Source organism: Lissotriton helveticus, chromosome 9, assembly GCF_964261635.1.
Source record: "Lissotriton helveticus chromosome 9, aLisHel1.1, whole genome shotgun sequence".
NCBI lineage: Eukaryota > Metazoa > Chordata > Amphibia > Caudata > Salamandridae > Lissotriton > Lissotriton helveticus.
Window position 1 is genome coordinate 220,442,394 of NC_136070.1, and position 72,089 is coordinate 220,514,482.

General features: G+C 43.0%; 1 long non-coding RNA gene across 1 annotated transcript; it reads right to left on the reverse strand.

The window, feature by feature from the left end:
* Window positions 1–14,944: 14,944 nt before the first annotated feature.
* On the reverse strand, window positions 14,945–55,992 carry LOC144782696 (uncharacterized). The gene is made up of 5 exons (XR_013601211.1): window positions 55,862–55,992; window positions 54,100–54,167; window positions 32,990–33,057; window positions 20,252–20,330; window positions 14,945–15,524 (listed from the first exon to the last, which is right to left on the reverse strand). It is a non-coding gene; the product is annotated as an uncharacterized LOC144782696 (long non-coding RNA).
* Window positions 55,993–72,089: the final 16,097 nt, after the last annotated feature.

Here is a 72,089-nt window from a genome sequence, read left to right on the forward strand (position 1 = left end):
AATAAATGGGTCGCAGGGCCATTTCTCTGCCAAAAAACGAACGAACCACATCTAACAGTGGGGGCGGCTACATTTATTTTTCAGTAGACCGCGCTAATCTTCCTCCTCCTGCCAGCTCATGGGGCACTGAGTGAACTACCGAAAAGTATGTATATAACGAGTGTATTTAATCACCATCTTCACTAGTACTACTTCTAGAATATTTATCTTGAGAAAATACGATATATTACTTCTAGAATATCTATCTTGAGAAAATACGAAATATATGTGTCCTTTCTGATGCTTTTGGGATCGGATGTATGAATGTGTTGAGCCACTAATGTATGAGTGATGGGTTATGAATGAACCACGTCCATTTGGATGGTTCTGGACCAAATGTCGGACACACTGTCCAACAACAAGAGGTGTATTTTGATTAATATATTCAAACTTGTGGTGAAGGTAATTGCACCTAGCATGACGAATCCTACTAAATTGGATATGGTTATGAATATCAAGGCGAATTAACGATGTACATTTCATGACCAGCAGTAACGACATGAATATGTCTGTGCTTTCTCCCTCGTTTTCCTCCTTTTCTTTTACAGAGACCATGGGTCACTTTTTTTGGCACTGATTTTTGATGCCTTGCTTCACCCGGGCCAGCTCATGCCCTGAAGCACAAATATCCGGCTTATTTTTGCCGGTATATTTGTAGGACAGTAGGCCTACTTCTTTAGAACTGAGCTATTCACAGTAGGGATCACGATTTGGTCCTGATGAGTAGGCAGCAGGGGACTGCCTATGAAACATGTCGACTTGGTAGTCAATAATTGCTCTACCTACATCCCCCTTTTAACATTCCCAGCCAGAGACTCCAATAAAGTGTATTTGTTCTACTAGCCAGGGAATTTTTAATTTTTTGTATTTTTTTGCATTCACTAGTTAGATCCCTACACTTCACGTATCATCACTGCACCTACACATAGCTCTGTCACATTTATAGTGCTCCCGCGTAGTCCGTCTGGTCGTAGCACGCCCCGCCCCGTTATAGGGACGGGAAGACCCCTATGATGAAGCATGACACTAACGGATTTTTTTAGTGTGTGAGGGGTATTTTAAACAAGCACACGTGCTCTCATCTTTCCATCTCTAAGAGAGAGTCTATCACTTCACTATAATTAAATTTTGAAAAAATCCTTAAAAATATCTTGCACCTCCACACATTGATAGAATCCTTATGTTTATATGAACCGTTCAGGAGGGTGATTCTATCTCAACCTCTACGCTTCCCCTTTGGTTTTTGTGATCAAACCCACACAGCCTTCTCTTCACATCAGGAGCATTTCGTTGGCATCTTTATAGGAAAATCGCCTATACTTAGCTAACCAGAAGATGCATTTTTAAACTCAAAATGGGATTCCCTACACCCCCTGTGAACTCTGGAACTCCTCTTAATACGATTACATAGGGTGTTGAGGCCAGGGGAAAATTAATGCATGGCAGGGCTGGCCCAGTTTCAGGAGTTTCTACATGGGTGGGGGCCCTTGCGTTGCCCCTGTGGTTGGGTCCGATTTTGGGGATATCATGTACTTGCGGTCTAGCTACAGGTGGCCTAGGAATGATTCCTATCTCTGTCCCTTGGGAAGACCCCTGGCAGTGGGTGCTGCCATCTGTTCATGGTGTCAATGAGTTACACAAGCGTTTGCCAGCACCCTCCAGGTTAGTATGGTTAAACCTGGTGGAGATGGTCATAGGATTTGTTGCTAGGGGTTCCAGCCTGCTAGTGAGAGGGACTAGTTGTGGGATAAGAGGCTTTACTGACTCATCCCCTAGAAGAATTGCCTCTGACTTGCCCACCCATAAGTCAACCAATGTCGATAACTTATCAAACCGCTCCAATAAATTATTATGTTAGTCCTTCACAATGGTCCATAAGTGGACCTGTAGGTATACCACCAGGTTAGTCACTTAAGCTGTTTGCCTCATGCCTGCTTGTGATAGAGTCCCTGGTCTGGCTCCCCCTGGGTCACTGATCATTGCATTATCATCCAATTGTTTTTTGCGTTTGAGTCCCATGGTTATGGTAGGTTTATGTCTCCCTTTATTTCGATGAGCACCATCCGGGTTCGACTCAACAGTGTGTATCGCATAACCCTTTGTGCATGTCCTTGGGTGGTCTGTTGGTGTGACCAGGGCCAAAACAGGAGGGTAGCTTACAGAATCATAGACGGTGCACAGTGGGGCTAGCTCTGAAGTTAATGACAGGTGCCTTTCGGTCAGTTAGATTTCTGTGGCAACTACACCAATTGCCCTCTGTAGCATTCTGTCAATTGAGCTTGGTTGTAAGGAGGATACAAGTTGTGAGGGTGCTGTTTGGATGAAGAGTGTGGGTCTGAAACTTGATCCTTGGCGTACTCCACAGTTGATCTCTGTAGGTTTGGAGAGGAAGGGAGGGAGTCTGATCCTTTGAGCTCTGCCAGATAGAAAGGAGCAGATCCAGTTGAGGGTGGTTCCACATTACTGGCGTTGTGGAGCCTGGCTGCAAGAGTGCGGAGTGGTCTAGTAGGATGAGGGCCGCAGTGTGGCCCTGGTTGAGTAGCATGCGGATGTCATCGGTGGTGGAGAGGAGGGCGGTCGCTGTGCTGTGGTTGCTGTGAAATCCAGACTTGGACGAGTTGAGGATTGCGTTCTCTTCAATGAAGGTGGTCAGCTGGGCGTTGATGAATCTCTCAGTGACTTTGGCTGCAAAGGGAAGGAAAGAGATGGGCCAGTAGTTTTTCAGGTCCGTCGTGTCGGCCGAGGGTTTCTTGAGGAGGGGCTTGACCTCTGCCTGCTTCCAGTCATCTGGGAAGATGCCGGATTCGAGGGAGGCGTTGATGGTCCGGCCTAGTTCAGGTGCTATGGCGGCAGCATCGGCTCTGTGGTAGATGTGCGGTGGGCAGGGGTCCATGGGAGCACTTGGGTGGCTGTTCTTCATGGCTGTGGTAGTGTCTTCAGTGGTGGCAGGTTTCCAAGTGGTGATGGTCGGTTGGTTGTTGGAGAGTGGGGTTGTGTCTGGAGTCTGTTCGCTGAAGTTGTCGAAGAGAGCCTTGATTTTCAGGTGGAAGTAGGAGCCAAGCTTGTTGCAGAGGTCCTGAGATGGTGTGACGTCCGTGGCTTCACTGGGGTATTTGGGGAACTGCTGTATGACGTTAAATAGTTCTTTTCTGTTACTTGCGTTGGTGTGGATTTTGTTCTTGATAAAGGTACGTTTGGTGGCTCTTATACACTGGTGGTATTCATTTAAAGCGTTCCTGTGGATGTTCTGATCTTTGTAGGTTTTCCTGTTCCGCCAGAGGTTCTCAAGGCGTCTGCAGGAGCATCTGGCTTCTTGTATGTCGGTGTTGAACCAGGCGGCCTTCAGGGGGCATTGTTTGACGGTGTGGCGGAGAGGTGCGAACTTGTCAGCACAGCCGGCGATCCAGCGGTGTAGTTCTTTGGCTGTGGAGTTGGTGTTGGTCGTCACAGTGGGGTCGAGGAGGAGGGTGGTATTGAGGTGTTCCTCTATGATCTTGCTCCAGTTCCTTTGTGGCTGGCGTAGGGCGGGTTTGGGTGCGGTGATGGTGTAGAAGGCGAAGTGTACGCAGTGGTGGTCTGTCCAGAGGGGCTGTGTGGTGAGGCTGAAGTGGATGTTTGTTCCTCCTGCAAAGATGGGGACGAGCTGCTTCAGTCCGAGGTTGGCGAAGTTGTCCAGGAGAGTGGTGGAGTCTAGGGTCGCTGCGGTTGTCGAGATGGAAGTTCAGGTCTCCGATGAGAATGTAGCCCATGGAGGCAATGGCTTGGGGTGCGACGAGGTCGGCAATGGTGGTTGCGGAAGAAGCGCAAGGTTCAGGGGGTCTGTAGACTAGGGTCCCACGCAGCGTGGTTTTGAGGCAGGTTTGGATCTGGAAGTAGAGGTGCTCTGTGTTGGAGAGGGGGTCACCCGTGCTGGAGTTGGAAAGTTGGAGTTTTAAGTATATATTGAACAACAATAATGGTATCCGCAGGAAGAATAAGGCTGCATAAAGATACTGGGGCAGGAGAGCGTACAGCAGGATGTTGAAGTCACTGACCTGGTTTCTACTGCTGAATTAGATCCACAAGCTGAAGTATATCTGATGTCAGGACTCAGCCCAGGCTCTTTCGGGCTCTGATGGGCACAGACGGGCCCGCCCTTGGCCTGGGCTTCGCCTGGGCATGGTCCAAGCATGCCAAGGCGTGGCCCGCACAGCGGGAGTCCCGTAAAGTTATATGCGCTTCCGGGCACAGGAACGAAATGTTGGCACCTCCTGGTGCGTGGTACTCTGGGGGCTGGAGTCCTCTGGGAAGGCTGGCAGTATGGTAGAAGGGCCTTCTACGCAGTGGGAGCCCCACAAAGCTATATGCACCTTCGGGCGTGGGAAAGGAATGTCGGCGCTTCCTGGTGCATTGGACTCTGGGGGCTGGAGTCCTCGGGCAGGCTTGTGGTATGGCAGGAGAGGCTTCCACGCAGCTGGAGCCCCGCAAAGCTATATGTGCCTCCGTCACAGGAAAGGAAAGTCAGCACCTCCTGGTGTGCTGGACCCCAGGGCCTGGAGTCCCCCGGGCAGGCTGACAGTATGGCAGAAGGGGCTTCCGCCCAGCGGGAGCCCAGTGAAGCTATATGCACCTCCGGGCACAGGAAAGGAACATTGGCTCCTCCTGGATTGCAGCATGGCAGAAGGGGCTTCACTTTGGCACTGGATTCAAGCTAGCCTGGCTGATGAGGGGTGTTACCCCAAAACCGGTCTCAGAATGCTTGTTTCCGGTTCAGGGAAGACCTGGCTTGGCAGTTCAGACTGGACTGTTCCCATGAGGCACAGGGTCAAGACTGATTTGCATATAACTGGGTCAGAACTGAGGTGGCGAAGTGAGCTAAAGAACGATGATGGATTCAACTTAGATCTGTGACTGGTCAGTGTCTGAAAAATGTCAGTGCTCAACCCATCGCCTCCTAGTGTTTGCTTTGCTCACCCTAAGTTGGCAGAGTATGCCCAGATGTGGGTCCCTTGCTCACTTTGCCAATGGATTAATGCTAGCCTGGTTGATATGGAGTGTTGCCCTGAAACCTGTCCCAGGATGTTTGTTTCCGGTCCAGCGGGGAAAACATGGCTTGGCAGTTCGGGCTGGACTGTTCCCTTGAGCCACAGGGCCAAGACTGATTTGCATCTAGCTGTGCCTGAGCTGGGGTGACGAAGTGAGCTAAAGAATGATGATGGATCCAGCCCGGGTCTGAGACTGGGAGTGAGTGTCTGAAAGGTTTCAGCGCTCTGTCCATCATGTCACCTGGCTAGAATGAGAGGTAGCTCCCTCTCTGTTAGAGCAGCCATGGCTTGTAATGCCCTGCCCATGCAGCTGCGGAACAGCGGCGACCTCAAGCTGTTCACAAAACACTTGAAAACTCTGTTATTTAAGTGATCCTCCAGTCTGGTCTGTACATCTTTGCCTCCACTATTTGGTTACCGCGCCGGGACAATTCCGAGTAGCTGTGCGCGCTCTAAATAGAGGATAACATAACAGAACATCTCCTTGTGTTTGCTTTTTTGCCCTAAGTTGGCAGGGTATTGCCAGACATGGTTCCCTTGCTCACTTTGCCCCTGGATTCAAGCTAGCCTGGCTGATGAGAGGTGTTACCCCAAAACCGGTCCCAGGATGCTTGTTTTTGGTCCAGGGGAGACATGGTTTGGTAGTTCGGATTAGAATGTTCCCATGAGGCACAGGGCCAAGACTGACGTGCATATAGCTGTGTCTGAACTTGGGTGGCAAAGTGAGCTAAAGAATGATGATGGATTCAACCCAGATCTGTGCACTTGTTGTCTTCTTCTATTGAGCCCATAGTGATCTCGGATCATGCTCCTATTGCAACAGACCTTGATTTACTTTCGTCGCAACCCAAGTCCTCTCGCTGGCGTTTTAATAGTTCCCTTCTCACTGATCCCAACTTCTCCTCCTCTTTTTGTTCCTTTACTGACGACTTCTTTTTGCTCAATTGCAATCCTCATACTCCTCCTCATATCCTTTGGGACTCTTTTAAAGCCACTGCGAGAGGTTTCATTATAGATTTTGCATCTAAGAAGAGCAATATCTCCAGAAGCGAAAAGTCTCATTGGCTCATATAAAGTCTTTGGAATATGAATTTTATACTTCTTCAGACAAACATATCCACAGAACCTTTACGGGCAAAACTACAGTTCAATAAATCTACTACAGATAATGCATCTTCCATACTTCTTCGCAGTAGGGCTCGTTATTATGGTGGTTGGAATAAGTAAGGGAAGCTCCTAGCTAATTATCTCAAGTCACGTAAAGAGCGTACCCTCATAGAATCTATTTACTCTTTTGATAATACCCTCCTTCATAAAGATAAGGACATACTTAATCAATTCCAAACATTTTACCAGCAGCTTTATATACTAGAATCTCCTCCTACTCCTTCTCTCATTCAAACCTACTTTGATAGGCTTCCTAAACCCTCTACTTCCCATCTTAACTTCCCGGATCTTGACCTAGATATTTCACTACATGAACTTTCAGTAGCTTTGACATCCCTCACTAAAGGTAAAACGCCTGGTCCTGATGGATTCCCAGTTGAATTTTATGTACACTTTTCTGATCTCTTACTTCCTAAGCGTTTAACACTTTTTCAATCATTTTGCTCATCTGATAAGGCGGAAGGCACCTTTCCAGATGTTACCATCTGTCTTATTCCTAAAGATGGTTGTGACCCCCAATTTTGTAAAAATTATCGTCTGATTTCTTAAGTTAATGTGGACTATAAACTATTTGCTAAATTACTTCCATTACGTTTGGACCCCTTCACGACCCATCTCATTGGTAAAGAGCAATGTGGCTTTGTTAAAGGCAGTCTCACTTCCGATAACTCTCGCCTCTTTCTTAACGTGTTGAATAAAGCCTCATCTCTTCCAATTCCTTCCTGCTATCTCTGTTGATGCAGAAAAGGCTTTTGACAGGGTTGATTGGTCTTTCTTGTTTGCTTCATTGAGGTGGCATGGCTTTGGTCCCAAATGCATATCTCTTATCTCCCTCTTATATTCAGCACCCAAAGCTTCGGTACTTGTGAATGGTCAGATCTCTTCGTCCTTTACTCTACAACAAGGTGTCCGTCAAGGTTATCCTTTATCCCCGCTCCTTCTGGTCCTAGCACTGGAACCCTTTTTGTCCTCCATCCGTAACAACCCCTCCATTTTTGGCTCTCCATATGATGATAATCAACAGAAACTCTCTGCATATGCAGATTATATTCTCTTAGTTATTTCTGATCCAGAAAGATCTGTTCCCCCTTTATTATCTGAATTTGATTTATTTACACGAGTTTCGGGATATAAGATTAACTAAGACTGAAATTCTTCCTTTAACCAAAACCTGTCTTCTCCATCTTTTTTCTTCTACTGGTTTTACATGGAATAGTTCAAAAAATAAATATCTATGTATTTGGTTTTCTGATTCTATTCCTTCTTCAATTCAGCTAAATATGTCCGCCACTTTGTCCCTCATTGATAAACCATTCTCCGCTTGGAATCCTCTTTTTCTTTCCTGGTTGGGGTCGATTGGACTCAATTAAGATGATGATTGCTCAAATTCTAATATACACCTTTTCTATGTTACTTGTCCATGTTCCTGCAATTCATTTTAAGCGTATTGACTCTGCTCTCTTGAAGTTTCTTTGGAAAAACAAAAAGTCTAGAATCTCTCTTGCAGCTCTTCAAAAATCAAAGTCTAATGGCCAAGCTTAGAGATGGCTTTCATCAGAATCTTCCCCTTTTACCCCCCTTTGGCTACGTATTGAGCAAACACTACTGTTACCCTTTTCCTTTGATGAAGTTATACATTTTTCTGACAAATCTCCTCATACTTCACTTCTCTTTTAAAATCCGTGGTTTCCCCTATCACTATCACACGTGAATCTTTTTTAAATTCCCCCATTTGGTATAATTCCTTGATCCTTTTAAATAATACACCCATTTTTTGGCATGCTTGGAGAATAAGGGGTGTCATGTGGGTCAATCAACTCTTCAATGGAGTTTTACCTTGTTCCTATCCACAATTTCAACTCTTATTTCATTGTCCACGTTCCTTTTTACAGAAGTTTACTACTCTCATGGCGGTAATTCTTGACCTTTATTATTCTCGCCCATCCTCTTCTACGCCTATATCTAACTCTCCTCTTCTTGACCTTCTCATTACCCTTCCTAAAGCATCTTGTTTATAAAGTTTTTACTTCCCCCAATCCAGGCCACACTAAAACTAAACTGGAACTTTCTTGGGAAGCGGACTTTGATTTTACTTGGTCTGTTGCTCTTTGGGATAAATTATGGTCTAGATCCCTAAAAATCTCTTGTTCTACTTCTCTTACCTAATATTTATTTTATCTTTATCATCGTCTTTATTTTTCTCCTCTAACTTTGTCACGTTTTTCACCCCCCTCTGACTCAGTGTTGGACAAGTGGTACTCTTAATGCTGATCTTCATCTTTTCTTCCTCTGTCCTGTTTCTAAATTCTTGGGGAAAATGTGGTCTTATCTTACACACATCTTTTCACTTACTGTTCCTTATTCTAATTCTCTTCTCTTTTTGGGTAACCTTTCTGACTCTTTAGACCTTCCTACACATTCACATGGTCTTTTTGATCTCATGCTGGCTCTTGCATTTCATCACATATCCTCCAATTGGAAATCCCTCCTAAACATTTCCCTACAAGGTTGGTGGAATACTTTATGTCATTTTCACAGACTGGATGTTGTCTTTGCTTCCTCCTGTAAACCAATCCGTAACACTGATCTCTTCTGGTTACCTTTTACCTTATATTTGGATCGTCTAGCCTTAAAGACAACTGCGCATATCAACTCAGAAAACTTTAAATCTCTCTGAAAGATTTGACTCTCTCCCTTCTATCTCGTCATTTTTTACAGGTTCATCGTGTCACATTTTTATATTGAACATTATGTATTGCATATTTCTATAATTTATATATAAGCCGTACTTAATATTCTTAGTATTTATTGTTTATAGATTTTTAACGTACTCTTTTCTTCCCTTCTCCCCTCTCATTCCTTTCTCCAACAGCTGTTTGTTCCTTAATATGGATATCCACATTGTTTATAATTTGGTATTATGCTTGAACTTATGTTCTATACTTTCTGCTGATGTCTTTGCATGTTAACTATTTCATCAATAAAGCTTTTTTCAAACATAAAAATGAATAACTTTTTTTGTAATTCTGAAATGAGTTGAAAACTAATATTTTAATATGATCAAAACAAACACTTGGAGATTACATTACCACACATTATCATTTGTGCGCAGTAAAACTGTATTTCTTTGCAAATTTAATGGTCACTTCCAATTGGAAATGCATTGTCTGTAATGGCAGTGCACTATCAGACCATGCCTACTCCACACTACGCCACTCCACTTTACACTTCTCCTTTCTACAACACACTACTTCACTCTACAACACTCTGCTACACTTTGCACTTCCACTCTGCCACACCATGCCTCTCCACTCCACAACACTCCACTGTAAGACTATGCCATGACTTGCCATTTCACTCCTCATCCCTCCACTCTACACACCTCCACTCTGCACCACTCCACCCCACCCCATTCTACCCCACCCCATTCCAATGTACCCATACACAATCTTCCCCACTCCAATATACCCACTCCTCTTCACTACAAACTACCCGTCTACTCCGACCTATCATTCTAATCTACCATACTCTTATCCACCCAATCTACTCCATTCCAATGTACCCACTCCACCCTAATCTGCCCAGATCTACTCCACTTCAATCTACCACACTCTACTCCACTCCAATCTACCCTAGTCCACTTCATCCCAATCTCCCCCACTCCATCCACTCTGCCCTACTCCAGTCCACCCAATCTACCCCAATCCACTCTAACCTACTCCAATCCACCGAATCTATCCCACTCTACCCCACTCCAAGCTAGCCCACTCTACTCAACCCCAATCTTCCATGCTCTACTAAACCCCCTCCAATTCACTCCGATCTGTCACTACCGTCTATCACTCTGCACTCCAATCTAACCAACTCCACCCCAATCTACCCCACTCCAGTCTAGCCCAACCTAGTCCACTACAATCTGCTTCACTGTAATCTACTTTACTCCACTCTACCCCACTCAACTCCAACCTATCTTGCGCTACTCCACTCCAAACTATCCCACTTCAAACGACCCCACTCCACTCTACCCCAATCTACCCTACTTCTTTCGAATCTACCCTACTATAATCCACAGTCTACCCCACCCCAAGTACCCTGATCTGCTCCAATCTACCCCACTCCACTCCAACCTACCTCACCCAATCCCAATCTACCCTAATCCACCCAATATACCCCACTCCAAGTACCCCACTCAACTCCAATCTGCCTCATTCCCCCACTCCACTGCAATCTACTCCAATTCACTTCACTGTTTCCCAGTCTACCCTGTTCCAATCCACCCCAATATACCTCACTCAACTCTAACCAATCTATCCTGATCCACAGAACTCATATCAACAGCAATCTATCCACATCTACTCCTATCTATCCCATTCCACCCGAAACTGCCCCACTCCAATCCAATTTACCTACCTCATTCCACTCCAATTTACCCCACTGAACTCCAGTCAATCCCACCCCAATCTACCACACTCCAATATCTCCCACCCCACTATAGTTTACCCCACTCCAATAAACCCAGCTCCACTCAATCTACCTGACTCCACTTCAATCTACACCACTCTTCTCCACTCAATCTACCCCACACTACACCACTAGTAGTAGTAGTAATTCTTTATTCGATGATTAAAAAAAAAACATCATAAAAGTACAATATATTTACAAAGTTAAAAATAGAATTAAATTGCAGCTGGAGATTGTCAAGAATTACCAATACAAACAGATAAGAGTTAAGATACATGAATAAAAACCATATATTTTTTAGTTAACTCCTCTTGTGTTTCTTAACCTCACGGCAATCCTCAAAAAATTCATAATGCAATAAAGTGTCCATGGGTCATTAGCTCTTTGCAAGTAAAGTAAAGCCATTTTAGCATGCCTAAAATTTTCTTTCCTTAAAATTTGAACCAAATATTCACACCGGGGATATTTAAAAAATGGGCACAGAAGTACAAAATGAAGGGTGTCTTGCGGAGACCTATTGTCGCAGCCGCAAGCACCCTTCTGCGCAGTAGTTAATGTAAAACCTGTGGGCACCGCTAATAAGTGTGGTAGTAGGCTAAACCTGAGGCGGGTCATTAGGAATTTATCATGTGAGGTATGAATCTGGCACAAGTACGGCTCCATGCCCTCATTTTTTATGAGACTAAGTGCCGCTACAGATTGTTTGGTTGTTTCCCCTGCTGATCTGCGATTTATAAAGTGATTGGATAGTGATTTTTAAAATTTTAGTTTATCCGAGGGTAAAATAAGCTTAGGGTTGATAAACAGATCCTTACGGTCAATACTTTCAAGGGTGGTCTTGACATAATTTAGCCAGGGAATGTGTAACCCTTTGTCCCTGTGCAAGCAGTCTTCCAAAATTTGTCTACCTAAGACTGCCTCAGGATTTGACCAAGTTTTCAACCATGCCAATACAGGTCTTAAATTAATCTGGTCCTCAATAAAAGGACTCCCTAGTTCACTGTGTACAATTGCAGCTGAGGTACACCGTGGGACTTTTAGGATCCTTCACATATATTTATTTTCCTCAACTTGCAATTGCTCCACATTCACGTAACCCCAGACTTCAGACCCGTAAACTCCTCTTGCACAACCTATTGCGTTATAGAGATTCAAGATCTGTTCAGGGGACCAGCGACCCAGCCTACGGCCGTAGTTTGCTATGGCACCATTTGTGGAGATTAATTTTGAGCAACGGTTCTCCACTAGGGATCTGAATTGAGTGCCCCGTCAAACAGTAGCCCTAGGTAGGAAAAAGACTTCACCTTCTCTAATGTGTGGTTCCCTATCCTATAGGCGAACCTTTTACACGGTTTAGAGCCTGCTAGCATCACAAAGTATTTACTCAGGTTTACCGACAGGTCCAGATTCCCCATGAACTTAACAAAACCATCGATTAGGCTTTGCAGGCCCCTTGGGGTGCAGGCAAGCAGGACCGCGTCATCCGCGTATAAAAGCACCGGGATGTGACGCGATCTGACTTTTGGGCAGTCCGAGTTTAGAGCCAGCAACTCCTTCTCTAGTTTGTTGATGTAAAGCGAGAACAAAAAGGGTGCTAGGATGCAACCCTGTCGCACTCCACTTGTGCAGGGAAATGGGTCTGTGTTCCCCCCCTCCGTGTTGTAATGAACCCTAGCTGTTGTGTTCTGATGTAGTACGCTCAAGATGTTAATCAGGCCTAGGTCTATTCCCATATCCCTCATCAGGCACCATATCTTGTTCCGGTTTACATGGACGAAGGCTGCAGCCAGATCCATGAACCCCAGATACATGGCCTCATTGCTAGCTTCAGTGTATTTAGCGACCAACAAATACAAATTAAGGCATTGATCGCTTGTGGACCTAACCTGTTCTAAAACCATACTGTATGTCCGGTATTACATGGTGTTCCTCGGTCCAGTCCATAAGCCTTTGCAAAATTACCCGACCCAAAATGTTTGCTGAGACGTCGATCAGGGAAATTGGCCTATAGCATTGCGGGTTGTCCCTTTTACCCTTCTTAAAAATATGGACAATAACCGCTGTGGACCAGAAGCGGGGCAAACCCAGCTGGACGGCAGTGTTTAACACTCTAGTGAGGATGCGGGCCCAGAGATCTACTTTGCTCAGGTATAGATCAGGTGTAGTGCCATCATGGCCCGGCGCCTTATTGCGTGTGAGGCCTTGGATCCCTGCTGTTATTTCTGCAAGGGTAAACTCAATACCTGGCCCCAATTGGGCACCCCCCAGATCCATTTCTGTATCCTGAATGTGAATATATAATCCCTCAAAATGTGAGATCCACTGTTCTTCTAAAATGCACGCCCCGATCTCAGGGGTGTTGCTATCCTGGAAGCAGGGATTATTTACAATCCTCCAAAATTGGGTCATGTCCCTTTTTTCTCCTGCCTCTCAGATCTGCCCAGGCTTCTGATTGTAGCGTGGTCTTTCTTTGTTTCAGTGCTTGTTTGTATATACGTCTGCACTGAGCTGTTCTATACGAATCCCTGGGCTTAGATTTTAGACTAAGTTTTAAATCTCTCAGGGCTCGCGAGCACTTGCCATTAAACCACCTTGGCTGCAGATTATTCTTCTTGGGGACTTTTATTTTAAGTAGACCATCTACCAGCTTGGTCACTGAGCTAAATGCCCCTCTATCATCGGATCTAAGCATTCCTCTATCTGAGCCTTCCCTTGTGACATTAGGTCTTTGTAAAATGTTTCCCCATCGATTTTTGCCCATCTGAGCCGCCTTCCTTGATCTTTAACCGTCGACACATTATCCATCGGGGGATAAACTGCGAATGACCCCACTGTTTGAATGTTAAAATTAAGGGGTTGTGATCGCTGAATGCGCTCCACTCAGTCCCTACTGTACTGACCGCCTTTTTTATATGCTTTGAAACTAGGATATAGTCTGTGGGAGGAACAACATCTACCTTTAAAAGTTGGAGTAAGGGACCCATCCTCTGCTAGGCTGACCAAGTCTATTGTGTGTTCTAGGTCATAAGTCCTTAATAAATTACTAAGAACTAAACCTTCTGCAGAGTGTTCAAAGTGTGGGTCCTTCTCCATGGGGCATCGGGACCAATCTGCATTCAGGGGAAACAATGTGGGACAAAGGTGACAATTAAAGTCGCCTACAACTACCAAAGATTTTTCCATAGCCTCTTTTCTGTAATCTAGCTCCTGTTGGAGTCTATGGTCTAGTTCCAACAGTGTTGGTTTTTTTCCGTTTACAAACCCTGCATTATATAGATTAAACAATGTTAATCTGAGTCCTGGTCTTTCGTACCGTAGCGCCTGTATATATAATGTGCTGGCCACGAAGGTCACGTCCATGCTCCTTTCATGTTAAGGTCTACATATACCACCAGACCTCCAATAGCTCTACCTGAGCTAGCTTTTCACGCTGGTTCAAAAAAGCATTTATAACCGGCCATGTGGAAGGGGTTATCATCAAGTGCAAAAGTTTCTTGCAAACTGATTATCTGGAACCCCCCTATGTACTCTCTCCATTACACCACTACAATCTAACCCAACCTACCACACTCCAGTCTACCTCACTCTACCCCAATATACCCCTCTACAATCCACCCCACTTATACTCTAAACCGATCTACGGCACGCCATGCTACCCCAATATACTCAGCGCCACACTACTCTAAACTAACCTAGCTCACTCTATGCTAACCCAGTCAAACCCACTCCACGCTGCTCCAATATCCCCCATTCAGCTCTACCCCAAAGTACTCCACTCAAGTCTACCCCACATCACACCATTAAGGTTTAGCCATGCTAAACAGAAGCCACACTGTTATAAAACATGGCTAGAACACCTTACCAAAGCCAATAGCTCTCGTGTAGGCGAGACATTTGCCAATGCTTGTTGAAGTCCTGTTGCTGCTGTTGGCGCCTCTGTCATTTTATGTCACTTTGTCAACAGGCATTATAGTGAGCCATAAGAAAGGCTACAGATAGGAGGGAAACAGAGATAAGTTAAAGAAATAGAGTGAAAGTAAATGGATTATGGAGAGAGTATGGAGTAGAGGGAAAGACAGAAAAAGATGGATGGAAAGAGAAAGTGAGGCGACGAAGGAAGCATGCGGGGTTGAAAAGCTTTTCTATGGCTGCTTTCGTTTACCAGTGCGGCCCTGATCCTAAAATTAGATATAGTTAAAAGTTGCTACATTCTTTCATTTCACGATGTGCGAAGAAATTGCAGGGTCTACATATGCTTGCAAATGACTGATTGTCAAAGTTTTATTAAGTCAGTGTAATACATTTCAAATCATGGACACAACATAAATCAAAAACATGGCAGAGATAGCACAAGCCTCGTTTAATTCGACATTTCCTTATTTCACGCAGTTAACGGTAAACGATATGAGTATTTCGTAGTTATCTGGATTACGATGACGAATCCTGCTTCACAGGTGAGAGCACCTATTCTATGGCCCTGGACGGTCGCTACAGAAGCCACAGTATTGTACATCTCCATTTACTGTTTTACATTCATACCACTGGCCCAACACATTAACTTGCCTTTGGCATGATTCCGCACACTGCACATTTTTATAGCTGACGCCATTGGAGGGGGAGCAGTAATCAGACGCTCCCCCGCTGATCATGCATTGGTATGATCCATCTCCACCCGCATGACAAGGATTAATACACTGCAAGCCCCTGTAGGTGTATTCAGTGCACTGGCCATAGACAGCAACAGCACACAGAGCCAGGAGGCAGGCGACGAGAGCTAGCTTCATTTTTCCAGGTGGGGCCTTCAGCTTCTCACAGATGAGGCGCTGCGTTTTCCTAAATAAAAAAGCAAAAAGTTGATTTGATTTCTTGAAAAATTGTGCATGTCTGATGGCTGCGTTTTGAAATTATGACATATATTATGTCCCAAGTTTTACCATGCAGAAACAATGAGTGCATGGTGTGAGCCAATGATACAAAGGGTACAATTCAAGCGTTTTATTATAGTTTTTGCAGCCACAATGTCTCTAACATGTAAACTGAAGTCAAAAGAATCTGAAGACAATGCAATTTCCAAGAAGAAACATCAAAACCCCTTGATGGTGCACCTCCCAAAACCATTCAAATTACATTTCAGATGTTGGCGCAAGCCATGAAGTGTGCAAACTAGCCAGGGTACTTCATTTACAAGTAATCATGATCGTGAATATTGATGGTGGAAACATTGTCTAAGAAAAACATTTGTGATGTAGTGTGCATCACTAAGACTCTGACCTCTGTTAGTTACCAAATTCTTTCTGGTGAATGAGCAAATAATCCCTATTCATAACACCCTTCACTTCATTATATTTTTTCCTGAGCAATGGTAGCCTCAGGATGTACATTCAGAGACTCAGAATATCTCTGTTGAACAGGATTGTTCCAATTGAACTGTGGTAATCTCGTGTCTTTCGTTATGTGAACATCATTCTTAACCCATGAAACATCTGCTACCACCATGTTGAACCAGCAAAATGTACATTAGCAAATCATTTAAGTACCCAGATCTTCACTGATCTTTCAGCTTCCCAGAAATATCTTACGTTGTGAGTTTGATTTGTAAAAGAATAAGTGCTGTGATCCAATGTTGTACTCAGAAGCTCACAACCACTGTTGGCCAAAACTAAGACAACTTATTCTTGATTGCACCTCATGCCCTTTTCATCCATCATCCTACACTCCCTCCGCTCTAATCTCAGTCTTGCACATTCTTTTTTTATCCCCGTCTTATCCGTTTGTCACTGTTTTCCCATCTTTTTCTTCCTTTTTGATGTCTACTTCCTATCTTTTTTTCTGGTTTAAAGGATGATCGTGAAAAACAGGACCTAGTAATCGAAATTGAATGCTAGTAGGCCCCACCTGCAATAACTGGCTCAAGTTAGACATTGGCCTCTCACTACTATGTAAATGTGTAAATGTAAATGTATGTATACTTGTAAAGCGCACTATCACCTTTCAGGCATCCTGGCGCTGTATACCGCTGTGGAACCCTTACTGGCTTTCCCTGTGAGACGCCCCCTACTGGGCACCCCCAAGGTGAAGCCAGGCATCCTAGCGCTTTCGAGGCCGTTGTGGAGATTAAGCAAGCTATTGCCCAGAGTTGCAGAGTGGGATCCATGATTAGAGTAGGCACCGAGGCGAGAATTATCAAGTCCGTGGACATTGAGCCCAAGACCCTGCCGCGACGGGAATTGAACCCTTGTCCCGGCGCAAGACCTCTGCCTCAGGGTCTGCCGCTCTAATCGGTGAGCCACACTTCACTACTAGTGGACAGTAATTCCAGATGTGCCCTATGTTTTGTTGTGTTATGCTAGGTTATGCAGATTTATAGAGTGCACTATCACCCAGGAGGTTATCTTGGTGTTGAGTAGGTGTGAGTCTAGCCAGTTACTTCCCTTACCAGTTAAATCAGGAATGAAATGTAGAGTGGTAAACGCACATTTACAATTTCAACCTCCTTGGACATTTCAGCAAAAAAAAAAAAAGTCAAAACAAATGTCAGAAAACTACCAAAACATGTGAGATTAGCATGGTAATCAGGTGTGATAATTGCCCATTTCATAGGGCACAGAAACCACAAAACCCAGGATACTACAGAATTCATGTATCCTGAAATTACTGATACCTAAAAAAATCTATAAATTGTGGTAGAAGAATACTAATGCAGTACTCTAGGCATACTTTTAATCACATTGATACATACCGATACACGTTGTCACCCTGTCTCGAATCTGCATGAAACTTTCCAATCAATTAGCTTTGTTGTGTGATGTTAAGGTGGGTATGTGGCTTTGCTTTGCCATATTAAGGTACATGCAGATCCGTATGGGGGAAAAGGTAAAGGAAAGGAGTAATATAATGTATTCTTTAAGGAATTGTGCTCTCCGCTATGGAAAAAATGGTTCAAAGTAATCGCACCGAACTTGGACTGAAACTTGGATTTAACTCTGCTAATGCCATTTTGTGGTTAGGTGTAAATACATTCAGTAGTATTTGACCGGAATCCATATGGCTTTGGAAGGCTCCGATGGGATAGAGCAAAACTTGTTTGCCCATTTCCAGTTACACCCACAGTATTTCAACAATGCACAGTAAACATAAAACGACTGATATTCCCTTCTTTTTCCATATGGTCCTACGCTATTTTAAATTCGAGACACTGAACCTCCAAAAATCCACATTGTTCTAAAAATCTTTGGATACTTATGATGTATAAATACATTTTGTGATAATGTAATCATGCTGAGTTTGGAGGATTCTTTTTGTTTTGTAAACTAGTTCTGGGAGTACGAATCCTTCCGTATTACTCTCCCTCCCTTTATCTGAACGCAGGAGCAGTGACCAGTGCAAGCTTTATTCGTTGCACATTTTTCCCACGAGTCCTGGCAGTGGTGTTAGGTCCTTTATTACTTTCAGAAATAAAGGGTACACCCGAAACAGACAACAGATTCAAATGCCCCCATCCTGCCCCCCCATCTGCGGAAAACCGAGGAAACTCACTTGTGCAGATTTGTACAGGGTAGAATTTGACATGGTGAAGTCAAAACTGAGTTGTAAATCTTCCCTGGAACAAAATGTCTAAATCACACAACATTCTTAAACAAAGATTGTGTAAAAGGTTAGGAAGTAAATCTGAATTTGGAGAATGTTTTGTCACTATTGTCACGCTACACCATACGAGAGTAGCCCGAAAAATAAAATACACCCACTGTGAAATAGCAGTGAACAAGTGAATAAAGCAAGCAAGCAAGCACACTAGTCATTCAAGGCATAGCTGCCCCTCCCTAAGAGAATTATGAACTGTTATTTCCATCTGTCCCACGTTCAGCCTGTTTTCTTTCTTTCCGCAATTCTCTTGTTTAGTATTTTTCTTTCAGTCTTTTTTCCTTCCTGATGTCCATTCGTGTCTGTTCTTTTATCCATCAATTCATAAATCCATCCATCCATCCTTTTTCCCTTTTTCATCCATCCATCCATCCCTTCATCTATTTATATATCCTTCCTTCCATCTGTTCATTCCTCTCCCCATCAATTCATCCATCCAACCTTTTTTCTTTAAATCTTTCCATCTTTCTTTGTATCTATGCATCTATCCATCCTTCTCTCCATGCATCCATCATCAGTCCACCTTTTTCTCCCTCCATATCCCTTGCCATCCATCCATCGCTGCCTCTACCCATCACCCTCTCCAACCATCTCATTCAAATGTCCTACCCTCTAGCCATTAATTCTTACAACAATCCATCTATCTCTCAGCCCCCCTCTTTCTTTATGCACTATTATTTCATTTGTTCTCACGCAACTGCCTCTTCATTCTATGATCTTTACAGTCGTATTTTTTGAGCTTCCGCTTGGAGACCAGTCTTCATTCAAAGTCAAAGGAGCAGTAAAAAAAAATGTTGATTTTTTATGTTAAACAGAACTGCCTGTGGCAAACACTGCTCAAGCTGCTAAAGTTGGGGGTTCGTCACACCCCGACTCGCTGGACAAAGGCATTAATAACCTGATAACTTGAGTTTAGGGTGTTAATTATTTGAGACTTCCCCACACCAATGTGCTTTTTAGCTATTCAGAAGATGAGGCAGTGATTTTCTCTTGGGGTTTCTGGACTGTGCTCTCTACAACTCATGCATTAAGTCAGATATTTTCCAGGTCTGTGTATGTGATACAGACAATGCAATTTCTGTGAGAACAAATGTCCATCATGATATGGCCCCAAGTCACAAATCCTACTATGGGTGCAAAGTCCTGTTTGTACTCAAATCAAGATTGCAAGTCTGGCACATATTGTACCAACTCTGGTGCTTGACTCTGCGACTAGTGGCAAGGGAAACCTACCACAAATTGCAGGCGCAAATTGCACAAAAATATTGTTTCGCACCCTGTAGTTGTCAGAGTACTAGGAGTAGCATAAAAACAGTGAAGGGCTGAGCCTGTAATGTTTATCTGGATAGAATAATGGTGTAATCGACAATATCGAACACAGCGAAGTGGTCGCGAAGGACAAGGGATTATGATGATTGGCTGTGGTGGGTAGAGTTATTGAAAATGGGAAGGGGTAGGAATGTCTTTGGAATGGCACGTGTTGCAGTATGATTGGTGAGGAGTAATCAGATTAGGCGTAGTGAAAGATAGTAAAGTGGTTGAATTCCAGATGAGCAAGACTTTTTGAGAAGGGGCATTATGGGACAGAGTGAGTGTCTTTTCTTATGCTGTAGGATTCAATGCCCAATATCCTGCTGGGACACAAGTGCGGCAAAAATCAAGGTGACATTTGACATCTCGTTGGATGTTTGCGTGCTGAGCACACAGTTGCTTAAAATACCAAATAAATCATCAATGTACTATTTTTGGAATATATAGATTTGCATTTAAATGATTACCCAACACGGGTTCAGATGCAAGGAATTAGCACTGAACTAACTTATGCACAGTCGTCTGACCAAGGTTAACTGTTAAACAGGATTCAAATGGTCTCGAAAGCTAATCCTTCAAGCATTAAACTGTGTCAAAATATAACTTACTTATAAGGGGGCAGATGAGATGTCCGAAGATTTTCTCAGATGCCCGAAGATCTTCTTAAACTGGTCTCTTCTAAAATTTCTACATGTACAAATGACAAAGCAAATGTGTTTCAGTGAATGACATTTTAAATTCAAGCAACTCTGCTACTAAAGCTCACAGTCATAGAACAGAAATATTTTGAAACTATGTGAGCACTGGAGTCCTCGTTTACATCAAATTCATGTTTTTGTTCTCTCCAGTTTATCCCAAGGACAGTTGTGCACCATATAACATCTGACAGTAGCCATTCACAGGTCGAAAGGCCTGGGACTGGTGACATCCTGCTCCAGTAGGCTCCCAAAGACACAACATAACTGATCCCTGTCTCACTCAAACTCTCAGGGCCTCATTTATGAGAAATGACGCATCGCTGCGTGAAAGCAGCGATGAGTCACTTCTCAGTGCGCACTCCTTGCGTCATGATTGATGAGTCATATTTATAATATGACGCATCATTTCGCATGGAGTTACAGATACGTCAGTATTTCTGACATATCTGTAGGCGCAAAAGTGACGCATTGCTGGTGTGTGTCACAAAAGTGACGCAACTCCAGCAATGTGTACTTTCATATGGGCAAGTCCCATGTTGTTTGTGCATGCGTCAGTCTTACGCCTGCCATGAAGCAGGCATAAGATTTTGACGCATTAACGGCCAAGAAATGGCGCAGTGAAATCTTACAGATTTCACTGCGTCACTTCCATGACCCTTTCTTGCGTCAAAACGCCTCCCTTGCATACATTATACCTGGCGCAGGGGTTTACAAAGTGACGCATCTACCTAGATGCGTCACTTTGTAAATATGGCGCAACAAGGTGCATTTTTTACGCCACTGGTGCGTCACAAAAAGTGTCGCACCAGCGGCGTAAAAGTGACGCACAGCCTGATAAATGAGGCCCTCCGCTTCCTAGGATTTGCCTCGGAGAGGCTAAGGTCTGGTCATTATGGTTTCTTTGCCGTTCATGATCCAGTAGATGAGGAGTAGCAAGGGCAGTGAAGGGGGCACAAATCGCCAAGCTAGGGAAAGCAGCGACTGATAAATCAATGACCATACAGCACACAATGAATGCAAACAGGAGGGATTTTTAGTGACCATTATTTTGATATTCAGTTGCTAATATCAATACTTTACAATGTGCTAAAGCTTATGATTCTTTGTCATTTGTATATTATATGAACAGGTAGGAGCTCCTCAGTGTAAATTTCTTCAGTGTCCTTAACACCTCTAAGGACCTGATAATTAGTGCCTGGAGGGAAGTTGATAATTATTGCACCCAATTAAATCCAACTTCCTGGCATTTGTAACGAATTGAATACATAGCGTGCACCTATTCTGAGTTTCTGGGGGAGTAACTTTGACTTTGGAGCCTCCTGCTGCAGCATCTGCATGTCATTATGACACTTTCACACTAAAGTTGACTTGCTGAAATTCCACGAGGAATGCAGACTTTATCACACCTGGTAATTACGGCGTGTGGTAAACGTCACAGAGTTCAGTTTTATGACATCTGTGCAAACGGGTTTGTGCAGGGATCTGAAAAATAGGGACCACTAAAAATCAGGTCCTAAATCATTTATATAGTTCTATTCCAATGGGTATTCTACTTTATTTAAAACTTTCAACAATGAAATTGAAAGCTCTCCAAATAAATGGCAAGATCTTAAAATACCACAGGAAAATAAGCCAAATAATACAGATAACATTTTGCCAATTGCCACTCGGTTTTGTTACCATCACATTGACTAAGGTTCCTGACAAAGCGAGAGAACCATGCAGGTGATTGGGAAGTGGTATAGAATAGTAATATCTTGATAGAATACAACCATTTCAATCAGTTTAAAGAAAATGCTTATACAAATTTCACATAGTAGAATGTAATGTTGATAATGTTCAGAAGGTGTTTAAGATTACAAATTTGAATACAAGTTATTACATGATGGATTTATTTGATCACTTTTTCTATCCTCTCTAAATAACATTTGATTATATGTTAATTTATTGTTTCTAACATTTAGATCGTTAACAAATAAAAAGGGTATATCTTAAATGAAATTACATTAAATTAGCGTATATGAAGACTTAGAAGGGTACCTATTTTAACTACACTGTTAAGACTGTTTGCCTCAATTGATATTTCAGCATCACTTACGATGCACATTTTACCACTAAAGTGTCTTAAGAAATGGAAGCATCCTGATAATTTGTTTTATATTTAGGTAATCTTGAGTTTTACAGCCAACCACGTAAGAGTAGGGCCTGATTCACAGAGGTAAACTTTTGTGTAAGCTTACAATTCTTTGCTATTCACAAAGGAATTTACGAGAAGTATCTTTACAAGTGCAGAGTCTCTGCACATATAAAGACCTATTTTGTCATGTTTGGCGACTCTGCACTCTAAAGATGCTACTCATAAATCCCTTTGTGAATAGCAAATAATTGTTTACGTTTACCTTTGTGAATCAGGCCCGCAAATAACCACCTATCAGGTGATCCAATTCACATTTTATGGGGCTTATTACAATTGTCAAATGTAAAAACATGGGTCCTTATAAAATGTTTATTAATGTATCTACCATCAGCAAATTTTCAAGTCATAGCGGTTGTATGACGATCCATTGTGTAGTTTTATTTTGCGCACGTTTACAGCGCGTCATTTACATCGCAAGGGCGCTTACATCGCCTTTGTTTGCATCGCACGTTGTTGCGACGCTAATGCGGCCATATAATTGGATAGCGTGTCACATCGCGCGACATGACAACGCAATGTTTGTGCCAGGTTTAAAATCTTTATAGCCAATGAGTGATGGGGGGGGGGGTAGATATCGTATTGCCCACCCTCTCTGCAGCCATTTGTGTTCCTGTTGTGGATGTGAGCAGCCGTGACCCTTTTAAAATCGGTAAGTGATTAAATATTTTGTATTTGTGTAATTTATTGTTTTTCGTCTCCCACGGCCTAAGGTATAGCTATTAAATACTTGGCAGGATGAGGAATGGATCAGACTACCCCAATCACTGGCAGCGATCACCCCTACAACCCTACAGGATTGTCTGCACGGATCTAATAAAACGGTTTCTAGGACCTGGTGACCGGCAGATTAGGGCACAATGAAATGCTACCTTGTTGGTAAATTTAAAAAGGAACATCAGGGCTTCTCCCTCTAACTGATTGTTGACTAAAAACGTGCCTTTTAAATCGTTGCGATAGGCAAATGCAATCCCACCACCCCATTGCCCGTCTTTATCTACGGTTGTTTGACGATCCTTCGTGTAGTTTTAACATGTTTCAACTCTCTTGATTGTCGAGAATAACTGGTGCCTCCAATCCAGCCTCTTTCTTTTCCGTCATTACGGACATGTGCCCTGCTTGTAGGCACTGTTTCAGCAAGGTGCAGACAAACAGCTGGACCCGATTTGAGCTGATTTATTATACCTATATCAGCAGCACACCAGCAAACACTAACAACTGTTTTCAAATACACATTATGTGAAGAGATGCTGCATGCATTTCTGATCGCCTTTAGACCCGAAAGGCATGAAAAATGGGTGCTTCTCTGTGTGTTCCGCACTCTGAACAATCAGCAGTTGGTGCTATGAGCATTACCTAATTATCCCATTCTTAATGGTGGTGTATCATGAAGCGCGTTTGTTTTCAGTGCGTGTCTTTTGTGTTGGGGTAAAGTCATGGGGAGGTTCGTGTTCGGTAGTTTGCAGAGAGCCTGGTTCGTTTTCTAAAGCACACATTGCTTTTCTCACGTTGAGAGTATATATAGGAATGTGAACTGAAAACATGTAACTTTGTATTCGAAGCCTGCTAAACATCCACCTCCCAAGTAGACAAATACTTGTCTCTTTGCAGTTGGAGCTTTATTGTACTGGCGACATTAATGTCCCTCCCCCAGAGCAGTGACTGGCCACTAGCCAGAGTGGTGAAAATGAAAACTGTGTGCCTTTTTTGTGTGTTTTGTCATCTCTCCAGCTAATACATGAATTTCTTCATGTTAGTTAAAGCATCAACAAGCTTCATTTGGACTGACAGCATGTGTTAGTTCAAGAGGCCCTGGGTGTTTAGAGCTCTGACATCACAGAACAAGGGGCTCGATAGGTGCAGACGTCTGTGGTCACTCTTGTCCTTAATCTATTGCTATCCTCCCACAATCGACCCACCTGTTCTCCACTTGTCCTCAGAGGACCTTTCCCTGTCTCATGAGAGCCACATTGACATTTATAAAATAATCTCATTGCTGTTACAATCTCTTACCAGAAAATATTACCAGAAGGTGGCATGATGCCCTTTTCAAATATTAGACACTTTTTTCTATCATATATTACCAAATCAACCTCTGTGATCGGTTGATTTGGCAGTCCCAGGATTTAATGTAATAATAACTGCGTCAGCCCCGTGCCTGAGGTGCATCACCAGAGCTGTGTGAATAATAACTGAGTCAGCCCCGTGCCTGAGGTGCATCATCAGAGCTGTGTGGATGGATGCTTGATTGATGCGTGATGGATGGGTTGGTGGATGGGTGGATGGATTGAATAAATTGCTGATGGATTGGCTGGATACACTAAGTTTGACTAATATCAATCTTGTCTCTTAAAATAGGCCTTCACCATCGTGAAGCTTTGTGTGCATATCCAACCACAAACAACTAAGGCATTCAAAGTTTACAACAACGATATAGGTACCTTAATGGGATTTCCGAATGACTTATGAAACAAATTGTTGCTGGGTGCGTGGTGGATGGATGCGTGATGGATGGGTTGGTGGATGGATGGATTGGTGGATGGGTTGGTGGGAGGATGGGTTGGTGGATTGAATAAATTGATGGATTGGCTGGATGTACCCTAAGTTTGACTAATATCAATTTTGTCTCTTCGAATAGGCCGTCACCATCGTGAAGCTTTGAGTGGATATCCAACCACAAACAACAAAGGCATTCAAAATTTACAACAACAATATAGGTACATTAACGGGATTTCCGAATGACTATTGCGAAACAAAAATTGTTGCTGGGTGCGTGATGGATGGGTGGATGGATGCGTTGGTGGAAGGATGGGTTGGTGGGTGGATGGGTGGATGGATTGAATAAATTGCTGATGGATTGGCTGGATACACTAAGTTTGACTAATATCAATTTTGTCTCTTAAAATAGGCCGTCACCATCGTGAAGCTTTGTGTGGATATCCAACCACAAACAACAAAGGCATTCAAAGTTTACAACGATATAGGTACCTTAATGGGATTTCCGAATGACTATTACGAAACAAAAATTGTTGCCGGGTGTGTGATGGATGGGTTGGTGGATGGATGGGTTGATGGATGGGTTGGTGAATGGATGGGTTGGTGGATGGGTCAGTGCTTGGATGTGACTTCCGAATGACTATTACGCCACAAAAACTGTGGATGGAAGCAATGTGTTAAAATGTGTAGTTGGAAAACCTAAGTAAGAATGCCACCGCAAACCTAATATTTTTATTTGCTGTTACAGAGTTGGAAAGCTAACGGAGGTGCAAGGCAAGCAAAGATTTTGGTTTTCTACGCTAAGTGCAGCAGAGTAGCACAAAAGGTAAACAAGCATTTGCAATGCAATACGTCTCGCATTAGTAAAGTTTGATTTATTTGTCCTGTACATGACTAATTTTTTATTTATGTGTTTTGTTTGGATATTGTGAAATTAATAGCTTTGTCATTAACAATGGTAATACTTGCATTTTTGGGCAATGTGACACCTATAGCATTTTCAATGCAACATGTTTGGATTGACGTGACTTTGAAGCATTGATTTAACAAATTCCATGTTTTTATAATAAAATAATACTTTTCTAAATAAAAGTTATTGTAATTTATAATGGCAATAGCTTAAACTTTAGTAACTAATTGTGGGGAGATCATTTTATTTTATCGAGACTAAAATATCAGAACAGAAGTGAAATTTCGAATTCTTTTGCGGACATTTGTAATAAAGCTTGAAACATTGAGGGAACATATCTGAACCAGTTGTTGAATGTTTGTACAGGAGCAGAGGTTGAGGGAGGGGACTGTTGCGTGAGTTGGAGGGGCGTCAGGCACGGGCCTTTCATCCTTCTGGGGCAGATTGTAATGGTGGTTTTAAAATGATTTTTTTGTTGTCTTCCTACAGCAAATGTCTCTTATTTTTAAAATGCATGTTTTTTTCTACAGCAAATGTCTGATCCAAAGATGGCGCAATATAGCAAGTCAAGCAGAGGAAACCGCCTACTCAAACACAGCGGTTATATATATTGCAAGGAGATAAATTCTGAGCCACGGGGTCATTGGAAGTGTGTCCAATATTACTCAAGGCATTGCAGAGGACGAGCGGTTACTTTTTTTTTTTTTGCAGAGTTTTATATAGCGCGAACTAGAACCGAACTGAATCAGTTATCAGAGCGCTTTACATAGCACCAGTTACGTTACATGAGGACACACTTTCATTTTTTTAGGCACGGGGAGATTAAGTGATTTGCCCAGAATCACAGGGGGTTTTTGGCGTCGTTACCGAGACTCGAACCCACATCCCCAGGTCCGAGGACGAGCGCCTTAGCGGTTAGGCCAACCCGTCTCCCCACTTTGGGTGAGTCTGTTTTAAGAAGCACAGACCATAACCACACGGCCTCTGCAACTGCTATTGAAGTTAGAGAATCGATAAATGAAATGAAAGTGATTGCAGGCAACTCCAAAGACCCTTGTGGTGCCATTTTAAGGGAGGTATCACAATATATTACTGAACATGTGGCTAGAAGTATGCCTGCCATCCCCAACTTATGTAGAATGATCCAACGTAAGAAACACGCAAATCACCCAAAACGCGTGGCACCACAAACTATTGGGAATATTATGATTCCTGCTGAACTCGGTTACTGTTTCAAATGAACAGTTTATTATGTATGACAATGACAATTGTCATAAGCGCATTATAATATTTAGCACCCCCTGTAATCTTAACCGCTTGGAGAACAGTGATGTGTGGATGATGGATGAGACCTTAAAGCACGCCCACCCCTTCCACCCAAATCTATATCATTCACGGGTACGTTAACGACATTGTAGTTCCTTTAGTCTACAGTTTACTACCAGACAAACAATCCTCAACGTATACGGAGTTTCAGTCCTAAAATCGAAAATCCCAAACAAAAGTCTGAGAAAAGTAATCATGGACTTTGAATTACCCATGATAAGAAATTGTACATGGATACCCAAATACAAGGATGTTTTTACCACTTTTCTCAGGCTATTTGGCGCAAAATTCAAAAAACATCTTATTGAGGATTATGTGTCTGATAGTAAACTACAGTTTGAGCTTAAAAACTAGCTGGACTTTGCTTTGTTCCTCCTAATAGTGTAGACGAATACTTCACAGTTTGAGCTTAAAAAACTAGCTGGACTTTGCTTTGTTCCTCCTAATAGTGTAGACAAATACTACACATCGATTACAGAGTCTGATTACTTTATGGTAAATGAAGAAAAATTGGCACCATTTTTAAACTATTTTGAAGACACATGGATTGGGCATCTAAGCAGGTCGGGTTGCCGGAGGAAACCACGTTTTCTTGTGGACTGGTGGAACTGCTACTTCACCTGCTTAGAGGGAGGAGCAAAGACAAACAATGCCCTAGAGGGTTGACAACTCTTTAAACAAAAGTATTGGCAAACCGCACACAAAGTTCTACAGTTTTCTTGAGATTTTGCAAAAGGAGCAAAGTTACCAGGAATTGCGCATGTCAGTGTTTAGCAGGTAATCTACATCCACGTGTTTCCCACCGTTCAAAGGAAATGTCTGCCCGACTTGTGGCAGTATTAAAACTTTTCACATTGTCTGTGCCTTCTGACTACCTATCTTCCATCGCACATGTACTTAATTCTTTTGGTTAAAAAAGTTTGCCCTTGTCTATGTTGGATTTCATCATCTGAACTCTTACTGTTGTGTACCATAATCCTATCTGTAAATTGCACACCCTATCTTGTATGTTGGATTTCCTCATCTGAATTTATTGTTGTGAACCATAATCCTATCTGTAAAATCTACACCCTATCTAGTTGAAATTTTTTTATGGATATGTACCATCCTTAAATTATTAATGAATTGTGTCATTGTTTTTGGTAGTTATTTTTGTTTGATATAAATACCTAGTAATGTTTTTTGTATTTGATTTCAATGCAATGTAAAGAAATAAAAAATGTCCAGAGAAAATAAAAATGTCCAAATGTGTTTGTGTTTTTTTGTATGTGACATTACATATCACCTTCATTTATATTTTAGCACCCATCCATGCATCCATCCACCCATCCATGCATCCATCCATCCATCCATCCACCCGCCATCCGTTCACCCACCCTCCAGCCAGCACCCATCCATGCATCCATCCAGACACCCATCCATTCATCCACCATCCATTCATTCACCCACCCCCAGCCAGCCAGCACCCATCCATCCATGCATCCAACATCCATCCATCGACTCACCACACACCATCATCCACCCATACATCCATCCATGCATCCACCCAGATACCCATCCACTCACCACACACACATCATCCAACCATCCACCCTTCCATGCATCCACCATCCATCCACCCACTCACCACACACATCATCCACCCATCCATCCATCCATGCATCCACCATCCATCCACCCACCACACACATCATCCACCCATCCATACATCCATCCAGACACCCATCCATTCATCCGCCCGCCATCCATCCACCCACCCCCAGCCAGCACCCATCCATGCATCCATCCAGACACCCATCCATCCATCCATTCATCCACCCGCCATCCATCCATCCATCCAGCCACTGTGAATACATAAAAAGTTAATGTAGCGGTGCACTTGAGTCGTTGATAGAAGGTTTGTACCCTGGTTGACAGCACCAAAGACAGCAGAGCAAACCGTCATACCACATCCTCTCACGGTCCTCGCTGGTTCTTTAATCTTGGCTATATTGACAGTCAGCAAGCAAAAGGCCTTCAATTTTAACATCCCCCCCAATATATTCAAGGTTCTTTATGCAAGAAAAAAGCCTGCAATCTAATTAATTGCTGGCACATCCTTGACACATCAGAATTGCTGGCACATCCTCCCTATTCCGTCCATCCTCCAATGATAATTGCTGGCACATCCTAATTGCTGCTCTCGCTTAGTAAAATAGCTGGCACATCCAATCTTTCCTGGTACATCCTAATTGCTGCTCCCATCAGGTAACATCGCATGCGTTGTACTTGCATGCGATGTTAACGGCATCGCGTAGTAAAAGCCTGCGATCTGAAGGATGATGCGATGTGTATTAACATCGCTGTAATTGGTGTTTCCCAGCTAGGAGTGTCCTGGTGGTGCATGGTGCACATTAGTAACTCATCAATTCTTAAAGAGGGAGTGGGCATTCACAGTTTTTGTACGAGTTTCTTTTGCGATTGAGACCTCTTTGGGGCATACATTTCACATGGTGTAAATGAATGACCGAATGGAAGACAGCTAACAATATCCCTGTACATAAATGCTGGACTTGGCTCTTCTTTTTTTACAGTGCTGCTGCTAATGTTGCACTGAAACGCTCCAAGATGATTCATAATGTGCGGTGGGGTAATGCAAAACGATTGACCCCCCTTTAGAATATGAACAGGGGATCCCGAGCCTCCCGTATCTCAAAGATGGTCATTGGCCTTGGGCTGAATGCAGCCCCCTGAAGAGTTGGGGACCCCCCTGCACCACAGGGGCTTTAGTAGCCTGTGTTACGCCCCTAATAAGGTTGCAATCTGGAATAAACGTGACCTTTACTTACAAAAGAAAACAAGCAATAGCAAAGTGAACCGGCCGGTCTTTAAAGTGCCAGTGCATGTACATACAAGCATTCACAATTGTTCTTTATATGTGTTGCATGCACAAAAGCTATTTATCACACTAAAGTCTGCAAGGAGGATTGCTTTCAGTATAGAATGCATATAAACTATCCCGAAGTGAATGTGAAAAACACTGCGGTCATTTAGTGCAGTTTTCAGAAATAAAACAGTCCCTCATGCATTGCAATGGGAGCACTTCTTGGTAGGCTGAATGAAGGACTGATGGCCAATACCATAAGGAGAGAGAGTTATACCAACCTTGGGTAGAGCCAAAGCCCCACTCAATGTACATGTTTAAAAAAACGGTACCAATATATCTTGCAGACAGCTGCACTGTCAAGCCTCGCCTAAAATGCACATTGGCTCCTGTAATACTTACAATCATTTGATCCATCCCAATGTTCTGATTTGTTAAATAAAACTTCCAGAACTGCCAGCCTCAGCCAAAGCAGAGTTGTTAGTCTGATCTTGGTTCAGTTTGAAGTCTGTCCTAATCTTGCAGTTCTATGCATGCCAGGCTCTAGTTGGTTAGAGCAATTCTTAATATGTGCGCAATCGGTGATAAACCTCTGGGACTCCAGATATGCACATCCAGTGTTTGTTTACATGTTGTTTTGCGCATCCCCCTGGTTTCGTTTAAGAATTTTCATGGCACAAGACGTGTATGTTTATATATAACTTTAGATTCATCCCACGTTTATCTTGATCTAAGGCCCATCTCATGGAAATTTGCAAAGATAACTCAGATGTACATCAAAAGAATGTCGTCTTTTTTTTCTGTTTTCAAGTAAAATACTTTGTCAGTGTTTCCTGTTTAAAATGCTTTATTAAGAGAGTAAGACAACCTAAAATCAGTAAATAATCCATAATAGCAGGAAACCATAACAGCAAGGAGAATAATGCGAAACAGTGATAAAAAAGGATCCCTATGGAATAAAACCATACTTAATACAAATGCATTTTAAAGAATTTTTTGATAAGGGAGAGAAAAGAAAGGAAGAGGAGAAGAGAGAGAGGGAAAAGGAAAGGAAAGAAAGGAGGAGAATAATAATAACAGATGAACAATTTAACATTTTAAATAAAGTATAAACTTATGGTAACTTCCTAGATAAAAAGTTTGTCAATGGTAACCATAGTAAGTCTCTCTTAATCAACAAGGGAGTTGAGGTAGCGGAAGCTCTATCCATTCTATGATGATGGCAAAGTAAGTTCCACCATGCTAAAAAGGAAACATTTGATGAATCTTTCCAATTAGAAGTGATAATCTGAAAGGTAATAGCAATTATAGGTTGACAAAATTACCAAATTCCTTGTAACTATCAAAAACAGGGGAAAAATGTCCTAAGAACACATGTTCAATGTGAAAGGGAATATCCGACATAAGAATATCATTAAGCTTAGACCAAACTTTAAACCAAAGGTGAACAATTGGGGTGCAGTGGAAGAACATGTGAAAAAGATCAGCATGCAAATGGGAGCATGACCAACAAATTTGAATTTATGAAGGATACTGGGGGTGAAAAATAATCTATTATAAAAGAAGTATAGGGATTGTGTCGTGCTGGCCGAGCGAGAGGTGCTGTGAATCCAGGACCATAAAGTGTCCCAAGTGTACAAAGGGAGATCAATGCAGAGGTCCTTTTCCCAGAGGAGTTCTAAAGGGGATGTGGTTCTAAGTGTGGGTGAATGGGCAATCAATTTATAAATAGTAGCTGCTTTAAATTGGGAAGATAAATCGATAGTAGTTGGGGGGAGAAGGGGGGGGTCAGAGGGAGTGGATGGAAGAGTAGTAGGGGAATAATATTTAGTGAGGAGATCTGTGTGTACAATATTTAGTGAGGAGATCTGTGAGTAACGTGATGAGATAGTACAGAGATTGAAGTTCAGAAAAAGATAAGGTGTCTCCCTTAAGCAACTGATGAGTAATGATTCCTTTGTCAATCCACACCTTCCAAAAGAGGTCGCGATTATTGATCTTAAGGTTTTTATTGTACCAAAGAGGGATATCCAAAGATCGAGAGGTGAGAGAGAAATGAGCTGAGAAGTAAAATACTTTTGACTATAAAAAATACTTAGTTGGAGATTGTGCTTTGGACACTCCAACAGCTAACATTATCCTGCCAGTTGATAATCATATTTTTTTCATAATAAGACAGAAGACACAATGGAGAAAGTGTAGATTAGGATAATGCAAATCGAATTTGTCCATGGTGAAGAAGTGATTCTGCCAACCCTGAGCAATCTTCATATTTCGTATAACTTGGATATTGTGTACTTTTTCCTTGATGGTCAATTAATGCATTTTCTACTTTGCAACTAGTTATTAATTCATGAAGAAAGATTTGTGAATAGAATTGATGCTTTGGTGCAGTAAATATCCTTCCACTGCCATTTGTGTTTTAAAAAATAATCATAAACCTGCTTCTGTATTCATGCCCATCACAGTGAAGCATACCACCACAATGTGAAATGTTCATTTTCTGTGACCTGTTCTTGTATGAATGGTTTGGGAAAATGGAATTTTAAAACCCTGCATTTTGTAGTAGTATGGACAGTTATCAGCTGTTCATAAAACATATGGGTGCTTTTCTCTCTTTGTGGCAGTCTAGATTATACTATGCAGACACACATTTACTCAAACCAACAATACTATCATGCAGTTACTCTGTCTAGACTTTTCACAGTTCTACCAAAATAAACTACGAATTCATGTTTCAAATGGAAGAGCTTTGAAATTAAACAATTTTATGAGTAGATATTGATCCTGGAACAACTTTTAAAAGACCTGTATAAAATGCAAGAATAAAACACTGTCATTGTCAGAAATGCTACTTACATTCTTGGAGGTACGAGTATTCTCTGAGAATTTTCCAAACCAGGCGCTCTTTATATAGGATTTTCCTTCTGAGGACGACAAATAAACTTTTCAGGTGAACTGAAGATACCATTCAGTGTTGCCACCCTTGCAGATAACACATACAAAAGTAGAAAGGGTCCAATCTACAAGCTAATCCAGAATTCCTTATGCACAGTCGGTTCATATCGATTTTCTTTAGAATTCAGAATGAGAAACTGCTTAAAATGTTGAACTTTGACAAATTGGAAAAGAAAATGATTACTGACAATAAGAATAAGGGTGGGAGCTTGTGTAAAGAACTTTGCCTTCCTTTAATCAAAGTGTACAAATTACCTCCTTAGCAAATTGTGAAGGGCTGGGCTGGGTTCCATTTGTGGTATTTAGGTGGCTTCTAGAAAACCTCAAGATTTGTTCATGTTTTGTAGCTGTGAAATGTGATCTGAACCTCCATTCAGAGTTATCCTCTGAGGTGTGACATAAGGTTAACAGAAGTTCGGACAGGCTCCTGTATTCATCCTGCTTGAGGTGTGGTGCAGAGTACCAAGTAATACTGGCCTTGGTTTGATAGCTCAATCTCATGATAGCTTTTTCACATGATTAAAACGCTGTTCCTTTGTACTTGACTCCTGTTACTTCAACCACCATGACCTCACCCACCTCCACTTAAACTGACCTTTTACTATGATTGACCATCTTAGCCCAAACTAGCTGAAACTTGGTTCAGAATAGAAATGTCTCCACGTCGAAGTGAAGGTCAGTCGAAGTATTAGGGTGTACTCAGAATGGTCAGGGTAATTGTCTACCAAGTGAGTGGGCAACGTAATGCCAGATGCCTGATTAATACATTTTTGGATCAATTAGTTGAACCATTTTCTATAGAACTTTACCTCTTTCAACTTTTGCTCTATGCTGGTGGCAATAACCTTTTCATGAGCATTTGTGCCATTGGAAAGATAGTTGCAGATGTAATTTGAGTTCACAAATGCTTCATGTAGAATTAAAGGCTCACAAATAATAAAAAGGCAGCATTTAATCAATCGCCAGGGGTATTATACCTTCACAGTGAGGGAGCACAAGGGACCACTGCAACACATTCACAACAGCTCATTCACCACTACAACAAGGCAAGTTACAATGAGGTGAGTTACCACACATTTTTAATGCATTTTAGGGTGTAAGTGTAGGTGGGTGGCAGTGGCATAGCTAGCCTCATGGCCGCCCGTGGCGGTCCCCTCTGCGGGCACATTAAGGAGTGGGGTAGGGGTGCGTGTGATTGCCGCCACGAGATGGCAGGTAGAAGTGGGGGAGGCTGTGGCCCCTAAAACTCGTGCTGTCTGGGGCAGACCATTGCCCCCAAAACTCATGCCGCCTGGGGCGGACCGCCCAAACACCCCCCCTCCCTTATTACACCACTGGTGGGTAGGTGTTTGTCTGTGTTGTTTAGGGGTAGTGAGCAGTTTGAGATATTAAGAGATTTTTAGGGTTCAGGTGTGAGTAGTGCATAGGATTAAGAGGCGTTTATGTTTTTTGTATTGATGTGTAGAGTTTAGGGTTAGTAAGGGTTTAAGATTCAGGGGTTGGTGATGGATAGGGTAGTGAGGGATTTTTAGGCTCCAAGGATGGATAGTGTATAGTATTAGTAGTGTGTTTTTAGGTATCTGGCATATATAGTGTGTATAAGCAGTAAGGTATTTTTAGGTTTCTGGGATAGGTAGTGTATATGGATAGTAAGGTGTTTTTTTAGAGTTCATGGATGGGTAGAGTATTGAACTGGAATAGGGGATTTAGGGATCCGGGATAAATATTTAGGGGGTAGCATGTTTTCTTTTTTATTCAGGGAGGGGTTGTCCTAAAGGGTAGTAAGGAGCTTTTAGGTTTCAGGGGTGAGAGTAGTATATTGGTAGCAGTAAGGGTTTTGTTTCAGGTTTTAAGAATAGGTAGTGTGCATGGGTAGTAAGGTGTTTTTCATGTTTCAGGACGGTTAGTGTATAGGCACAGTAAGGGTTTTTAGGGTTCAGTAATGGGTAGATTATAGAGGAGTAAGGGGTATAAGAGTTAAAGGATGGATAGTAGTAGGGAATTTATGGTGGTATATATGATACTTATATTTGTGCTCATGTATGTGAATGAATGCATCAAAATGGTGTTACAATGTGTGGTTGTGGTATGTTTGGAAATGGTAAATACAATTGAATGTATGGTAATTGTAGCCATTGTCTTGGATGCTTTTAAGTGTAGTGCATGGTGTTGATGTGCGATGGAGTGATATATATTATCTCTAGGCTAAGCCTAGGGGCCTATGTGACTGTACTGGAAATTATTGCTGCCCTGCATAGGAGCCAGCGTATGGTACAGCCCAATAGCTCGAAGAAGTCAGTCTTCACAACTGTTTACACAAGCTTTGCATTTAAACATGCACATGGCATTCCTCACTTGATTGATGGGCATGAAGGCTGAGCTACATAAACTCAACAGATGTCAGAAAATAAGAATGAGTTTCTTTTTGCCTACATGTTGCATTTTGGTAAGAGTGTGACACTATTTAATTTCTTTCTGCCCGAGTCAGAGTTGTCTTGGGTAGCAGACACGAGTATTTCAACCATTGATCCGTGTATTAGATTACATAGGTTTTAACAGGGCCTGCTTAGGTATTCTGGACTTTTGTTCTATTGGTTTCATATTTTACACATAACAGGAGAGTATAACAGAGATGGCATGGTTGCTTTCATGATTAAAGCTAATGGTTTAAGATTTTAATGATTAACGTTTGCCCTAAATGTGAGCATTATGGGGCACATGCATCAAGTGTGCATTTTACGATTCCCAAATAGCGAATTGTAGCGATTCGATCTTTGGGAATCGCAAAATCCTATGTATGTGAGAATTTCAAAACAATTTGCGATTCCTTAACATTGCATAAGAGCAATTCGGAAATTGCGAATCGCGATTAGGTAATGTGACTCCATTCATTCCTATGGGCCTACAGGCCATTGGAATGAACGGTATTTATTTCACTTATTGAGATTACCAAATTTGTAACCGTAAATAGCGAATGCAAATCCTAAGGTCCCCCGAAGCACCCCACAAAAAATGGTAAGTGTGCACTTGTAAAGCACACACTTTTGCACTCTACGTGGCACGTTAAAAAAATGCATTTTTGTGCATTGTTCAAAGCATGAACATATCATCAACTTGAAGTTGATGGTAATTAGCGTTTCCCTAAATGCACAGTTCACATTTAGGAAAGGCTACATGCATCGACATTAGGGAATCGCAAATCGCGATTCCCTAAATGCATTCGCAATTTAGGTCACTACAAATAATTGTGAATAGCTAATTTGCAAAAGCCAAAACCTACATGCATAGGAAAAATCCTTTTTCCATTCGCAAACGGGCTGATTCTGCAAATCGGACCGTTTGCGAATGGGTAAAGGCTTGATGCATGTGCCCCATAATCTTACATTTCAGGACACATGAGCTTACCACATTGATGTACACCCTCAACTAACTTGTCTTCCACATGTGAAATGAGTTTTTAATGAGTTTCAACTGATACATGCATTTAAAGATATATAAGATACTGTGATTTCCAAAGTTCCCAAACCATGTGTTACATGGCAAAGTGTGCATTCTTGACACTATTTTGGAATTGCATTTTACAGTGAAACCTCAGATCTTTACTCACCACACTGATCACACACCTGACTCGAATGGCAAAATGCTCCTACTGTGTCCTAGATCCATCCGTGTTTGATACATCGCAAATGATTGGTTCTTGACTACAGACAGCTCTAGTTATATCTTATTGAAGACTTTAAAATACATACATTTACTGAGTGATAGGTCAGCCTCTTGCTCCTTATTGAATGGCTTACTTGTCTATCTCATTTCTCTGCTTCCTATATGATGGGCTTAACCACTTTTCTGTGTCTTGCCTCCGGGGGATTTCTTTTTTACTGAGTTCTGACTGGATGACTTGTGTCTTTCCACTGCTTGCATCCAGGGAACTACATTTTAGGTATGGACAACAGACAACTTTGACTGTCTCTTGGCCAGGTGTATTGTTCAGGTGTATTGTTTTCAACACAAATAGAGTGGCCTCTGCTTCAGCCTATTGATTGTTCCTTCACGTCTGTTGTCTTTCTCACTTCCCTGCTTTTGATTCAATAGCTTTCTTCCCTATTTTTGTGTATCTCGCCAAGGGGTACTTCATTCTCATGATTTTGAGTGAATGAGTAGCAGCCTACCACTGCTAATATTAGGGAACTATTTTTTTCTCTAAACCACAGGTTCTAGGGTCCCCCGGGACAGATGGTTAGCATAGTGCCCCCATGGGGAGGTGGTTGCGTTGTGTGCTTGTGTGGATTTGATTCGCAATGGGTGAGGAGACTGCTGGGCATGAAGGACTGGAGGGTGTTTTGGTGTGGAGTGGTCCCTTGCCCTCCACTGCCCCTCCTGCAGTGTCCTGGCTTCTCTCGGGGCAGGCAAGACCCCCCTCGGTGGACCAGTCATCCACTTGAGCTTTGTCCCCCATAGTTATGAAGGTTCCTTGGCCATGACTGGGAAGGTACTCTTAGACTGACTACTACACTGCTACCCCACTCGCTACTGGCACTTGATGAATGTCAGTATATAAAGGGAAACAGCATTTACAACAAGATTTTTACCTCATTAAGCCTTTACACCACACTTTTAGCGCAGATATTTTTACCACGAATATGCATTGAAAACGCATGCCAATACAACGCATTTAATGTAAGTCGGTGGGGTCACGGGTGTTCCCCCACAAATACATTGCTTCTAAATTTAAAACCAATGCGTGGTATTGGCATGCGTTTTAAATGCATTTTCTCTGTAAAAATATGCACGCTAAAAAACGTGTCTAAAAGGAATGCAAAGTAATTGCATGCGATGTACCGTCATACAACCTCCTTGTTGGCAGATGCATATGAAATTTGTGGAATTAAAAGCTATGCCCCAGCTACCTACAAAGGCATGACCTTGAAAGGGATGTGTAGGGGTGGACGATGGAGTGACCTCTTCTACTTATTAAGTGCAGAAGTACATATCTTGAAGAATGTCTAAGCCAGTCTGCTTTTCACACTGTAGTTTAATTAGTGCAGTGCTCCTTGCCCTCTCCTTCTCCCTCACTGAAATAAGGTCCATGAGGTAAATTGTTCTCTTTCGGGCCTTGGTAGGATGTGATTACATAGACCAATATCGGAGGGTTATTTAGCCCAGTGTGTTGTGTTCTGCATGCAGTGTCCCCCTGGGTGCTTGTGTGAAAAGGACTCAGCATTCATCTGGATGTCCATTACAAAGGTGTAAGATAGAATCATATTATCTTCTCATGGCTCTTTATAACAAATGTGCTCATCAAGTGGAGTCTTCCAATTGCAATACTCTATTCATGGTTCTGAGGGTAGTGTACTTGAACCTTCTCTAAATTGTGAATTGTCTACTAGTTATTGTTTCTCATACTGGCTGGCCAACAGTTGGACACTTTGGTTTCTCAGCCCTCACTGCAGACGAAGAAAGGTCCATCGGAGTACCAATGCCTCCACTTTGGAAGTTCTATCCTTCAGCCCTGCCAAGTGCCATCATCACGAGTCAGACCAATCAAAACGTTAGTCATTCCCGCATTCCTGCACTGGCACCACAGTGTCACTCAATTTTTAGAGCTCTTTTGATCTCTCCACCACTTGTTTGCATTGTTCTATTGATTTAGAAAACTAATTTCGGAGTTTGACAGCGTTTTATCCCGACTGGATAACCAGGGGTTAAGGAGAGGGCAGAGTTGTCATGGTTACCTGAGAAGCCTGTGATTGTGCTCTTGTTGAGATGGCCCGCCCATTCCCTCGGCAGAATTCATTGACAAATGCCACTATGAGCAGCACTACCTCAAAAGTAGGACACATGCTTCCAAGCCAGAGCTCACTTTAAAGCGATCGCTGATGCAAGACCATAACAGATAAACTAGCAGTGACTGCTCAAAGCACCACCTAGCTTTATGCACTCGCAAAGGAGTAGAGGTGGGTTTGCCAAAAACATAGCAGGAATAGCCAAGCTAAGAGACCGTGCACTGCACAAGCCGAAGATTCTGACATGTAAATCATGCAACCAACATCTGATAAAGTCTATTCAAAATTCAATAAAGTATATTCCTTTTAACATGCGGAAACACTTCACCTTAGTACAACTGATTAAATCACTAAACGTTCACTTAGAAGCATTTCTGACCCCAGCCTAGATAATTTTATTAGAAAACTAAGACGTACATCACATTTGAATGTCTTATACGTTATAATGCTGGGGACGGAGGTTCATCGAAAGAAAGCCTTTGCGAAGAATCACAAAATTTGAATAGGGGGATGTTGGGATTGATCTCAGGTTTTCAGGGTTCATATTGTTTAGCATCAGGGTTTGAAGCTGGTACCTCCCTCTCCAGGCCAGTCATATCCTCTCTACAGCACATAGCCGGACTGCTTCTTTTATGGCTGTGCTCCTCTGTCCCTCCTTTCACTTGTTCAAGACAGACCCTGCCCCAATCTATAGCCCTAGTCATGCATTCCACAGTTGTCCTCCTCACTTGTTCGTTCCAGGTGCCTTTAGTGCACTCTCTCAGTACTTGATATGTTGCGTCGAGACAGTACTGGAATGAGTGTGAAGCAGATCATGCACCTCTGAGTTTAACAACTCTTGTGACAGTACACCAAACCTGAGGTTGTACTTTACCCACCTTGGCCCAGATTTACTAAGGCTTTGCTCTAAGTTTTCACTACTCTTGTAATGCAAACCCAACACAAAGTGTTTCGCTGGGATTTACTATCCAACACAAATAAGGATTTGCGTTGGATAGTTTCCCAAGGTAATGCAAAGTTATGGTATGCGCTGCCTCGAAGTACCTTGTCCCAAGGAGGCACTTCATGGGTGGTACATGCATGTTCCAATGCAACCCCCAATGGGTTTTGACACAAATCTCCATCTACAAACATTAGTCGACAGATTTGTGCCAAAATATTATACCTCCATGAGGTAGGTGTAACAAGAAAAAAATGTTTTTCTCCTCGTTTTTTCTACTTTGCATGTGTGTTGCATTGTACAGTACACATACAGTAGAGGTAAAGTGTAATAGGCAATTTTTTGTAGTGGATGACTTCCATTCCAGGACATACTATTTTTTACATGAAGCACACACTCTTGTAATATAGAGCAAGGGAGTGTGCGCTAGCACATTTCAGCCTGAAGTTCAGCAGCGCAGGGAGATGGCAAAGTACTGACATTTCGTAGGTATGACACTTTTCTGCGAAGCAGTACAGAAACTTTAGTTGCTGTGCTGCATTGCATGAATTTTTAAGTCTGGGCCCTTGAGCACCTGGACGCCTAGTAACATGACAAATATTTGCCTGGCCCTCCTTACTATACTTTAACCCAATAGCTGCAATAATGACTTTGCAGAAGCGCTTTTGACCTGGCACAGCTATTTCAAGGCAGTTTCTAGAATTTGTCTCTGTGCTGTTCAGGTACCTTTTGATATTTATCTAACTTCATGGATTTCACTACTTGGTATAAAGTGCCTATTGAAGTGTTACACATAGGCAATGGAATTTCACGAAGTTAGGAGATTTTAAAATTGCAAATTTATTTCAGTGTAAAAAACATTATATATTTTTCCAATCAAACGTTATCTATAAAATCAAACGTTATCACCTATCAAGTGTGATAAGGTAACTCCATTTTAGTCAATAAGAGAGATCTTAGAGTAGTGAATAACAATTTTAGGATTTTTTTTAACTACCAGGACATGTGAAAATTAAACCCACATCTCCTACCATTTAAATACAAGGCATCCTGCCCTATGAGCCTTTAGGGCCTACCTTAGGGGTGACTTGTCTTAAAAAGGAAGGTTGCCAAGTCGAAATTGAAGTTTAACACCGCATCACAGGCTGCTGTGGCAGGTCTGCAACATTTTAAAACGCTACTTTAGTGAGTGGAACAATAAGTGTTGCAGGCCCACCAGTGACATTTAATTTACAGGCCCTAGGTAAACGCAGTATCATTTACTAGGGAGGTACAAGTAAATTAAATGTGCCAATTAGGTGCAGGCCAATTTTCCCATGTTTGAAGGGTGGACCACAAGCACCTTAGCCCTGGTTAGCATTACTAAAGCCAATAAAAACAGGTTCAGCAGCAGAAGGCAACAATATGTGTGAGACTCCGCAGAAACGGCCTAGGTCCAACATTCCTCCCCCTCGACAAAAGCTAGGGTAGACTAATCAATACCTTTATGACATCCCTATTTTAGGCGATAGAGCATGCACAATAGCCCTCTTTTGCAGAGGCACTTATCAGTTCTATGTCCATCCAAGCCTAACTGTATCCCCATTGGCGAAATCCTCTGGGGTCACTACACTGGCCCATTGGTAACCTTTTTCCCAACTGTGGAGCACATCAGCTAAGCTCCTAACCGTAACTTGCTCACTGATGCATCCCAGTAGGTTAGGCGCACTACTTCCACTCTTCTTTCAGTCTTCTTCTCACCAGTCCTGGGTTGGTATACTGAGACTGGCCTCCTAACCAATGCCTCTACCTTGGGGCTGAACATATGGCTGGAAAGCCAGGACTTCCCATGGTAAAGAGCTATTGTACCATCTGTTCCATCCTGGCATCTTCCTGAATCCGCTTTCCTGTTCTCCGTCTCTGTAACAGCACAAGCAATACTTCCAGGTAAGAAGTCACCTCACCAGGGTCAATCCAGGGCTGCTCTTCAGTTAGTGCTGTAACCACTGGTCCACTGGTTCTCCCACTGTGAACTGTGTCCATCTCCTGCACCTCCATCTGGGCCTTCATACTCTTTTAGGATGAGTACCCCCAGAAGGCAGAGCTTTCAGGGAACCTCAAAAGGCCACCCTTCCCAGCTCTGCAAACTCTGGTGGTAGCTCATTTGCCAGAATGCAGCCAATGGGCATCTGGGGACTAACTATAACCTTTATCAGAGTCCCTTCCCCACCTCAATCCAGGGGCACCAGAGCCATAGGGTGGACAAAGTCAGACGTATGCACCTGCCCAGTGTACTGATCTGTGGGAACCAACCTTTCCACCCCCATCGTCTGGATGGCACCAGTATCCCTAAGAGCAGTGACAGGAATCCCACTCACTGTAATCTGATGAAAGTGATGCCTTCAACCCATAGGGATCACAAACCTCCCCTCTGAGTTAATCTCCAAACTAAAGGAAATTAGGGCATTACTTCCCCCTAAGGCACAATTGCTCACACCTGTAGAGTTCCCACAAATGGGTGGTGTCTTGAGATAGTGACTACCCCAGCTTGTGTCCTAACTAGGAACATTTGTGCTGGAAATGGGGTGTCATGAGCCCACCAGAACCTCCTCCTTGGTTCTCAGAAAGAGCAAGGGAACCCTACCCCCACTTTATTCTGAGACTTGTCTGGGTCACTTTGGATCTACCCCTCACTGTGCTGGGGAGAACCTAAACTACCCTTCTTGTGGTCACTCCCAGGTACCTTCTTGTGAACCCTAGTGCTGAGCCAGCAGCCCATCTCCTTGGCAAGCTCTCCCAAGTCAGTGAGCTTGCAATCCACTAGGTGTTGGTGCAGCTCTGGAAAATAACTACTGAACATGTGCTTTCCATCATCTAAACTATACAGCCCATTGTAATCCCTCACTTCACTGCCCTTTCCCCAACCATTCAAGTGCCTTGCAAAAGTATTCCACATAAATGTACCCAGGACTGGATGGACAGTTTCTAACTATAGTTTCAGCTTGTATTTACGGGTGAGGCCATACTTCCTGACAAGTGCCTCCTTCATGATTGGATACCTCATCCTATCCCCCTTCCTTAGGGCCAGTAGTGGATCCTTCCCTTTAGTGAGCATGTGTCCAGATACTGGCTCTCCAATCTTTGAGGGACCCTGTGCATCTCAGGCAACCTCATGAGCCTTGAACTTCTCGTCTGTCATCCCCACAACAAAATTAGGTGCCAGATACTTCGGGATGTGGACTCTCCTATCTCCACTGGACACTAATATCGCTGCCACTATTGCTGCTGCATACTGTAAACTGTTTTGTCTTTAGGACAAGCTCTTTCTGCCTTCTCAAGAGCCAGCAGAATGTTATGCTCTTGTAGAACAAGTTTCTTTTCCTCCATGTCTGTCAGCCTCAGCCTTTCTAAATCCAGTGGCCCCTCCTCTCTCCACTGGGGCCATGGTCAGGGGGTGTTCTCCCTCTCTCCTCACTCCCCTCCTCCTGCTTCTCCATTGCCTCATCTGCCTCCTGAGTTGTAGGTTGTAACTCATAGGCTTCCTTCCAGATCCCATATCAGCCAGTAGTGGAGTTTGAAAATGCCATTTCGACCAGGGAAAATAAGCCTTTTGCCAGGCCTAAACCTTCCTTTTTAATACTCATAAATCACACGTAAGGTAGGCCCTAAGGGCCAACAGGGAAGGGTGCATTATATTTAAAAAGAAGCACGTGTGGCTAAGTTTTACATGTCCTGGCAGTGAAAAAATCTTAGTTTTTCACTGTTGTAAGGCCAATCTCTCCCATTGACTATTGCTGGGTTACCTTATTATGTTTAATAGGGTAGGAATCCCTCAAATAAATTGTGATTTACACTCCTGTTGAGGTATAGTTGGATTTGAGGTCACAATTCTGAAAATGCCACTGTTAGAAAGTTGGCTTTTTCTTCTCCTAACAATTTGTTCCTTCTGCCAGGATCCCGGGCCACATAGCTGTGAATGTCTCTGCTGTTGGGGTTTGTGTATTCCTCCCAGACAGTGACACAAAAAGGGACTAGATGTGGGCAGTATGGGCAATCCTGCCAGGATGGCTGGGGGCAGACGTGTGACCTGCCCAGGTTACACTTCAAAGAGCTTGCCTCCAGCACACGCAAAGGAACCCGACTAGTCATTTGTCACACCAAATTTCTCGGAGTCGTGTCAGGGGAAGAGAAGAATTTTCCAGAACCAGAAATGAAATAGGGGTAGTATAAGGAAATCCATCACTTCAAAGGCTTGCAGCAGGCATAAATATTGGACATTCAAAACAGCATGGGAACAGCTAAACCATACAAACACTGAAAGAGTTTGTGATGCACCTCCTCTAAGTAAAGACACGAGTCCTTACGTTGAATCCCTCCTACGTTTGTACAAAATCAATGAGCCTTATGCTCTCAAGGTGTGCAACACCACTGCCCCTGCTGTTCCTAAGGGGCGGTTAGCATAAACAACATACAATTAGCCAACTGTAGGTTGCACCACCCAATCCCAATGTCCATAAATAAATAACTTTTCGAATGTCCGTCCAGTGTTAATATTCAGAATACTTTATTCTTCTTTCTATTTGAGTAATGTACACCAAACAGCCAACGAGTTTCGTTCTATTTTTCTATTAGAAGAACTTCATTAGGGCTGTAAAAAACATTTAAAAACAAATATATAATACAACTCAGTACATATAAATAGATACACATACATCTGACAAAATACAAAGACAGGAGACCATTCCTTTAAAAATAATCAGCACTAGTATCTTTGTTCGTGTGAATCTTCCTGATCTGAACAAATTCCCACTTATGAGTCATAAGTCATCCGATATAGAATCAGTTAGATCTGGGGGTCTGCAGTTGGCAGAGGTGGGTACCAATGTCCAAATAGGGACCCTTGCTTCTAGTCAGGGTAAGGGGGATACACTCTTTAGATAACCCCTGCTCACCCCCTTGGTAGCTTGGCACAAGCAGACAGGTTTTTAAAAGGCAATGTGTAAAGTATTTGTACCAACACTCACAGTAACACAGTGAAAACCACAAATGGACTCCACACCAGTTCAGAAAAATAGGTATTGTTATCTAAACTACACAAGACCAAAATGACAAAAGTCCTACATACACGGCTCCAAAATAAGTCTTAAAAAGAGTTCTAGGGTTTGCGGCAAAATAATCCCCAGTAGCAACAGTTTGAGCCCGAAGTACCTGTAAATGCGGCAAAAGTTCCTAGAGGAAACTGCAGCGTTGAAAAACAAGCGATTCGTCACTTCTGAGACCCTGGGGAGGCGATGCGACAACCCCACTGCACTCAGTGGGCATGTTGCAACAACTCCTGTCTGTATGGGGAGCGATGCGATACCTTGTATGGATTCCGGGGAGCATCCCGAGGCAAGATGGCGGCGACATGCTAGGTCGCTGTTAGCAGCTTACTGACCAGCTCCAAGGACCATGCTGGCGAAAGGACGGGAATGATTCCGCGACCTCATGCTGCAGTACTAATGTGAAGCGACATAACTAAAAAAGCGTCTTGATACTCCCCGACTCTAAAAAACACTAACTTTCTAGGGAAAGATAAAAGAAAGGTATGCCGGCGGTGGCAGCGGTAGAGGAAGCAACCAGCCCCGAAAGGAAAACTGCTGAGAGCACAGCTCTCACTCTTTGCCTCCCTCATCGGCATAACGGTATTGCGGCTCCTGAACGGCATCCGCTCACCTGAAACTGCTCACATCAATCAGCAGCGCGAAGGCACTCTGAACGGCACTCTCTCCGCAGCAATGGCTCCGAAGAACGTAGCCGCCGCTGCAAAAAACTCGAGCCGCGAAACAGGCTCTTCGTGATCGGGAGATCATGCTTAAGCGTGGAGCAGCTGGTAGCGGGAATACGGGGAGCAATGCGGTAGAGGGACCGGAGGAGCTGACACCAACTTCAAAGTCATCGAGGAAACCCAACACTCCAGCACCCTCCGTAGTTGAAATGCTACGTAGAGCACAGACCGCAAAGACCTCTGCAGCGCCACACGAAGACCCATCTGCATCGCTACACGAAGACCCATATGACATGACACCAAGTCCGGCAGAGACACTGATATCGGCCCTTCAGATAGGAGCGCCTTTAACGAAACGAGCCGAGGGGGCCATACCTGATACTGTATCCGGGCCTGCTGTAGAATCTGGAAGCACACCTAGCTTAATCAACCCCTCGGAATCTTCAAACAGTCAAGAGGCTGAGGCTTCGTTGGAGGCTACGGGATCAACCGCAGCCACAGCCACAACGGCGAATGATGTCATGGAGACGCAATCGCAAAAAGGAATGTCTGGAGGGGCAGGCTGTAGCGCGGATTTTCGTGTGACTTTAACTTTAGCTCCTAATACTCCGGAGATGCCCGAAACGTCAGTCATGTCTCCATTAACTAATATACTGGGTCCGAGTGTTCTGCTAACCAATTATACAAGAGTAGATACGGAGCCACCTATACCTACATCTCCATTATTGATAAAAGACGCTAGGGGGGAGAGTGGAAATGTAAACGTACAGACGAGTTGTAAAAATACGGGGCATCTAGAGTGCCAGGAGCACCCAGAAGCAATAATAACTAACGCAGAGCTAGAGCATAACAAAAAGAGCACTCTTAGTAGCATGGTACTGGGCAGTATAATTAAAGCCACAGAAACCACAGAAACAGTGGAGACTGATAAGGATGTCACAGACCCCACTGACTTTTACTCGTTCTCAGAAGATGCCAACTGGTCTGGGGATACAGAGGAAGAGCTTGAAGAGTTGGACGATGATGATGCAGAATCGGTTATCAGCACGGAAAGTGATCAAGACCTACGTGCTAAGGGATCACGGTCTGGGCGAAAGACAGTATTAAAGAAAAAAAGGGGCCATCACGGGGCAAATGATTTGGCGTGGGATTACACTCCAACGCTTCAGGGGCTGAACCAAAGCCAAATGCATTCACCCTATCCATCTCAAATGTCCCCCTCTTTTCAAGCAGCAACACTAGATCAACCAGATCAGTCTGGGGCCACACTGACTCAAGTTATGGACACTGTACTTCAGGCTATTGCCTCGCATCGCGAAGAGACCTCTAAAGATGGGCGTAAAGCACGGGCGGCTCTCCATAAAGTTCATGGAGTTGTCCGTAAACTGACAAAAACTGTAGGCACATTTAATGATCGCATAAATGAGAAGGAAGTACGCATAGTCTCAAATGACACAGAAGCAGCTGCGGTTCATGAGCAAGTTTACTCCCATGAAGCTGAGCTCCAGGATGTGAGGTGGAAACTGGAGGACTGCGAAAATCGGCTACGCCGAAACAATCTACGCGTTCTTGGCATCCTCGAAAAAAGTGAAGGAGAGGACTGCCGCTCATACATTATACAACTTTTCCGTGATACCCTGCAAGAGCTCACTAGCTGGGACTGGAACCTTGAGGTACAACGGGCCCACAGAGTTCCTTTAACATTAAAAACCTCAGTAAAACAGTGGGGGTACCCACGAGCAATCCTAGTGTATTTCGGGAACTTCTTACTACGGCAAGCCATCTCGGATAAAGTCAGGCCTGACTCACACCGCAGCAGAGACTTTATTTCCTATTTCGTGCGACCTGACTTCTGCCACGTAACAGTGGAAAGGAGATGGCGCCTTAGACAGTTGATTAAGCCCTTTTTAGAGAAGAAGGCGTTGGTTTACCTCAACAATCCAGCCAAATTGAAAGTTGTATTTGGGGGGCAAACGAGGTATTTTACTTCAGAGATCAAGGCGAAGGAATACCTAGAGAGTCTAAAGTAACTGTAACTGTATCATTACGAACTTAGACGTGGGATGATATTGATGTTTAGTTAACTATCCTATCATGGCCTTTTTTATCCTATCCTTATTACCTTATTCCCGTATTCTTTTTTTTTTTATTATTAAGGATGCATGGTCATTGTGTATTGGTCAGGCAGCGCTAATCCATCACTACAGACTCTCACAGAGTCTGCCTTCTTTTGGGGTGTAAGGGGGAGGGCTGTGTAGGGGTGGGTGGGTGGGTGGGGGTGGGGTTAAGCACAAAATGAATAAAATGAGCAAATCAAAATGTACAATTAACATAATAAAGAAACTAACAGCTGAGGCAGGAGCTGAGGTTTAGTTTATGGTAGGACAATATGGAAAAGTTAGCACTTACTTAAATTAAGGAAAGCAAGTAACTTGGTCCAGTACTATGTATGGTCTGACTACCCAAAATGAATCATGGGGAAATTAAAACTCTGCTGCTGGAATGTGGCGGGTCTTAATGATAAGGGGAAGAGGGCACAGTTATGTCAGTTAATACATCAAGGCTCATGTGACATTCTCCGACTACAGGAGACCCACATTCCGATAGGTGAAATAGAGCTGTTAAAAATACCAGGTTTTAACATTCTAGATATAACTACACAGACATCTAAGACTCTAGTTGTTGTCATTCTAGCAAGGACCTTTTTGGGTAAACATACGCGGAAATTGGCAGATCCCCATGGTAGGTGGGTCATAATACAGCTTAATATAGGTATTACTATCTGCTCGATTTATGGGTCAAATCTGGACGACCCGGCCTTATTTTATGACCTAGAATTTGAGCTGGCATCCTGGACAGGGCCTTTTGTCGTCTGTGGCGACTTTAATATAACGCTGGGCCATTCACACAGACAAATACAACAGGTATATACTGGGCGCAAGCCCAAAGTATTTAGGGCAGTACGGCAATTTATGACCAGTCACAACCTAAATGATATTTGGAGCCTGAGAAATAATAAGGACCCTGGCTATACGTATTTTTCCTACCCTCACAACTAATACATACGTCTTGACTACATAATGTCAACTGCTAATATTGCCCTAAATGCTGTGATAACCAAAGCCCCTAAGACAATATCAGATCATAATGCTCTTTTTGTTGTTTTTGATGTTGCCAGCTACAAGAAGCCATATTATCAATGGTCATTTGACTGCAAGCTTCTTGTTAATCAATATATAGCGTATATAAAAACATGGACAAAAGAATTCTTTGATTATAATCAACAGTGCACCTAGGCTGGCTGTTTGGGATTGTTATAAAGCCGCTCTAAGGGGGGAAACTATCTCCTTTGTGGCCAAACGTAAAAAAGACCGTGATAGGCTGAACAGCTAAATACAGAACAGCTAAATACAGAATTAATAAACCTAGAGCAGCTGCATGCTACCCAGATTCATCTTGGGGAGCAAGCAGAAGATATCCTGTGTAAGATTTTAGTCTTAAAAGCGGAGATTAATAGTGATCTAACTCAAAAAGCAGCAGGAATTCTCCAGGCAAATCGGAATAAAATATACGAAAATGGAGAAAACGTGGGGAAACATCTGGCCCTTAAAACTCGCCAGAAGCAATCACAAAATACTATACAATCTATAGATTATGAAGGATATAAACATACCTCCTTTGAAGGCATTGTAGCGGCATTTCAAGACTATTACCAGAAGCTGTACCAAAATGAAGATCAACTGCTAATACCTAACTCCAAAGATTTTCTGAATAATTGGCTTGCTGAAACTGACCCTGTCAAGGCTATTGATGATATAACCAGGGATGACCTTGAAAGAGATCTCAATTACTGAGGTGGAGTTAGCATTATTAGAACTAGCCTCCGGAAAAGCTGCAGGACCAGACAGAATCCCTCTAGATCTTTGTAAGCTGCTTGGAAATCTAATTGTACCATATCTATTGGATTTATTTCTCGGTGTGCAGTGGCATGGTAACCCGCCCGAATCATGGAAACATACAAATATTGCCATTTTCCCTAAAAAAGGTAAACCACCTGAGTTAACCTCTTCATATCGTCCAATTTCACTTAATAACTCTGACTCAAAGATCTATGCTAAGGTTCTGGCCAACCGGATCAGTGGGATTGTCGAACATCGGGTCTCCCCCTGGCAGCACGGTTTCATCCCCGGTAAGAGCACAACAGACCATACTCGTAGAGCCATCTCCCTATTTGACATCATGGGAATAGAGGGGGGCCAGATGTCGATGATCCTAGTGGACGCGGAGAAGGCCTTTGACCGGGTCTCTTGGCAGTTCCTATGGGAAGTGTTAGAACTAAATAATCTTGGCCGGGTCCTCATTAAATCTATCAAAGCACTATGTCGATCCCAAGGCAAAAATTATGGTGAGGGGCAACGAATCAGAGTCTATTAACATCCAGAGGGGCACGCGGCAAGGATGCCAGTGTTCCCCAACCTGCTCGCTCTTTATATCAACCCACTCATCCTTAAACTTCTTACTTCCCCAGCAATCGAACCGGTTAAAGTTGGCACGTATAGTACCAAAATACTTGCATACGCCAATGACGTGGCGGTGTTAACACCGAACCCCACAGAGGAAATTGATGAGATTGAATCAATCACACAGGCTTTTGGTTCATATTCAGGGTACTCCTTGAATAAAGAGAAGACGATGGTCATATGTACCGAGAACACACCCTTTGTAAGCCCGTATAGAGTCAACAATGCGGTATATCTAGGTGTAACCATCTCTCCTAAGGTAAAGGAAATTAATCAACTTAACTATGACCCGCTTATCAAGAAAGTTAAAAAAGACCTTGTTAGAGTTAACAATCTTCACTTATCAATAATTGGCAGGGGGAATTACCTTAAAATGAGTGTGTTTCCAAAAATGTTATATTTATTTCGGCAATTCCATTCTTGGTCGATGATGGCATAATTAAAACCCTCGACTCCTCCATGTCAAGATTTATTTGGAATTATGGTAAAATCAGGAGGGCTCTACCCAAGTTAACTTTACCCCATCAAAGAGGAGGGCTAGCAATACCAAACTTAACATTCTATCTATGGGCAACCCTCCTACAACAAATGACCACTCTTTGATACTAAATCGCCAGTGATTACCGGCCCAAGATGCTCTATACCATCAATATATGAGCTGTTAGGAGAAAAAGCTGGAGGTCTGCTGCTAAAACATGTTGAACCATCCTATTTCAAAAAAGATTAAATTTAAAATCACGGATGCATGGAGAATCTGGAAGAACACCACTAAATATTTGATAATACCAAAATACACCAAATATACTCCTCTTTGGCATAGCTTAATTATTCCGGCCCAACTTAATGAGCTGGGCCACTAAGTTAAATAACCCAAATATCGATATAGATATGTCTCTGATGTTATCATCTAAACTGTTTCTAGCTTCCAACTTAAAGGCACAAATTTATAAAACAATTTATGATCTCTACTTTACCCCTGCAAAACTATTTACTTGGGGCAAAAGAGTAAGCGATCAATGCCCGAGATGCTCTCTTGGCCCAGCTAATCTTATACATATGCTTGCTGATTGCCCTAAGCTAGACTAGATTAAAAAAGGGATGTCCAAATATTGGGCAGAAATTTTTGGACACGAACTTAAAATATCATCGACCTTGTTCGTTCTGGGTTATGATGACTCTCTAGGGTACAGTAATAATGAAGCAATGTCTGTATTTGTTGGGACAGCTGTATTTATAATCATTTTGGCAGCGCGGTGGAAAGATACAGACGCTCCTACCTTCCAAGGATGGCTAAGCAGACTACTAGGAATTTACAAGCAGGAGACTGCAATTTACAAAACTAGAGGGAAAAAATCACGAGCCCTCGGGGCTCAGATATGGGCCCCTGTCGCCACCTGGTTTGATAACCAAAGAAACTCATAGTCTTTAAAGATGAGATGGTGTAGAAATGTATTATATATCAATACTTTTTGTACTCTCTATTTTTTTCTCTTTTTTTTATTTTTCCTTTTTTTTTCCTTTTTCTAAGAGTAATTGGGCTTCACCGTGATAAAATTTAAATTGAATCATGGTTTATGATTTTTTTCGATCTTTGGAAATGATTGAAGCTATGAACTGCCTTTTTTTTTTCTTTTTTAGTATTACATTGTCTATTTTTTATGAACTGTACATTTTTGAACTTGCTCAAATAAAAAGTAAAATAAAAAACATAAATAAAAAGAAGGATTCCGGGGAGCAGGTTCTCCAGTAGAAAGCGACTCGCACAGACTCGATGCGACAATCTTTGGGTCGGCGACGATCTTCGGTGCAGCGGAAATCCGTTGCACAGCGTCGATCTTTTGTCGCGGCCTCTCAATGCGATAGCGTTGGACTCTGCGGTGATGTTCGCAGCAACGGGATTCTTCTCACAGGCAAGCGGTGCGCCGGTTCTCACAGCGATGGCAGGCTCTGCGACTATATTCGCATCAACAGGAATCTTTCCGCGCCGGGGTGATGCGGTCCGCAAGCGAGCGACACGTCGGGTCTTGCAGCTGCAACAGGCGCTGCGAAGATCTTCGCGGCGACGGGAATTTACTCGCAAGCGAGCCATGCGTGCAAATTGGCAGAATAGCAACTGCAGTTCAGTCTAAAAAAACACAGGGCAGTCCTTCCTCATCAGTCTTCCAGCTTTTCTCCTTGGCAGAGGTGCCTTCTTGGGGTCTGGGCAGCAGTATTTATACCAATACTTTCTTTGTTCTCTGAAGGCAGAGATGCCTTTGCAAGTCCAAACCAGTTATGGTCACTCCTGGAGCACTCTGTTTACATGACTCCTTTTCTTTGAGTGAAGGGGGGGGGGGGAGGAGGTCATCAGCCGCCCAACAGGAGGTTTAGCCAGCATTGTGGCAGGCAGGCACAGCCCTGCCCTATTCAGGCCCAAGTGCTATCCCCTCCCACCACTCAAGATGCAGATGAAGCTATTCAGCCTAGTGCTGACTCACCCAGCCTCCTGGAGCCACCCCAGCCCCTGTCACTCACAAACCACACAGAAAGGTCAGACAAGAAAACAGCCACTTTCTAAAAGTGCTGTTTTGAAACACAGGGTTTAAAAACCATCCTTTCTAAAAGATGGGTTATTAAATTCTGAATTCAGGGATACCAGACTATCTTGCTCCTATGGGAAGATATGCAGGTAAACACTATACTCAGCATTCCCTATTCTAGCCTATGGGCCAGATAGCCTTTCTATAGTGAAAAATGAAATTGGCAGCATTTCCCTATCAGAGCATGTCACCCACACTAGTACATGCTCTACCTATCACATACACTGCACCCTGCACATGGGGGGTACCTTGGGCCTTCCAGAGGGGTCTCCAACGTGCACAGAAAGGGAAGGGTTAGGCCTGTGTGGACACTGGCCAGGTCAGTATGGCAGTTAGCAACTGCACATAGGCACTGCAGTGGCAGACCTGAGATACCATTTTAGAACTACTCATGTGGGTGGCACAATCAGTGCTGCAGGCCCACCAGTAGCATTTGAATCACCAACCCTGGCACACTCAGTGCACTTTACTAGGGACCTACTGATGAAACATATGCCGATCATTGATAACCAATCACAATTACAATGTATACGGAGAGCATATAACCAATCACAATTACAATGTATACGGAGAGCATATGCACTTTAGCACTGATCAGCATTGGTAAAGTGCCCAGAGTCCTATAGCCAACAACCACAGGTCAGGAAAAATAAAGGAGGAAGAAGCAAAAAGCTTGGGGATAACCCTCCAAAAATGGCCATTTCCAACAGTATCAAAATAACTTTCCCATTGAGGCATATTTGTTTATTCGAAACCATACGCAGCAGGAATACCTAATCTGTGAATATGCCATTCAAAGACAGGCAGCATATTTCTCTCCCCAAAGCTAATCAGTGGCATATGGTCATGATTCAAACAAGTAATAGAAATTAAGAAACATGGAAGGATATAAGAAAAAAGAAGAAAGAAAATATATATACTTAGTAAGAGTACTAGCACAGCTAAGAGGAAAGAGACCGGAAAAAAAGAGAAAAGAAAGCTAAGAAAAAAAACTAATTCCCCAGACCATTCTTGCAAGTGACAATCTGAACTATTATTATTCTTATTATTTTTCATACTTTGTAACCCTGTTAAGCTCAGTCCTGAGCACAAATCCTACTAAGTAAAAAAAACAATGATGCACCTACCAAATACATTGTTACTCAAATTCCAGCCCGAAAAGGAAAAAATAAAGTCATCTGGCTTGTTACACTACGAACTCCCAGCTTCACATCACCTCCATTGAGGTGTATGCAGGCTGAGAAATTATGTCTACTATGCCTGCAGAGAGTGAGAAATCGATTTGTAAAGATCTAATCCATATGACACTGTCACAGTAATATTTATAGAGTAAATGTGATGTTTCTACATTCGTAACCCAATGTGCACTGCCTCCCATGAAGATACCCCAGCGATTCTGACCCCGCCACATTATACATGGGTATTAGTAGAAAACCGCCTTACCTATTAGACTACTTTATCGTGGGAACGTTCCAATCCGACGGCAATATAATATAAAGAGGCTGATGTGCCTAGAAAAAATTTGTGAATAGTAAACATGACTCAACTATGAAACCACCGATTATAAACAATTCTAAAACCAACTCCAAATAGAGTGGAAAAGCGTATAAATAACCCACCAAAAAATTATAATAAAGGCATCAAGTTACGACCAACCAAAAAAAATAAAACACAGAGAGTGGGGGTCTAAGGGATATTTAAAGACCTGCCCAGGTTTATATCCCCTAACAATCAATAGTTATAACACTGAAAAACCGGGGGTCTAAAAAGAAGCCAAATTAATAGGCTACAGAAGGCCAGGACTCTTTACTAAATAGGTCAGGACACAAGTTCCTATAAAGCCTTTAAACAGAGAAACAACGATAAACAGACAAAGACCCAAGTGATTGTTGGTGAGACTCAAAGAATCAGTGGATTCCCATCAAAATCTTGTTAATGATCAATAATATAATTAACAGAGGCAACGACGGATAGAGCAGGGCCTCCTACTTCCTGAGCTTGGTCCAGGAGAGTTGAGGTCTAGTCCCCGGTTTTACTGGATGTGGGACACATCGTTTGACACTGAAGAATAGTAACATGGATTCAATTGTTTACCTATATCCTTTATTGGAATTTGATTTGCTCACTTATATTCTTTGTTTGTAATTGATTGTTATCACTTCATGCAGTAGCAATATTTTCTATAGCAGAGGCCCTGAAGAAAGCCGTGGGAACTCTTTCCCTATCGGCTGAAACATGTCGGCCCTCTGGCAGTTATTTCTTCAAACTATCTTGGTGCACTGTTCTTGTTTTTAATTAGAGGAAGAGTCAATATTCAATAATAAAAATTCTTTGTCTCTTCACTCTATTTTATTCACCACCTTTTGCTTTTGCACTGCACCTGTTGCAGTACGATTTCACTTGCTCAAGGTCAGTAAGTGATTGTGGGCTTGACCCATTTAATATCTGTATATTGGGTAGGGAAAGTCTCAATGATCAAGAGACAGACCATCCCAATCTTCTGGATGACCAAATGAGATTATTAATCATTAGCAAGATTTAGATGGGAATCCACTGATTTATGAGTCTCACTCACCATTCTGTTTACCGTTATTTCTCTGTTTAAAGGCTTTATAGGAACTTGTGTCCTGACTTATTTAGTAAAGAGTCCTGGCCTTCTGTAGCCTATTAATTTGGCTTCTTTTTAGACCCCCGTTTTTTCTGTGTTATAACTATCAAGTTACGACCAACAGATCCAAAATATATGCCCGTCATTAGGTATCAAGACGAGCCCGTCAATGATTGTCCCCTCATTTTAAAATCCTGAGTAAAAATAGTTCATACAATAGCTGGTATGTATTCTCTGCCCACCTGTACTTATCCATCTCACTTGCGTGTGTTACATTTCACTAACCTTGGCTAATATTGTCCTTATTTATGAAAAAAATACCCAAATATTTTGCCATCCTCGCTCGTTATAATAGCTCGGTATGCGTAAACATATATCACCATATTTGAACCCTAGTTGGAAGCACAAACGAGCAACCAACTCGTCCAATCGCAAAAGAATTAGCCTGCCTAGTATATCGACCACAAACGTCCTAAGGGTACATTTACAGTTAGCGGTCCCCCATATCTAAGAGCAACCCAGCTTGAGGTATTACGCCCAAGCGTTTATTCCCTGTGGTCATTACAAACGCAGATCACAACAGCGCCCAATACTCACCAAAGTGACGCGGTCTCGGGCTTTGAAGCGTGGAACTTCTCAAGTGCTCATATAGGACGCCCGCTACTTCTCCACCTATTTAAGCCCCTGGTCATGTTAGATAACGTCACCCGCCGTACTAACGTTCATCATTGCACGTACTGAGGGGGAAGTCTTAAAATTACTTTTGCAGTTAACGTGTCTTAAACCCCTAGGGAGGGTCATAAAACTACCAGCATTTTGCGCATCTGGCCGCCAATCCATATGACAAAAGTCAAATTCCCAAAGCACAAGTTCATTCAAACAGGTGTAAATATGAACTTCAGTTTTCCACAAACGCATAGATTTAACTATTCATCGCGATATTATGGTACCACCCTGTCAGCCCCCAATACGATTCCATTTGAAAATCTAATCGACTAAAAGACTAACACCATTATTTCCCATAGTGTCTTAAGTTCCCTCTTGTAGTTAGCGTATCTTAAACTCACAGGGAGGGTCATAAAACCGCCAACATTTCGCGCCATTTTCGTAGACAGGAGACGCATCTAGCCGCTGTTCCACAAGACGAAAGTCTAATTCCCAAAGCGCAAGATCATTCAAAAAGGTATAAATATAAACTTCAGTTTTCCACAAATGCATAGATTTGACTATACATCGCGATATCATGGTGACACCCTGACAGCCCCCCATGCAATTCCCTTTAATGTCAAATCGACAAAAGACTAACACCATTATTTACTCTAGCGTCTTATGTTCTCTTTCCCCACCAAGGCCGGATATATATTTTCTCAGTTTGTCAAGTACAAGGACACATCATCCCAGACAGGTGTCTATTTCTCATAAGGGCACCGCATAATAATATCCCTAAACTAACATCATAAAGACAGATGGAAAAGAAAAAAATTCAAGAATAGTAGGTCTTGGGTAAACAATGTTGCCAAGTTTGACCTTTACAGAGTCTGATTATATTCAACCCCTCCCAAACCAGATTGCTGTTGCCAATCTAGCAAATCTTTTTGATCATCAAGATAAATATTTGTACCATAACAAGCATCAGTCGTAATAAGCAATGTCAGACAACTCAATTATTTTCATATAAACAGCATTGTAGCCTTGCCAAAGCAGAGAACCTAGCATAGTCAAACATTGGTACCATATTCATCTTAATTCATCTCAATGACATAAGGTAACCAAACTCCAGCAACAGAGTGATGTCTATACATGTAACATTATAACAAAGTTACTTCAAGTAGCTTAGCACAGTCAAACATTGATCCTATATTTCTTATATAACATTTTATTTCGAAATCGCAAATGTTGGTAGGTCTACTAACAATCACATAAAATAATGGAGCTCGTCATCGATATTATGTCCTATCTTTGTGCTACGTAGGTGGCAAATCTACCCTGCTTCATTTTGTCAGAGGGGCAGCTTCCTGTCTCCTCCCCTCAGTCTTGCAGACACATGATCGATACCATGGAACCAAACTTCAGGCCTTGCCCGATGGCATTCATTCATGTGTGCTGTCATTGGATACCTAGTGTCATGATGCCGAATCACCCTTATATGTTCCTGGATTCTAATCTTAAGGGCTCGAGTTGTACTGCCCACGTAGATTATATTACAGCTACATCCTATTACATAGGTAACTTGTGTAGTTTTACATGTGATAGTATGTCGAATTTTATATACACGTGGGGTATTGCAACTAAATTCCTTTATTTTATTTTTTCCATATTGGCAGATGTTACAATCTATACATGTGTAAGAACCATGCACCTGAGTTGGAAGCCACGTGTCTCTTGTCTTTTTTAGATGTCACATAACTAGGGCATAGTATGCCTCGCAGTGTTTTACCTCTTTGGTGGGTTACTTTGGGTTTCTGTGAGATTTCTCCCATCACTCCTGGTACTTCCTGCAATAGCTTCCAATGTTTGGAGAGAATTTTGTAAACCCCCTGACTGTGTTTGTTGTATTTTGTAACAAAATATATGGAAGACACTGGATTTTGGCAGACACGTGGAGTACGCCCCTCTTGTAAGGTAGACTCCCTTGATTTCATCAGAAGCTTCCTTTCTGCATTATACAGTACTCTGGGTTTATAGCCTCTTTTTTCGAACCTCTTTTTAGTAGTTTTTAGATTTTCCATGAAGACATCAGTGTTACTACAATTCCTGCGCACCCTCACCATTTCTCCATATGGGGTATTGTTGATAGTAGCCTTTGGATGTACGCTGGTAGCATGTAGTGTATTGTTGCTCGTAGGTTTGCGATATAATTTACTCTGAATTTGGTTCCCCTCCACATAGAATGTAATATCCAAGAAATCTATCTGGTCTGCCTGAATGTATCAATGTAAGTATCACATTGAATGTGTTATTATTACGGAAAGCATGATATTCCTCCAATTGGCCAATAGATCCATTCCACAGAAGGATAATATCGTCGATATACCTCCCCCAAAAGATGATGTTATCTACCCAAGGGGAGGCATATCAACCCCATGCATGTTCCCTTTCCCACCATCCAATGAACAGTCCTGCGTACGATGGAGAAAATTTTGCTCCCATCGCACTACCTTGGAGTTGGTGATGCCACTGACTGCCATGTAAAAACTTTTTTTTACAAAATCAACTCTGTCATTTCGAGGATCATTTCATTATGTTCAATGAACATAATGAACCACTATTCAGTACACTCCTGGGCCTGTGGACATTACAGAAGAGAGATTGCCTTGCTCCCCAGAGTACCGTCCTGCTGCTTGAGCACTGCCTTGTTCCCCAGAACACTGCCCTGCTGCCTGACAAGGCTCTCCTTCCTCCACAGAGGACTGACCTGCTCCTTGAGGCCTGACCTGCTCTGTGAGAAGTAAGACTGGATCTGCTCTCTTCATCCCAGCCTACCTGACGGACTCCAAGGGCCCGACAACATCCTCGTGCTACATGGATGACCGTCCATGATGCCGGCCTGTGCTTTCTGTTTCATAGTTGACCGCCTGCGACAGTCACCCTGCTCCTCCTTCCCCGCAAATGGAACTCCTTGTGCCAAACTTTGAGAAGGCAACTTTTTTTTCATGCAGCCAAAGAGTCACCTGACCAGGTTCTACTCAAAGCTGACATTTCCATTGAAGCAGGTGGGAAATAGAGTATGGTTTACAAGTTATTAACAGTGTTTTCATTAATATTATATTTAAATATCATAATGAAAATTGGAATAGATTTAAATTTCTCCATCTAGTTTTACCCATGTAGACAACCTATGCTAGAGGGAAGCAGTCGATTTTGAGCAACTCTAACACAAATGGTTACGTGTGAGAAAATGCCTTCTTTTTTGTGTGGTTACCGCCACTCTGATAACCAGACCCAGTGCCAGTGCTCTTGACCCCTAAAACTGCACAAGTGAATTTGGTACACCTAATAAGCATGATTTAACTTGCCTCTTTGTCCCTAGTATATGGGATCCCTTGTATCTAGGGCATGTACTTTAAGTGTCACAGGCTGGAAAGACAGTTTCAAACTGCCAACTCAACTTTGCCATTCCAACCAATAGGAAGCTGAAAACGTCCCTAACAACACTTATATGTTGTCCCTATGTGAGACCTGTGACCCCCAGCAAACAGGGCACAAGGTATTGCAAGGTGGAATTATCCCTACAGCACACCCATCTCCCAGAAGCCTTTTTTTGCTATAAAAAGGCTTGTAGCCGCATTAACTAAGCAGAGTTGCCCCACTGGGCTAACTTTGAAATTAGGTCACTAAAACGGTTGCAATTTGGTTCAGAGAAATTGTACGTATTTGATTGCTGGTTGAGGGGGAATAACCATACTCAAGCAGCAACCACAATCCTTGGCAGGGTGACGTCACAAGCAAACCCTATCTTAAGCTGTGCTCATCCCTCGGGTAGCTTGGAACAGAGCAGTCAGGCTTAACTTAGAGCAATGTGTATAGTATTTGTGCAACACTGCAAACAGCAACACAGTGAAAATACACCCCAAAAAGACCCCACAGCAAATTAGAAGAATGGAGTTGATTTTAATTAATAAATAAATACCAAAAAGATGAACATCCAATCAGTAGAACCGCAGATATGCAGAGTTAAGAATTCAGTGAATATAGCAACAAAACCACAAAACACCAACTATGGATATCTGGTTACGCTAAACCAGGACAATGTCACAAGTTCATGCTGACCATGATGGAGCGCAGGCCAGCTCAGTGACCCAATTAGTACCGTAAGAGTACCTTAAGTCATCGAGGATACATCCCGCAGCTGAATAGTCGGATCAGAGATCTGCAAAGCTGTGATGCAAGGTCCTGCATCACTGTCGAATCTCCCATCGATGTCCGGAGTTGAGGTGCAGAGGTGCAGAGCACAATCTATTTTATACAGATTATTCTCCGCACCTCGCGAGTTCGCAGTTGACTATTGTTTTAGAATTGTAGAATTCCTTATTTGATATGAACTCATCAAATGACTTTATTTGTAGACACCCCTGACGAAGAGCAGCTTTTCATGCCCGAAATGCATTGGGATTTAAGTGTTACCGGTGGGATTCATATGTTTGCTATACAACATATTTGAAAGACATACCCCTTCGGGACCTTCACGAACTGGCTTCCAAACAAAAGATTCTTTATGATTAACGTTTGCTGCTTCTACAGATAACTCTTTCAATTAACTTTTGTGTGTACTAGTTTATCTTGTTTAACCAGATTGTTTGTAAATGATTACCTGTACCTATTTTGTCCTAGTTCTTTCACTACTTTCAGTAAAAGGGTGGGCTGAACCTCCTCTCTGCATGCACACCGCATTGATGATTGTGGTAAATCAAAAACTTGTTGTTTTTATTGTTTCATTTGAGTGCAAACTGGCTACTTCCTTTTCTTTACTGCAAGATTCTAAATGTGGCATTTTTTAAATTATGTTCAAAAACCCAACTTTACCATTAAATAAGGCTTTTCACCACAATTCCAGTGACACCATACATAAAGCTACCAACTCTCAATTAGAAATTACAGCTTATTACATGTACTAAGGTGTCTCCAATGTTATCCTCTGGGATGGCTACGCCTAACAGATGTGAAAAGTGAATTTAAGAGTTTTTCACTACCAGGACATATAAAACTTAAAAGTTTCTAACCTTTTCAATTATATGGCACGCTGCCCTATAGGCTAGCTAGGCCTACCTTAAGGGCATATTATATGTAATAAAGGGGAGTTTAAGGCTTGGCAAGAGGGTTTTAACACTTTAAAGAGGTGTTTAATTTGACATGGCAGTTTAAAACTGCATTTAGCCTGAAATGCAGACCTGGGACATGTTGTAATGTGCTACTTAAGTGGGTGGCATACTAAGTGCACCAGGCACCTGGTAGCATATAAATTACAGGACCTGGGTATATGGTATACCACTCTACAAGGGACAAATTACTAAATTAAATAAGCCAATTGGCTAGAAGCCATGTAACCATGTTTTTGAGGAATCAACACAAGTACTTAACCACTGGTTTGCAGAATCCCAAGGCCAACAAAAACAAATTCACCAAAAAAGTGAAGGGTAAAGGCATAATGTTTGAGTGTGACCCTGCAGAGAGGGACATGTTCAACAGAAATTGTCTCATTAAACCCACCTTTATCCTGAAGTTGGATTTAATGTACAATTACTACCTAAGGCATTTCTAGTAAGTGACTATTTAGTTCCCTAGCCAGCCGGTAGCCTGGCTAGTACACATCTGCTGTCTCTGCACTGTTTCCCATCTACAAAGGTGTGAATGACCCTGATGATGGGAGAACAAAGGACTGCCAGGGTGGAAGCTGCCCCTCCTCCCCAGGCTGGAAGCCCTGGGATGAGGGGAACCACAGACTTCAAAGGAGCCACCACCTTTGGTGAGCAAATGTTGCTCAAACTCCTGCTATTGTAGCTGCAGCCTTGCATCTTTGGGGTAGCGGGGAAACATTGTGTAGTACCGGTTTCCCAAGGGGGTGTTTAAGCCTTGGCTAGCTACACTCCTGGGGTGGGCTAGTGAGGTCTGCATACTCTGAGAAGGGTTCTGCCATTTTCTTTTAGCTTAAGAATTGGGACGTTTGTCATATCCAAATGCCACACTTCCCAGGAAGTGGTCGTCAGATGGGAAGCACCACCCAGGGGCACTCTAGCCCACTGGCTAGTAGTCACCCTCCCTCTGCCCAATTAGAACATAGGGTTAAAGAGAGCTTCACTGACTCATATAACTCAGATCCGCTGGACCAACTGCAAGGATTCGAATCTGTGACCCCAGGGCTGCACAAAAGAGAGGTGGCACCGAGTGCTGCACCTCTGCACCCTTCCAGACACAGGGAGGGACTGCTGGAAAATAGAAAAAGGAACGTAACCCCGCCTAATGATATGATGGTCCTAACAATAGGATCCCAATGTATGTGGGGTGATTAACCTAGGAGTTTAGCAATGCACATAACAAAAGATAGTCAATCCAATTATACCCAACAGCAAGTTTTTAGCAAATATATATATATTTTTATTTTTTTATATATTCTTTCAATTGATGTAAAAAAGATCATACAAAAATAGATAACATTTTAAATCCACAAAGTATCAAACGACATATATTAATGCAAAAAGAGATAAAAATAAGAGAAATTCATCCTACTTTGGAGCCTACCCAGTAACAAGTCATACTTCAATCATACCCTCATGTTCTCAATTACCAAATTAATCTACCTAACATTCTATCATTCAACTTTCATTCTTCCACGCATTCCTATCGTCCTGGCGTATGCAACATAGAATTAGTAAGTTTGTTGCATAAATCAGAATGTTATTCCAGACAGGTGACATTAATACGGCTCCTAATGAATATGAAACAGTGTGCCGTATTTTCTGGAAACACAAGCCGACGCGCGTTTCGGTGACAGGCCAGAAGGGCCACACCTTCGTCAGGGCTGGGGGTGTTGACTGGGAGGGGATGGAACAAAAATCTGGGAATAAAAAACAATGTCTTAATTTTTTCATTCTATAAAGATACAATCATAACATGTTCAGGCATGTACTTTTTCACTTTTTAACACTTTTTAACAAAGATAAACATTGATTATTAATAATAATAAAGTAACTGTATGGTTGACTTTTTGTGGCTGTGCAATGCTCGACTACCTAGTGACACTCCCTATAACAGTCTCCCGGTTAGGTGAGATCTGTGAAAGGCATAAAGATAACCTTAACTAAGCGACCCATCGAGTACATTTCATCACATCTCTCATATATCACAATATTACATACATTCATTCTAGAGCATGTTTGACCAAGTGCAAAAGGAAATTTTTACAATTACTAGTAATGGTCAAGGACCCTAGGGGTGAAGTCATTTACTCTAAACAATAGTGAAAGGATAGTAGGCATAATATCTGGATATTTTTTAGTTCATTATTGGGGTTAGAAGACCACAGGGGATCTGCGCAGTATTTTTAAGTCAGGTTTTACTGGTGCTTGACAATTTATCCTTTTATTTTTTGAAACCCTTATTAAAAGCTGAAAAAGACAATGTATTAAGTAAGAATTTTTTTTATATACCTATTATAAAGTTCTAGTCATAATGACACAGATACTTGAGACCAGATGTCCTATGTCCAGAAGGTAGAATTTTCTATTTCAGCTCACACCGGATCCCGTGATAGAGAATCTATAAGTCAAATGGAGCTTAAAGTAAACATTTGTTTTTTCAAGACAGGGGTATCATATTTATTTGGGGGCATAGTTGGATGTCTGTTTCAGTTATGAGATTGACAACACTATATCCTATAGTCAGGCAAAGGTTTGAGGATAATGTATTTCTCACAGTACCTGAGACAATCTTTAGATAGTTCTTCAGAGTTGATAAGAAGTTTGTCCCCAAATATTGGAAGACTATGATTCCTGATAAACAAAGGGAACACTCATTATAGATGGACTCTCGTAATTGCGTCAACCCACAATGGTTAAATAAGATGGATGTTCCATTACCCAAATATGATGGCTATCGCGGTGCTCAATACAATGAAACCGGCTCCAAGACTCAGCAATTTATGATGGAGTAGATCCGCCGCACTTTCTGCTATTCGGATAGGTAGGTAGCTATCAGTAAACAGTTCCTAATAGAGGATAAAGGGCCAGTAATAAATATACACTATTATAAATATCCTCTAGATGGTACAGAGTCAGATGAAAAAAAATTTAGTCTGTCTTATATACACACCGTTAGCCAATAAGGCAGGGTCCGCAAATGATAAAGGTGTAGTTCCGCCGTATTTACCGCTAGCCGAGTAAGCTGATGGATATCAGTGAAAGGATTCCCTAATGGAGGATAAGGGAGGGACTGCTACCTGCACCAGAAAAAGGGAGGATTCCAGAGATCAGGAGTGTCTCAAAGTACCAAAAGACTCTGGAGATTTTCCCAAGGGCTAGTGAACCTAGCTCCCTGTCTGACCCACAGGCCTACAACAGGTTCAAGGGACTGACCTGTATCTGGCCATCAGGCCCCCTAAGGGAATCATCTTTTGTCGACTGAAGTCCATCATGGAAAACATCATCCTGACCCATGAAGAGTGTGAAAGACTCAGCCATACCTGTACCCATTCCCAGGAACAGTTGCAGAGGAGTGGTTGCACTGCACCCAAGTGCCTGCAGCACCAGAGGACCAGTTGGGACTGGTTGCCGGCTAAACCCCATCAAGGGCAATGAGAGAACCAAGTCTTACCACCCAGGACACCCCTGCATGTCGAAAACAACAGGAGTGGGCAGCAGAGTACTCCTCTGGCATCCTCGACAGCAGTGGTCCCAAGCTTCCCCTGTCCTACTACCCAGTGCAGCATAAGGAATATTCAAGTGCTATGGGAACAAAATGGATATAGGATTTGGTCTAATATCACCATTCTACTACAGGTAACCGATTGAGGCCACCTGGTTAGGCCCCCCTGACTGGGACTCAGCCTTTGTGTAGCCTGAAAGTGCACATGTTGCCCGCTCCGAGGACAATACCACTTTTCTCCAGATACCCACATGTCTCTGTATACTTCAAAGAATTTCTAAATGTCCTAAAAATTGCAACTCGGCAACCGTTCAGCTGTTTTTAAAGTTCAAGGTGTCTAAAAATTCATTACAAATATAATGTATTTTTTATAAATGTGTGTAATTCTTTCATTGTGTCATTTACTTTACTTTGTTGGGTTGTTGTGGTGTTAGAAAATGCTTTACACATGTTCCTCTCAGTAACCGGGGATGCTTCAGTGCCATAGCTACCCAAGACTGAGCAGGGTTACTGAGACAAACTCCTGTTGAACCTATCAAGGGTGGAGTGATGATTTCATAAGGTGTATCCCACCTTAGACTAACCCACTTTACTACAGCACATAAGTCAATGAGTAAATGAATCATGAATCAGTGGTGGTCATTGTTGGAAAGTGCTTTATTAGTAGTGATAAGAAGTGACTTACCACTGGTAATAAGGGCACAAGCACAATAAAAAGTTCAGTTAGGGTCTCAATAAATTATTCCCTTGGTAGTTAGCATCAAGCATTCCTTTGTGTAGTCAGAGGCAAAGTATCCATTGGTGCTGAACATAAATCCTGGGGTCCAAATAACCTTCTTGGGTATCTTATTAAAGGTGAGTTCTGAAACCACCTTCTTTGGGAAACCCACTCTGGTGAACAGACCCAGTAGGGCCCTAGCCTCCGAAGGAGCAGTGACTGTCCCGAGGGATATTGCTTCAGGGTATCTTGTGGCATGGTCCATTACCACCAGGAGATACTTGTTCCCTAATGATCTCTTTGTCCCTGACAAAACTCCTCTCTAGAGGGTCCACCTCCTCCTGTCAATCCTGCAAATCTGACAGACCTTGCATGGGGGGAATCTCTTTGTCAGAGATCAGATCATCCCCCTCAGGGTCAGATTCCTGCTGCCCTTTCAATCAATCAATGAATCAGGGGAATTGTCGATCAGGAGCTGGTTCCAGGTTTTGGCCATGATGTAGGAGAAGGCTCTTCCACCTGTTCTGGCTCTGCCGATGCACAGGGTTTAGGAGAGGACAAGGTCAGCGGATTGGAGGTTTCTCTTGGGTATCTGGAATGAAATTCTCTTGTTGAGGTATAGGGGTCCAGTGTTGTGGAGGCATTTGTAGGCATGGGTGAGTAACTTGTAGGTTACCATCATCTCGACGGGGAGGCAGTGGAGGTCTTGTTGGTGTTGGGTGATGTGTTTATGTTGAGGGATGCCGAGGATGAGTATGGCTGCGATGTTCCGTATGGTCTGGAGTTTGCGGAGCAGAGGCTTGTTTATTCCAGCATAGAGGGCATTTCCGTAGCCCAGTCTGCTGGTTATGAGTGCGTGGGTGATGATCTTTCTTGATTCCGGCAGATCTATTTAAAGGTCTTGCGAAGGATGCGTAGGGTGTTGAAGCAGGTGGAGGCGACAGCGTTGCTCTGTCAGGTCATGGAGAGGGAGGAGTCAAGTACGATGCCGAGGTTCCGGTCTTGGTCCGTGGGGGTAGGGGAGGTTTCCGAGAGCAGTGGGCCACCAGGTGCTGACCAATGCGATGGGGGAGGGTCTGAGGACAAGGACCTCTGTCTTCTCCGAGTTGAGCTTCAGGCAGCTGCTGCTCATCTAGGATGCAACGTCCTTCATTCCTTCCTGGAAGCTGAGTCTAGTGGTGATGAGATCCTTGGTGATGGAGATGATGAGCTGGTTGTCATTGGCATAGAGGACTATGTTGAGTCCGTGCTGTCTGACGATGGTGGCGAGGGGGGCCATGTTGATGTTGAAGAGTGTTGGGCTGAGTGACGATCCTTGGGGTAGTCTGCAGTTAATCTCTGTGGGTTTGGAGAGGAAGGGTGGCAGTTTAATTCTTTGGGTTCTTCCAGTGAGGTATGAGTGGAGCCAATTGAGGGCGGTTCCCTGTGTGCCGACGTCATGGAGTCTGGTGGCGAGTGTGCAGTGAGAGACTTGTTGAATGCTGCGGAGAGGTTGAATTGGATCAGGGCCGCGGTGTGGCCTTGGTCGAGGAGGGTGCGGACTTCATCTGTGGCAGCGAGTACAGCGGTCTTGGTGCTGTGACAGCTGCAAAATATGGATTGGGAGGGGTAGAGGATGGAGTGCATTTTGATGAATTTTGTTAGTTGGGAGTTGGCGGTATTCTCAGTGACTTGGCTGCGAAGGAGAGGAGGGAGATGAGTCGGTAGTTCTTGAGGTCTGAAGGGTCTGCTGAGGGCTTCTTGAGCAGGGGCTTGACTTCTGCATGTTTCCAGTTGTCGGGGAAGGTGCCGGTTTCGAAGTTGATGTTGATAGTGCATCATAGTTCCGGTGCGATGGCTGTGGCGGGTCTGTGGAATATGTGCAGAGGGCAGTGGTCCATGGCTGCTCCTGAGTGGATGCCTTTCATGGTCGATTTGGTGTCTTCGGTGGTGGCTGGGGTCCAGAGAGAGATGATGGAATGGCTGGTGTTGTTCAAGAGGGAGTGGTTTTGGTGTCCGGTGCCCCTTCATTAAAGTTGTCATAGAGGGATTTGTTTTCAAATGGAAGTAGGAGCTGAGCTTGTTGCAGAGGTCCTGGGAGAGGGTGATGTCCGTGGCTTCGCTGGGGGGTTTGGTAAATTCTTTGATGATGCTGAAGAGGTCCTTTGAGTCGCTGGAGTTAGAGGTGATCTTGCTGCTTGGTTGATCTGATGAGTTGGTGATATTCTTTCATGGTGTTCTTGTATGTGGTGTGGTCTTCCAAAGTGCTACTGTTTCGCCAGTTCTTCTTGAGACAAATGCAGATGCCTCTGGATTCTTGGAAGTCAGCGATGAATCATGTGGCCTTTCTGGGACGCTGTCTGTCTAGGTTGCAAAGGGGTGCGAGTTTGTCTGTGCCATTGGAGATCCATCTGTGTAGTTTTCTGGCTGCGAGGTTGGCGTCGGTCGAGGTCGAGAGGCCATCGCGGTTGAAGGTGGAGTTGAGGTGCTCCTCAGTGACTTTGCTCCAGTTCCTTGTGGTTCCTTGGGCTGGCTCACTAGATCCATTGCCCCCTCCCTTGTCCTTGAATATTTGGCCAATTGTTTCAGGGTCCAAGTGTCCAGCATAAGGTTGCCTTTGTCAAACCTTTCCCCAACTCTGGAACAATCTCCTCTCCCACACCTACATGGACAATGCCTTGGACAGCCCACCAGTAAGGGCTTCTTTGTATAGACAGCATCTCCGCTCTTGGCTGATTACAGTCATAGCACTTCCCCTCCTTTGAGGGATCAAAGAGCTTACTAGGCTTTCGCTGATACCCCCTCATCATTGAAGTTGGATTGACTCGGACCCTTTCTCCTTGCACAGGTGTTTGTGGGTCTTGAGAGGACTCTTTCTGTTTTTGGCCTTCTTTCTCCTGTGGGAGAACTGTCCTCCCTTCTTCTGATCACCCCCTGGTGCTGATTAGAAACCTGGGTTCTTAACGACTCATCAGCTAAATCCCCCATCTCTCTAGAGCTAGTCAGCTTAGAGTCCACTAGGTACTGGCATAACTTCTCTTGTACACAGTGAGTCAAAATAGGCTCTTTAACAATTAAATTGTATAGTCCCCCATAAGTAGTTACGTGGTTACCATTAATCCAACCCTCTAGTGCCTTCACTGACATGTCCACAAAGTCCACCCACGACTGTGTGTTTACTTTCCAGCTATCTCTGAACTGGTACCCTGTACTGTTTTGACGTCAGACCACATTTCTTGATTAAACATTTCCTCATGCTTATTTCCCCTGTAGGGTTAGGAATCTATCCCTATGAACTACTGGGATCAGTTCCCAAAATAGTTAACCCAATACCCGGAGTGCATCCCTATCATCTCAAGGGCCCTTTTCAATGCAGTCAGCCATTTGTCAATGTCATCCCCTTCTGTGTACATGGGAACTACTCCTGGTAGGAAGCCTCAGAGCAAACCCACCACCCCTGGACAACTCAGTCGTTTTCTTCATCATTGTTGCTGCCACCATTTCTTCCTGCACGCTCCTCTCCCCACTTCACTCCAGCTAGTTCTAACTTCTTCTCTTCTAGAACTATGGAAGCAAACTGGCCCTCATGCTCCCTCTCTCTGATAGAAAAATGTGGGCCCTGGGCCGGGTTGTACCTGCCCTCCCTCCATTAGCTGGAAGAAGGAACATGGTGCTGGAAAGGTTGTCATCATCCTCCTCCTCTAGGAGGTCGTTGAAGGGGTCTTCCTCCCCTTCATTCTCTGGAGCTGTCTGTGCCCAGGCCTTAACAGACCTAATCAACTCTGCCTCCTAATCTTATTGGGAGCAAGTATCCCCCTAGACCTACACTGAACCCTAAGCTCAGCCATGGTAAGTTTGGCCAGGTAAGCCAGATCTAGCCCATGTTATACCTAGTTTTGGGTCACAAAAACGTTATCAATTAGAAGTGGAACAAATTTAGGAAAATAACAATTTTAAAATGTTAACATTTAAAGTTTTCTTCCAAGTCAATTTAGCATATTTTTTAAGATCTTAATTTACTGTATGGTGTAATTTAAACACAAGTACATATCCTCACCCCTGAACAGTAAATGTTGGAAGATTGTTTATTAATGAAGTGTGACCTACCACAAGTAAAAAGGCCACAAACACCATAAAAGGTTCAGTTAGGGTCTCAATAAATCATAATCCTAATTCACCCCTTTGGTAACTGTCAGAGAGCAGACAGGCTTAACTTAGGAGACAGGTGTGTAAAGCATTTAAAAACACCAATACAATAAATAAGTAAGACACAGCGCACAATAAAAATCAAGCACAAATGTATAAAAATAGATTATGTTTCTATGACCGTATTGACACCGAAATGAAATTAAATGAAATTAAATGAAAAATTACACTTGTATAGCGCATAACTACCCTCAGGCCTCGCAGCGCTTAACAACCGAAACGACAACGATCCAATGTAGGTAACCAGAGATACAGAAACAAAAGAAGTCCCTACTTGGTGGGGATATACCCTGGGGCGTAGAATAACCTGGCCAAAAGGCTTGAGGGTTATATACGCTCACACAACTAGAAATATGTCAACATACCATCATTCTATCATTCTAATAGCGGCCAATAGTCAGTGTAGGTACCCTATCTATGTGAACACACAACAGTTAAAAGACTGTAATCTTTACCAGTGAAAAATCAACAATTTATTAAAAAGCCATACACAATCATTCAGTTACGTGTGGTTAAAGCCTAAAAGGTAGAGGTAGGGTACCTCCCTCCTTGTGTTGTGGGTAACCAGAGATATGAATTTTAAAGAAAAAACATTGTTAGAGCTTGACAACCTATAGTGCCAAATTGGGCCATCTGGTTGCACTTGACTGGAACAAAGTCAAAGTTTAAAGCTGACCGCAATGGAGCCGTGGTCAGATGCACTAACGTTTACCTTTGCACTAAGTTGTTTTTATGTAACTTTTTCTCTCAACGTCGAGCGAGGCTCCTCTTCAGGCCGAATTCGTATCATCAGCTTGGTTTTCTATGAGGCCCTAGTAAAATCCCGGAAGCCTGGAGCTCCAGAGCTTTCAGCTGGATGTATCTCAGATCCATACCAGGCCGCAGTTGAAGGTTGCTGGCTTGACTCTAGGCATTAACTCGGTCACCTTATGGAGCTTATTACCAAAAAGTTCCCAAGCTTCACCAAACTTTTAGATCTTCTTCCAAAAAGCCTTCTTGAGGGTTCATGGTGTCCAAACACCAATCCAGGGTTTTCTCTGAGGTGGTCCCTGGGATGTTGGGACAACACTTTCCACAATGCAAGGCCGAATCCTTAAAAGTCCACTGGACGCACTCCAGGATGGGGACTTCTTGGTAGAGATGATGTCGGTGGGTTCAGTTCACCTGTAGCTTGCAGGGAGTCCACTCCTTAATCCTGCTTGAAGCAAGGCAAAGTCCTTAGCGCTGTAGTCCCAGAACATGCAGCAGGGGCAGCGCTTCAGAGTGCAGACCTTTGGGGTGCAAACCAGGTTTCCAGCAGGGAGGTGCTCCTTCTTGTAATATCAGACAGCAGATCTGAGTTGCCATGCAACTCTTACATATTTATACTGTGTTTCTGGGCATCAAGCAGGGGGGAACACCTGACCAATGGGATTTTGGGTGCCACCCAGGTATATGGCCACGTCTTCCAAAGTGTGACATATTCTTTCCCTAGAAAGCACCATTTATCGAAAATCCAACATGGAAAATGTCTCTCCTTGGAGGTTAGATCAAGCTAAGCCAACCCACTGGTGTGGCTAAGTTTCCTTAACATTCCCCTTCCAGCCCTCTCCCTAATCTAATTACAGGAGCTCCTGTGTGGCAGGGGTTACAGGATGTGGAGGTAAACCTCTGCTGTGATAAAGTGTCATTCTACATTTCAAGACCAGTTTGTCTACCCTTCTCTCATCCTGCCCTCAGTTTCTGAAGCTGCTGTACTCCACTCACAGGAAATCCTATGTCTCTTCAGCAGGCCACTTCACACCTCAATAAGACAGCTAGGCTCAGCCTGGCAGAGGATAGCCTATCAGGAGAGGGCAGCTGGAAGTCAGTACTTTGGCTTACAGAAAAGAAAGTTTAATAATAAAGGGCCAGATGTACGACCATTGATGTTTGCGACTCGCAAATTGATTTAAATTGTGAGTCGCAAACATCAATGTGCAACAGTGTCAGAGGCACTGTTTGCGATTCCCAATGGGGTCGCAAATTGCATGGCTGATGCATATTAATGAGGCTGTCGCAATTTGAGACCCCATCGGGAACGACTGGCACTCCCTTGGATGGTGGGCTGCTGGGGTCAGCAGACCACCATGTCTGGGACTGCTTTGTCAATAAAGCATTTTTTTTTAAATGCAGCCCGTTTTCCTTAAAGGAAAACGGGATGCATTTAAAAAAAGAGAAATGAAACATTTTTGTTCAATTTTTTAAGGGTAGGTAGTGGTCCCTGGGACCACTGCCTGCTCTTAAAAAATGTTTGCGCACCCATTCACAAAGGGGAAAGGGTAACCTGGGGACCCCTTCCCGTTTGCAAAAGGCTTACTACCCTCTTGAAGAAGGTGGTAAACTGCGAGTGTTTTGCAATCGCAAATACGGTTGCAAAACATTCTTACATAGGGTTCAGAGTCGCTATTAGGAATGGACACCCTTGGAACTCCCTTTCCTAATAGCGAGTCGCTAAACCTATTTTGAGAGTTGCTATTACATTAGAGACTCACAAAATAGGGTTGGAACACTGTGCTACCGTTTTTTGCGGTCGCAAAAGGGGAA